Below are 72,089 nucleotides of genomic sequence, written 5' to 3' on the forward strand. Positions count from 1 at the left end.
TTTATCACATGTTGTATTTTAGAGGTTGATCATGGTGAGGACATGTCATATGCCGGAGGGTGCTGGAGCTAGTGATGAGGAGATTCGACAGATCATTCATGAGGAGGTGGCTGCGGTCATCAGAGATGAGATACCAGAGATGTTCGGGTCTATTAAGACCGCGCTGATTGATACATTTGACGAGCGTTACGCCGCTCTTTATGAGGTTGCTGTTGCAGCGGCTACCACAGCGATCGCTGCGGCGAGACCCCAGGGAGGTGATGCGTCGCTGTTTCGGGAGTTCAGCAACACCAAACCACCAGAGTTTGATGGGACACAGGATCCGGTGGCAGCTATGAGGTGGATATCTGATATGGAGGGGTGCTTATTCACTTGCTCATCTCCTGAGCATTTGAAGGTTCAGTTCGCGCTGAACCAGCTTCGCTTGGGAGCGAAGCACTGATGGAAGTTTGTGACGGCGCATTTTACGCCTACTGAGCTTTCGGCGGTGACCTGGGAGAGGTTCACTACCATGTTCCGGGATGAGTACGTTCCCCATGTGGAGAGGGAGCGTTTGGCATAGGAGTTTCTGACCCTGAAGCAGGGTACTGAGTCAGTTACAGCGATCACGAGGATGTTCCATGAGAGGTCGATGTTCTGCCCTGAGCACGTGTCTACTGAGCAGGCACGTATGAGCCGCTACTTGAGCATTTTGAGACGGGATATTCGGGAGTTCACCGCGAACTCCTCGTATCGGATATTTGCTGAGCTTCAGGCAAATTGCCCGGAAGAGGGAGATTGAGCTTGAGACATAGGCCAGGGAGGAGGCGGAGTCTTTGGGGAGGGATCGGCGGCCGGCACAGTCTCAGCCGGCAGCCAAGAGGGCCAAGCCCGCTGATCCCAAACCCGGGAACCAAAAGTGCGGCAAGGGTCATGATGGAGTCTGTCGAGTAGGATCTTGCTACAAATGTGGCAAGGAGGGGCATATGGCCAAGGACTGCCCCAAGGGGTTTGCAGTGTGTTTTCACTGCAACCAGACCGGACACCGGAAGGCAGAGTGTCCGCTGCTGCGCGGAGCATCTCAGGGATCTGCTCCTGCCACCATCAGAGCTACAGAGAGTCGGCCCGTGAAGGCCGAGGCGCCGAGAGCTCGAGGGAGAGCCTTTCAGCTGACTGCGGAGGAGGTCCGCGCTACACCCGATGTTGTGGCTGGTACGTTTCCTTCTATATATTTATTTTTGGTGTTGAGATATTATGCTTATATTATGTTATGCATAGGTACCTTCCTTGTGAACTCTGTGCCTGCTTTAGTGTTATTTGACTCGAGTGCGAGTCGGTCTTTTGTATCTTTGGCCTTTAGTCAGCATATCAGTGTTAGTCGTGAGGCATTGAGTCGGCCTCTGCGGGTTTCCATAGCTTCCAACAGAGTCATTTGTGCCACGGAGGTCCTTCGGGGATGTGTGTTAGAGATTTTTGGGGTTGAGTTTCCGATTGATCTGGTTCCTATTGCGATGGGTGATGTCAGTGTCATTGTGGGCATGGACTGGTTGAGCCGATTCGGCGCGGTTATCGACTGTGAGCGTCAGCTGGTGACCATACAAGATCCTAGTGGGGAGTTCTTTCGGTGTACGGCGAGGGTACACGTTCTGGATCAGCCTTTTGTTCGGCCGCTAGGGCGAGGCAGTGTTTACAGCAGGGCTGCAAGGGTTTTGTGGCATATGTGATGGATACGCGAGTGATCTCCGAGAGACCGAGTTCAGTGGATGAGGTTCCGGTGGTGCGTGAGTTTCCAGATGTTTTTCCGGAAGAATTACCGGGTGTGCCTCCCGTGAGGCAAGTAGAGTTCAGTATTGATTTGGTTCCGGGAGCCGCGCCTATCGCTAAGGTGCCTTATCGTCTTGCACCTCCAGAGATGCAAGAGTTATCCTCGCAGCTGCAGGAGCTGCTGGGGAAGGGGTTTATTCGGCCGAGTAGCTCGTTGTGGGGAGCGCCCATTCTGTTTGTGAAGAAGAAGTACGGCTCGCAACGAATGTGTATTGATTACCGAGAATTGAATAAGCTGACGGTCAAGAACCGTTACCCGTTTCCGAGGATCAACGATTTATTCGATCAGTTACAGGGAGCATCTTGGTTCTCCAAGATCGATTTGAGGTTGGGCTATCATCAGGTGAGAGTGCGGGACGAGGACGTCCAGAAGACAGCGTTCATGATGCGATATGGGCATTATGAGTTTGTGGTGATGCCTTTTGGGCTCACCAATGCCCCGACGGTGTTCATGGATCTCATGAACAGGGTATGCAGGCCGATGTTGGATCGGTCAGTGATTGTATTCATCGATGATATTCTGGTATACTCGAGATCTAGAGAGCAGCATGAGGAGCATTTGAGGGAAGTTCTTGGGGTTTTGAGATCGGAGAAACTTTATGCAAAGTTTTCCAAGTGCGATTTCTGGTTGCGGGAGGTCCAGTTTCTGGGACATCTTGTTAATTAGAAAGGGATATTGGTCGATCCGGCCAAGGTTGAGGCAGTGATGAGTTGGGAGGTGCCAAAGTCACCCTCTGAGATCAGGAGATTCCTTGGGTTGGCAGGGTACTATTGGAGGTTCATCCAGGATTTCTCCAAGATCGCGGTGCCACTCACCAGATTGACCCGGAAGGGTGTTACATTTTTATGGGGTCCCGAGCAGCAGACCTCCTTTGAGATGCTTCGCCAAAGGTTGTGCGAAGCTCCGGTATTAGCTCTTCCGGAAGGGATGGAAGATTTTGTGGTATTTTGTGATGCATCGATTTTAGGGTTGGGAGCGGTACTGATGCAGAAGGGACATGTGATAGCATATGCATCGAGGCAGTTGAAGCCTCATGAGACGAGATATCCCACACATGATCTAGAGTTGGGGGCTGTGGTGTTCGCCCTCAAGATTTGGCGTCACTACTTGTATGTAAATCGTTGCACGATTTACACGGACCATAAGAGCTTGAAGTACTTGATGGATCATCCTAACCTAAATATGCGGCAGAGGAGGTGGTTAGATGTGGTCAAGGATTATGATTGTGAGATCCTGTACCACCCGGGCAACGCTAATGTGGTAGCTGATGCGTTGAGCCGCAGGGCGGAGAGTACTCCACTGCGAAATGTATGTTTGAGATTGACCGTGATAGCTCTAGTTGTAGATGCCATTCGTGGGGAACAGGCCGAGGCAGTGCATCCGGAGATGCAGAAGAGAGAACGGGTCGTTGGTTTGGTTTCAGAGTTCGTTTCGGATAGTCAAGGGCTTATGACTTTTCAGGGCCGGATTTTGGGTACCGTTTGTGGGTGGTACGCGTACTACTTTGATGGAGGAAGCTCATAGATCGAAATTTTCGATCCATCCCGGGGCTACGAAAATGTATTTGGATTTGAGGAAAGAGTATTGGTGGCCCTGTATGAAGAGGGACGTCGCATGGTTTGTCGAGAGGTGTTTGACCTGCCGAAGGGTTAATGCCGAGCACCAGAGACCGCATGGCAAGTTACAGCCATTGGAGGTTCCCGAGTGGAAGTGGGAACAGATCACTATGGATTTCATCACCAAATTGCCGAGGACTGCCAGAGGAGTTGATGCAATTTGGGTGATTGTGGATAGGTTGATGAAGAGCGCTCACTTTCTTGCCATCAATGAGAGTTCTTCGGCGGAGAAGTTGGCGGAGGTTTATGTGAGAGAAGTGGTGTCTCGGCATGGGGTGCCGATCTCGGTTGTTTCAGACCGTGATGTGCGTTTGCACTTCCCGATTCTGGAAGAAATTTCATGAGGAGTTGGGAACTAAACTGCATTTTAGTACCGCATATCATCCCCAGACAGACGGCCAGAGTGAGCGGACGATTCAGACGCTTGAAGACATGCTTCGAGCATGTGTATTGGATTTCGGGGGTAGCTGGGATGCATATTTACCCTTGGCGGAGTTTTCCTACAATAACAGCCATCATTCGAGCATCGGTATGCCGCCCTTTGAGCTGTTGTATGGTAGGAGGTGTCGGACCCCCATTTGTTGGGGTGAGGTTGGGCAGAGAGTGATGGGCAGTACAGAGATCGTGATTCAGATGACAGAGCAGATACAACAGGTCAGACAGAGGTTATTGACCGCCCAGAGCCGACAAAAGAGTTATGCGGACAGGCACCGGTCCGAGCTTGAATTTTAGGTCGGCGACTTCGTTCTCCTGAAGGTTTCCCCTTGGAAAGGTGTGATTCGGTTTAGGAAGAGGGGCAAGTTGGGGCCCCGGTTTATAGGGCCATTTCGTGTGATTGTGAGGGTAGGCCGGGTAGCCTATCGGTTGGAGTTGCCAGCAGAGTTGGGGCAGATCCACGACACTTTTCATGTGTTGCAGTTGAGGAAGTGTATAGCCGATGAATCGGCAGTGGTTCCGTTAGAGGATATTCAGGTGGATGCAAGCCTGAATTATGCCGAGAGACCAGTGGCCATCAGATATCGGAAGATCAAGGTTCTGAGGAATAAGGAGGTACCTCTAGTATTGGTTCAGTGGCAACACCGGAGGGGATCAGAGATGACCTGGGAGCCAGAGCGTATGATGCAGGAGCAGCATCCGGAGTTGTTTTCAGAGCGAGACTTCGAGGGCGAAGTCTAGTTCTAGTGGGGGAGAGTTGTAACAGCCGGATTTTTCAGGTATCTTGTATAATTATGTCTTTGGTGAATTGAGAGGGGACTCGGCGAGTTGGAGCTCAGACTCGCCGAGTAGGGACGCGGATCTGGTCGCGGGATCGCGCCTGGACTCGGCGAGTCAGCGCTGTGTAATGAAACCCTAATTTCTCGGGTTTGAGACCTATTTAAAGGGCCTAATGGCCGTCATTTGTGCTCACCAGTCCCTTGAGTGAAACCCTAATCGAGTGTGAGCATTTGGAGCAAAGTAGAAGGCCATTATTGATCTTGGAGGTGTCATTGTTGCAAGGAAGGAGAAGAACTAGCCAAGGGAAAGCAAGTGGAGCCACTTCTGAGAGTTTGGAGTCCAGAGCATCACTATTGTGGTAATAATTTCGAGTTTTACGTGATGAATCAGTCTAGGGAGGCCAGATCTATAGATTGTGGAAGCAGATCTGACCTTAGAAGCAAGTTGGAGTGGTTACATGGCATGGACTCGCCGAGTCTGTTCATCAGACTCAGTGAGTAGTTTGAAGATTGCCTTGGGATTGCTCAGTGAGTGGTCCAATCGAGTCATGGGTAGACTCAGTGAGTCAGGGTGAGTGGGAGAGGGACGACAAGTGGACTGAGTCGAACTGGGACTCGCCGAGTTGTTCTTGAGACTCGGCGAGTTGAGTCGGGGTGGCCCCGCGATTCTTCCAGGTGAAACTCGTCGAGTGAGGGGGGAATACTCGACGTGTAGGAAGGGAAATTCAGAGGGTTGGTGAAAACGTCTAGACTCGCCGAGTCGCCATAGCACACTCGCCGAGTCCGGTCAAAGTTGACCATTAACTGTTGACCAAGTTGACCTGTGTTGACTTCTTGGGGATAGTCAACCTTAGAAGATATAAAGTGTTAATTAGAGGCATATGTTGTTATAGGGGGAGTAGAGCTCGGAGAATCGAGCACGAGGGGTATTCAGGATTCGTGAGATACCGAGATACGCGAGGTGAGTCTTCTCACTATACTTTACCTTGAGTAGGTAACCAGAGTTATGTGATAAAGTATTTGTATGCTATGTATGTTATGTGTTGTACTGCATTATTTCTATGTGATTTATGTGGTGCATGTTTATCAGAGTTAGAACCTGAGGGTTCACAGAGTTTGGGTGCACGGAACCACAGAGTTATAGCCTCGAGTGGCTATTATGTGTTAAATGTGGTATTTGGGGGAACTCACTAAGATTTGTGCTTACAGTGTTTGATGTTATTGTTTCAGGTACTAGTGACGACCGCGGGAAGGCGCCGGCTTGATCCGTACACACACACTCGGAGTTTTTACATTATGATCTTGGGATTTTTGTATTGACCTAAATTGGATAATTAATATGGTTGTCTTATGAATATTAATTGAATTATGTTTTATGAAAATTTGAAAATTTTGTTTTGAAATTTACGGTTTTACACTATCACATCTATCCGTACTTTCCTCAAGAAGTGCATTGACTCAACAAAGTTGCTTATGACTAGAAATTCCATTATAGATACAGCTCCCAACACTAAATCTCATCCTAGGTTTTCCTAGGGAAATTCCACACCACTGTCTGCCATCAACTGCAGAAGGAAATCTAGCTAACTTCCTCTAACAAGCTCACAGATACAGTTACATATTACAAAAACCAGATAATTCTTTAAATGATAGGTCTTACACTACAACGGTTGGACTCAATCAAGAGTTGCGCAATAGGGTTAAAACCTAACCTTCGAAAATTATCTAGCCCCCATAATATGTAACTTAGCATATCCGCTAACTAGTTAGGCTAAGTTAGTTAGAACTCCTAAAAGCACAAAGCAAGTAGCATTCAAGCATCAAGTAATTACAATCTAGCATAACCTAACCAGGCCCTCTTATTACTGACTGATCAGCACTAGCATCCAAGTCTACAAGCTCATACAATAGGCATACAAAGGTATCTATTCTAGATCCTTATCCCTATTATAGCAAGTGATTCATATATTCACAATTCGATGCATATCATAAAACATATATGGGTATTTTGAGATAGCTTACTTGAGCTCGCCTGATTGCATGCACCACACCTCTCTATATTTTAGAAAACTCTTTCTAAGAATTAATTAATTTTTTTTTGAAAACTCTTACCAAATCCTCAGTTTGAGTTCATACACACCCGAGAGTGTACCCGAATCCCTCAAACCAAGTCTCTAATACTAACTTGAAACATCCTCCCAAAAGTTTCATTTTTGATTTAAGTAAAAACAGTGTTCCAAAACATTTTTCATATAACCTAATAAAATAAGTATGTCAGTCATGATAAAAATGAGTGTATGTCCCATAAACAGAATCCATATGGTGTGTGTGATAAGATCAACCCGAGTTCTTCCCCTTGGAACTAGAAGTACCTGAAACATAAACTAAAAATCATAAGCACAAAGCTTAGTGAGTTCCCAAAAACTGCATACCATACATATCATATAACAGGCCACACCCAAATAAGATACGGACCCCGCCCACACTTATATAACGAGCTCCGCCCACTCTCGAATAACGGGCCCCACCCAATGAGATATGAACCCTGCCCACACTCAAATAACAATGAGATACGGGCCTTGCCCACACTCAAATAACAGGCCCCACCCAATAAACATACATATACACGCACATACAAGTATCAAACAGACAATAAGTATAATAACATGATTAATCAAGGGTCAGCCTTGGTACCTTAGACCTGCTAAACCCAGTGAGGAAACTCACCTCGAAAAACTGAATGAAATGAATGATCCCTAACTACAGGTCCTATAGCTCCCCAAGCTATCAATTGCCAAATAAAAACCAATTAACATTTAAGATCTATATCATAACCAAGAATCCCTACTTGGGGTAAAAAGACCATTTTGCCCCTACCCTAGCTTGGTCTAAGAATGAAGCCCGTAACTACAATCCAATGGGCCTAGAAGTCAAGAATCTATCAAGGTCCAAAATATGGTCCAATTTCCAGTTATGTATAATCCTTTCACATGGGACTTATCCTAAGGCCCAATAACGTTCCTAGCCTAAAAACTCCGAAAATCAGATGTCCCAACTAAACCCTAAACTTCTAAGCCTAAAATGAGGCCCAAACTTAAGGCCCAACATCGAAATGTCATCAGACTGAGTACATTGGGTGTACTCAGCTGGTACGTTAAGTGTACTTGCTCGAAGACTTATACGCTGCACATACAGACTTGTACGCCCATCGTACTCTTCCAATTCAGCCAACTTCTAGATTTAGCTCTTATCACATTCAGACTTTGCTCCAGAATGCAGATTTAACCTCCTTAAGCTGAAATATCATGTCAAGTTGCTAACTTTACATCCATGCATGACCATAAGAAGCTCTAAATCTCAACAAGGACTAATAAAGGACTTAATTAATGCATGAGGCCCCTAAATTCCATAAAGTTGCCAAAGGGGCCCATGAAGACCTTAGATTTGAAAGAATAAGCCTTTGGCACATCCTAATTCCAACATCCATCTAAACCATGGCTAAAAACAAAACAATTTAACCCAAAAAGAGATCTAAGCATTTAGCAATCAAGATGGGAACTTGATACCTCAAAAGCTTGGCAAACATGGTGGTGATTCTAGATCCAAGACCTCCTCTTAAGGATAGGAAACTTCTAGATTCTTTAACTCCTTCAAAATCCACAAAAATGAACACAAAAAACTTACTAAAGGCTCACACATTCAACAATGGAAACTAAGACTCAGTTTTAGGGTTTCTGGATAGTAGAGGCTGATAGGGAGGCTAACACTTGGGACTTAATGACATTATATAGGGATTAAACCCTAAAAATTAGGGTTTTTAGGTCTGAGCACATATGCGTTGGATTAGGTGTCTAAGACCATAACTATAATTGGTATGTACTTGATTTGATAGTAGAATGGTCCTTTTGGGTTACCTTCACTCATGCAACTTGACAGGATGACTAATGGAGAGAGAGTAGAATTTATTATTTAAAATGATAAATTGGTATTCAAAATGATTTTATTAATATATTACAAGATTAATATATTAATTGGAAATTTTATTATTAATTAGTGATTAATCAAAAATTAGTCTGGGATTGATTTTAGGATTAAAGGAACTGATCAATAATGAAGGGGTTGTTTTGCAAATCATTGATAGTTGTGAAACTAGGATATTAGACTCCTTATGATGGAGTGGACGAAAGTTATAGGAGGCCCGATGAGATTTTCGTCCAAGGCCTCATGATGAGGAGTCCATGGGCTGCTTAAGCCCTAAGAAGGAAATTAGGGTTTCCACGTGAAAACCCTAGTAGCCACAAGTATATAAGGATTGTTTCTCTTGGATTTTCAGCCAACCTGGCCCTTGGAAGAACCCTAGCCGGATTTCTAAGTGAATAACCCCCTCTCTTTCTCCTCTTATCCTCTTGCATTGGGTGTTTATGAACCATTATAGGTGCACCATTTAGGGAACTAAGCTTTCAATAGTCAAAGATCTTCAAGATTGTTCTTGTTAGTACTACATAACAAGTAAGGTAATCTTCTAACCCAAATTTATACACGAATTTTGAAAATTGTATGCTAGATCTAGGGTTATTGCTTTGGAGTTCAATTTTCATGTTTGATTAGTGAAAAACTTAGATCCAAAGCAATTAGGGTTGCTTGATCATATAGGATTCTAGATATGCCCATAACTCATCTGTGATATCAGAGCCAATAACGTTTTTCAATTGAATTAATGCAATAGTGAACTGTCCAAAGAAGAAGCAAATCGTTTTTTTTTTGTTTGTTCGAGGAACTCGACGAGTTAGTCCTACTCGACAATTTCATTGCCCTGAAATCGATGAGTTGACTCGTCAGATCCCTGATTTTTTTTATTTCGATATCTTCATTTGATTAGGATAATTGCATTAATTCGTTTTTAATTCCTAAAAGTATATTTTATGAAAGATAATATGATATCCTTATCATAATTAAGGGATTTGGTTAAATTGGATAATGATAAGCTTATTTTCCTATTTAAAATTTAACCTAGTATTTTCAAAAGTTTTAAAAATATACCCTTTTGGTTTTATAATTTAAACTTGAAATTAATAGTCTAATTTTGGAAATTTAAATGGAAGATCCTAGAAGATATCATTGTGGATTCTATTAATAATTTAATTAAAAGATTAAACGTTTAGTATTTTAAATGTTTAAAATACACCTTATACTATTATAGAATTAAAAGTTATATATATATATATATATATATATATATATATATATATATATATATATATATATATATATATATATAAGAAAAGTCAGTCTTACCGTTACTAGGCCTCATTCACGAAGTTGGTCTATAAGAATGTTTAAGGAAGCAGCCTATAAAATGACCACCATTGGGTATCCATTCTTACCCATCGTACTCTTGACTAGTGGAGGGGCGTTAGACGAACAGATGGGATAGGACGCTAAACTCTAATAAATAGTGTAATGAATTATAAAGTAACTAAACGCTTTTATAAAATTCCCAATCTTAGTTACTTTAGGTAAAATGTGAATTTGATGCTAACTCATGAAATTGCACATTGCACCTTATTGGTTGTTAGTGGAGCGTGTGTGGTTAACCGGCACATTAATATGAGAACAATATTGGTGGAAATGGATGTATTATAAACTATCGTTGAGTCAATGGAGCATGTATGGTTAACCGGCACGTTGATTAGATAATAAATGACATTTAGAGTGTCAAGCTAATTTACATGGTTATTCACATCTCGTTTGTGATCCTAGGCATCCCAGTCACAAAGTGAGAGCATAATTGAGATTAAACATGTCATTGAATAGTTCAATGAACCTCAAAAGATCTAGGAATTTCCACTAAAACCTACTTCGTTAAAATTTCGTTTTTTCGTGGTGGAATTGGTAAATCATCATTTACTTACCTTCAAATAATTTACATTTGGATTACGACATCAATTTTATGAATCGAATTATTGTGTTGGGTCCTAGCCTTAATATTTCATTTGGGTGTTATATTAAGGATCTAAATCAACTAACTTGAATTTTCTCCCTTTTCAAATGTCGAGTTCAGACAACTATGGTTTTCCTCATCTTTTTGAAAAAGTTTTCCTTCAGAAGATGATCTTCTACGTGTCGATCGAGGTGAATGATCATTCCCTTTGTCATGCATTGGTGGAACTGGAAATCATACTTCTCTTCCTCCACCCTCTCCAGAGATTCTCCCAGATCCACGTTTTCTTCAGTTTGAAAAATTCAAGATTACTCATGCCCTGTTGGCATGCAAACACCTAGATAGAAATTTTGTGTGTGCACATGCTCTAAACATGAAGTCGCACATTGACAGATTGGGAATGTTAGGTGTCGTTTTCCAAAAGGAGCTGGATGTTGACTTCGTTTTTCACTCGCATCCTGAATCATATAGTCAGTTTTTTAAGGACTACTATATGACTGCAAACGATGTGACCCTAATTGACCTGATATATTTGCTAATTGCTGCTGAAGTAGGAATTCCTTGGCGCATCGGTCAAGCAAAATTGTTTGGAGGATCTATTTCCCAAAGTTCCATGGAAGTTGGTGGTGGCCCCCTGATAGTCTAGAAATGGTTTCCCCTCCTAAGGGAGAGAAATCAGCCAAGGTCAAAAAGTTTGACCATAAGAGAAAGGCCAGTTCTGAGATAGTTCCATGTGTCGATGCTAAGCAATTCATCTACGTCTACTGCTAATTGAAGGGATATTGGAAGCGGAGCTGCCCAGATTACCTAAGAGATCTTAGAGAAAGTGAAGTTAAATGCTATGACTTTACTTTAGGTACATCAACTATCTAACTCTATTAAGTTCCTATTTATAGATTCTTATTACATGATGTCATAATCACATTTTGATGTTTGTAGGATTGAAGAGAAAGAAGGAAGCTTAAAAGAGGAGTAAGTTGAGTCTGATCGTAAGAAATGGATTTCAGTCGCATTGTTCGATGATCAAATTTTTGAGTTGCTACTTAGAAGTTATAATATATTGATTAGGAATATTTAGAAACATAGTTTTCATATGTATTTGAATTGTAAGGACAAGTTTTCCGCACATTATCAATCAAGTAAAATTTGGTTTTATATTATTTGCTTTATGATTACTTGCAACGACATAGATGAAAATTGGTGTTTATATTTTTATTATTATCAATGTTGAAAATGGATTTCATTCTTAGTTATATCGCTTGTGGTAGTGTCATAATTTACAAAGTGAGGAAGGCAACTGATCACCCAAGTTTCAGTTGGACAGAAACTTGGAGTCGTGCGATTTGCATTGTGTGATGTATGAGAATCTTGATCCTTGAAAAATTAGTACTAATTCCTTGTTCAAATGTATATGTGAATTAAGTGTAGGACTAAAGGATCTAGTACACATTGATATGAATTGTTCAAATCCACTACAAAGGACGATAAGTCTATTCGTCATGATTTACTAATAAATATGGTTATGCTTATAAGGTTAAGTATAATTCTAATACCTTGAAAAAAAATTCAAAGTGTAGTTGAACGAAGAAAAAAATTCCATAGGGCATTAAGATAAAAGTTTCTCCAATCTGAAAGCAAGGGTGAGTACTTTAGTATCATGTTTTATGATCATCATAATGATTATGGAACCATGTCACAGTTGATCCTCTAAGGACACCTTAATGTATTTATATGACTAAGAAGAGGAATCAGGTATTGTTGAAATCGTTAAATCAAGAAGATGAGTTATACTTCATTCCAAAATCAAGTTGTGGAGTCATACTCTAGTTACTCCAAATTGTACCTTGAGTAACATGTTTTCTTGCTCAAGCATATTTGAAACTGGTAGTTGTGATGTTTCAGTTAAAACAAAGACCAACTAAGACCAATTATATGAAGTGTTTCTTGATAAGAATCCACACTAACTCTTGAATATTTGTTTGTCGAGGAATGTTCCTTGACAGATAATCTTATATGTCAAGAAGTCAGTGGGATCCTTGCTGATCTTGAAAAGTTTCAGAAGACAATCAAGAATAAACCTTTTAGTAATCACTAGCACACAACCTGAGGTTGATAACCTATCATGTTGACACATCTGTGCTCATTCCAGTTGAGTTGGCAATGCTTATGAATTCTATGTTTTTCATCTGACTGTATAAGGCAAAGCACCTTGATCAGTGAAAGTACATTGATCTGTATGGGTGAGTTGCTCAATAACTTGGAAGCACTGGTAGGGCCATGTGCTATCGGGTGGTAAGAAATTAGGATTTAGCAAGTTCGGTTTATATGAGTTTGAATTTGTCATAAACCTTGTCTTATGATAGTGGATGGACGAATTCACATGGATAGGAACACATAAACCATAAAATCTAAGTGGCAAGAGGTTTCTCTCTACTTAATGAAAAAGATTGTGAGGAAACGCTTTCATTAGTAGATTTTATAGGATTCATTAATATCATTAGAGTTAGCAGTTGTGATAATTGCGTTCTCAAATTCGAGTATGATATTAAGTAATTAAATAATAAACCCTAAAACCCCGAGATGTAAATGATAATTTTATATTATTTTATTGTAGCCCTAAAATTCATAATAATTTATGGATGTTAGCCATGGGAGTTAAATGTCATAAGTTTTGGAATTTTAGGGGTTTAGTGTAATTTTTGGAGTCATTTTGTAAAGATTTTTGATGGAAGGGGGCATTTGCTAAGTTTGAGAGTTAAATTAAAAAAGATCTTGGGAGGAGGGACTAATATTGGAATAATGGACAAATATTTGAAATGAGACACGAGATTAACCCCCGTATCCCTTCCCCCTCATCTTTTTGATATAAACCTAACCTTAGCACATTCTCTTAAGGCGCCAGCATGTGTAGCCTCCCCAACCGCTACCGGCTTGCTATTGTGAACAAACGATGCAACCATCTCCATTCCTTGTTGCACCGATCCGTCGAGCATTGCGGCTGCCATCCCTTTCGGCAAGATCGAGTGGCGACCATTATTCCATTTTCTTCTTCTTCTTCTTCTTCTTCTTCTTCTTCCTTCTGTTATCATTCACAGATGCATCATGCCAGTCATCAGTGCTACTCCGACCGCCCTTCGTCATCTTTCTGCCCAACAGTCACCGACGTCGCCACTGTAGCTATTTCCCGCTATCGTCGTCCTCCTCTAGGATTGAAGTTCAAGAGTGGTGTGCTTCTGCACGTGTATGTGTCTGTGTTTCAGTGTTTGATGTGTGTATTATGGTGCTATTGTGTGTATTTTGTGGCGTGGTGTTGTATAAATGTAATTTTGGCCGGATTGATTAAGGAAAACCTATCATCACGACCTTGAGGTGGTGGCTACCACCTCACCCCGCCATCATGCCGCCACCTTGGGTGGCTGTGTGCTCTTGTGTGTGATTGGACCATTATTTAGGAAGCTTTTAATGTATTTTGGTTTAGAATCATAACCACCATCGCCGCGAGGTGGTGACTGCCGCGAACCGCCATTAACCATCACCACCCAAGGTGGTAGTGGGTGGTGCTTGACTTATTCGACTCTAACTACTGTAAAAACTTAACCATCAGACAAATTAACTTCTGATTGGGTTGGAAACCCTAATTAGAGTTTAGAAAACCCTAATCTTGGAGATTTTAGATTGGACTTGCCGGACCCACTTTTTGGACCATTGGATTAAAGTTATGACTTATGCCCGATTACATTGTATGCTTGGCCTAATGGAGTGATGGCTTAATGGATTAAGTCCTTAATGGGTTAATTTTTCTTTCTTAACCCTAATCGTAATTTTATGTGAAAACCCTAATTTTGTTTGGGCTTTGAGTTAGGCCTTTCTTTTTGGCTTAGGTGTTTGGGTTGTTGTTAGGCCATCTAAGAACAAGTATATAGACTAGGATATTTGGATGGGCTTTAGGGTAAGTCCAATGTGAGGGGTCCAAATTGGGCCATATGTTGGGCCTTGGGCTTGGATCAAGCTATGTTGGGGGAAAGTAGTCTTTTACCCCAAGTATGGATTTATGGTGATGCATTGGAACCCAATTATTAATTGGGTGTTGTTTCATATTAACACTTCAGGGATTTTCCAGCCAGCAACTAGAGTTTTATCCACGGGACTTCAGCAGTGTGATGTGAGTCTCCTCACCATACCAATGTGTAACGCCCGCAGATCCGGGTTAGTCAATATAGAGGCAATAAGTGTCGAAAATGACTTTTTGAAAAAAAAATTATTTAGAATAAATAATCTTAACCAAGTTTTAGAATATGTCTCAATGGTTCCGTACATATAAAGAACGATGATATCCGAGTTATAACGAAGAAGTTATGACTCATCGAAGTTTTACGGCAAAACTGACATGACATTGGGAATTGTAAAAAGTGAACTTATGATAAAATACTTTGTAGCCTTAGTGATCTAAACAAAAGTCATAGTATATGTTAAACCGAGAGTGTACATAAAAAGAACGTCCAAATCTGACTTCGTATGAGGAAGCTACGATTTTTCTAAGATTTAGCATAATAATGCACAGCCTGGAAATTCGAAATTTAGATCGGTCGATTTTTAGCCAAAATAATATAAATGAGAAATGAAGATATCGTTAATAAGAGTTAAATGATAAAAATTCAGTAAAAAACAGAGCTCGTATGCGAAAGATATGGACGAAGCTTAGTCTCTACTCTTTAAGCGCGGCGAATTCGATACAGTTTTGTAAATCTGAGATATGATGAGAATTAGCAGACGGGGTCTAAATGAAAGTTGTAGTATTCGTAAATACCAACGCGTTGATATAAATAACGTTAAGAATAAAGCTCGTATGTTAAAGATATGAACGAAACTTAGTCTCTATTCTTCAAACGCGGCGAATTCGATACAATTTTTTAAATCTAAGATAGAATGAGAATTACCCGACGGGGTCTAAATGAAAATTGTAGTACTCTTAAATACCAATGCGTGGCTATAAAGAACATTGAAAATGGAGCTCTTACATGGAAGATACAGACAAAACTTAGGGGCTACTCTACAACAAACCCCCTATAAATAAGAGATGAACTCTTCATATTTTCTTCACACCATAAGCCTTTCTTTGTCTCTCTAACTTCTCTCTAGACTACCCAACCCCCCCCCCCCCCCAAAGCCTAGGGTACCTCCCTAGCACGATAAGGAAGCCTCGTAGCTCCCGACGGCTCTAAGAAAAAGAGCTTTTCGGCTTGGAAATGTTGCTCCAACGAAGCCCCATTTTTAATAAAACCTGCTGTAAGTGAGCTACGCCTACCCTATTTAAATATAGCTTATATTTAAATATAATATCATTATTATGAAACTATAAATAAGATTTATCAGTGATTCAAGGTTGTTATACTGATTGATCTACTTACGGGGATGATGTCTAGGTTTTGATTTAGTGAGGTGTTTAAAGTGGGATTTCCAAATAGTATACTTCGTATACCAAATGGACCCTACCTCCGATGTGATCCTACCTGGTTTTTCCTTACTTGATATATCATGAAAGTAGACTTTGAGTTAATGATGAATCTAGACTAATAATTAGTCGCAAAGAAGATTAGACTAAAACTTAGTGATAATAATGCTAGGTTTCGTCGAAGGAAAATAGAATCGTTAAAAGCGAAGCGCTGATGAAGTTTGGAGTGATCACTTTAACAAGTGACTGCATAGTTACTTTCATCTTACACACACACACACACACATATATATATATATATATATATATATATATATATGAAGTATTTTATATACATTATGTGCTATGTGTGTATACTGTCTGAATACTCGTTGTCTATGCTGGAGGAAACGTTTTATACATGTTTTAAATGATCTAAACTGTAACGACCCAATTTTCACATCAAAATTTTTTTTTGTTTAAAAACGTTACTTTAGAAAATATTAATAACTAAAACATCATTCGATCATCCATAATATAAACTGAACCATGTCTGAAAACCAAAACAAACAACTAATCAGAATATCAGAGTATCAATCCCAGAAAAGCTCGTAAATGCGGAAACTGGGGTGTGTGTGTGTGTGACATGCTGCTACCGTGCCGGCTCCTTTCCCCTAGCTGAGGAGGTACCTGAAACCAAAACTGAAACCGTAAGCACAAAGCTTAGTGAGTTCCCCCATAATACCCCATACCATGCAAGCATATAACAAACAACATTCAATTAGGAGATACGGGCCACGCCCACACTCGTGAAGATACGGGCCCTGCCCACACTTCGCTTTCTGAGAGATACGGGCCACGCCCACACTCGTGAAGATACGGGCTCCGCCCACACTTCGCTATCTGGGAGATACGGGCCTAGCCCACACTCCACTCTCGGAGAGATACGGGCCTCGCCCACACTCAACCGCCAACTCATATCATACAAGTATCGCACAGACAACAAGTGTAAATAATTCTATCATACTGGCATATATCATAATCAACTCAACTAAGAGATACTGGCTCGACCCACACTCCAATACTAACGTCTCGTCTATACGGGCCGGCCTTGGTGCCTTAGACCCGTTACTACTGGAAGGAAACTCACCTCGAAATAGCTGCTGGTCTGTGTGGGAATTGATCACCTACTACTGCTGCTGCTGCTCCGGAAACTCCCCGGCTGTAATTCCCACAATATACTTAATCATACACTGCTAACTGTCCTTTGGGTAAAAAGACCATTTTACCCCTGGTCTAGCCCTAAGTCAAATCGGAGTCAACTTTCAGTTGACCCGACTCGCCGAGTGGATCTCCACTCGCCGAGTCCCTGTCCAGACAATTGTCCTGGGTCCCTGATTCTACTCATCGAGTTAGGCTATGAATCGACGAGTTCATCTTCTAAACTGACATTCAACTCCTTCATCCTACTCGCCGAGTTGTATGAACAACTCGTCGAGTTCATCTTCATCCGAAGAACACTAATGCTAAGACTCGCCGAGTTGTATGAACAACTCGCCGAGTCTGTTCTTGATCTATGAAGATTGCCTTGGACTCGCCGAGTCAGGGCATTGACTCGCCGAGTCCCAACATGGGTGAGTTCAGCTCCCAACTCACCGAGTCACCCCCTGTGACTCACGGCTCAACTCGATACATCATAAAGGGACCAATTCGGTGACTTGCGACCAGACTCGCCGAGTCACCTATACGACTCGCCGAGTCGCTGCCATGCATCCACCAAATACACTGATTTGCTCGATTTCAGTCCATGCCATTCATAGATCTGGACTTCTAGGATACAAATCACACTTAAAGTTTCCAACTTTACGTGTGGATATTCACCAATATGGATTTTAGGGCTCAAAATGCCTTAAAAGGGGTAGATCTAGGGCTAACAAGCAACATGGGGCCATAAAGCTAACAGATCTGAGCTCCTGGAGCTCAATCTTGCCTAGATCCAGAGGCCAAACATCTTATTATGACATATAATGCACATACAAGCTTGGGGATTTGACCAAGAAAGACCCAAATGAAGTTTTAAGCCTAGAATCATGGGGAAAACGGGTTATACCTCAAAGGAACTGCTGGAAGAACACAATAGTTGCTTGGTTGGCTTTCCTTCTTATGGATCTACTTCTTTCCTCCTTCAAAACCTTCAAAAACACCCACAAAAGTCTCAAACTCTCAAGGAACGGCTTAGGACGAGGTATACAGGGCTCTAAGGGTGAATGGGGGATGGCTTGGGGCAGTTAAGTCGTTTAAATAGGGTGCAAACCCCTGAAACTTAGGGTTTCATCCAACAGCGGTGACTCGCCGAGTCCAGGATATGGACTCGCCGAGTCGCCAACTTAAAACGTGACCTGGGTCGCGTCTCTACTTGGCGAGTCGGACCTATGACTCGCCGAGTCCAAGGCTAAAATAGGAAATGTTCGAATAAGATCTACATACCAGAAACCAGGTGCTACATAAACTGTATATGTATTTTATATCTACAGAAACCAGGTGCTACATAAACTGTATATGTGTTGGGTAAAACATGGGTAGATTAGAGGTGAGATAAATTATGAGCGATGAAAGATAAGATAAATGATGAGCGATGAAAGATGAGATTAATGATGAGTGATAATATATGAGTGATAAAATATGGTGTAAAGCGATGGCTTAAGCGATGAGCCAAAACGATGAGCCAAAGCGATGAGCCAAAATGATGACCCAAAAAGATGAGCCAAACGATAAGCCAAACAATTACCCAAGCGATGACCCCGTCATCTAGCAGAGTATGGATGATAATTACGGACTATTCTAGATAGTCTAGTGGAACACTAGCATGCTCATAACCTGTAGGTGTTGTGAACGATGTGTTCACCCGGTGTACTCTAAAAACCCATTGACAGGTATTACGAGTGGAATCTCGAAAACGATACTGTCAATAAACGAGATAAACCCTAGCGACTATACAGACTTTGTGTCGATTCCTTAAGATACTTCTTAGGAATGAATGAACGAGGAATAACTGAATCTTAGGGTAGATCCTTAAGAGTAAAGAAGATAATGGGGATGGGTAATTGGGTTGATTGTTTGATGTTTAACATAATAATTATATTATTGTGGGTTGAAAACCCTATGTACTCACCAGGTTTCCCAACCTGACCCACTCAAGCTTAATTATATCACAAGTGTCGATATGAAGCTACTTTATACTGAGGGATTTAAAAGAGATGTAGATCACTAGTGTAAATGAATGTAAGTTCTGTTTATGCTTATGTTTCTGTATTGATGATGACTTCCCAAATGTTATAAAATGGATAAAAATACATTTATTCAGAAATGCTTTGATAATGTATTTATCATGTGTTTCTGGGAACAAATTCCACAACATTTTTATTAAAAGAGGTACTCTGATTTTTATAAATCATAAACAAAAATCGGTCTTTTCTGACCATGAAAATGGGGATGTCACACAATGGGTTTAAGGCACCAAGGCCGACCCATGTTATTTAGTTGGGATGTTTATTGCATGTGAGCTATCGATGTTTTAGGTATTTATGTGAAGACCATTTGGGCGTTCCCATTGCAGTTATTCAAGACTGTGTGAGGGTTCCTATGTCAGTTAGTTATATTTGGTATGCTAGTTTTCTTCGTGACTCTTGCGTGTAATGGTTACTTGTGAATGTGTTATCAATATGTTATGTATTTATATGTAGACCATGTAGGGGTTCCCATGACAGTTAGTTAAGACCGTGTGGGGGTTCCTATGGCAGTTAGTTTATTTGGCTACAGTGTTTATTGCGATTGGGCTATCAATGTGTAATGTATATATATGAAGACCATGTGGGGGTTCCCATGGCAGTTAGTTAAGACCATGTGGGAGTTCCCATGGCAGAAAGCTAAAACCATGTGGAGATTTCCATGGCAGATAGCTAAGACAATGCGGGGGTTCCCAAGGAAGTTACTTAAGACCATGTGGGGGTTCCCATGGCAGTGGGTTAAGACCAAGTGGGGATTCTAGTGGCGCCCAGTTTAATACCTTGGAGGGTTTACATGACATCCTTATATGTTTGTATGCATGGCTTATGTGGCTTATATGGTTGATATAGTTTATGTAATTATGTGGATTGTATGGGGTATGTCATGGGGAACTCACCAAGCTTCGTTCTTACAGTTTTGGTTTTGGTTTTAGATATCATCGGTTTGGAAATGAAGGGCCCGACTTGATCGCATTGTACATACCTATGTTTTCCGCATTATGTGATTTTGGGATGTAACTCTGATAAATGTTTTAACTAAGCAATTTTTTTGAATGGTTGGATTAAGTAACATCTGTGTTTGACTATAATGAAAAATGAAAATTTTACCATGGATTTTTGGGATGTTACAAGTTGGTATTAGAGCCTTGGTTTGAGGGATTCGGGCATACTCTCAGGTGTGCCTAAACTCGAACTGAGGGTTTAGTGAAATTTTTTATAAAATAAACATTTAACTAAAAGAGAATTTCTAGTTAAGAAAGGGGTGTGATGCGTGCAATCGGCTAGGCTCAAGCAAGTGGTTCCTAAAATACCAATACATGTTTGTTATGATTATATGATATGATTTTCATGCTAGATTAGAGCTAAGGATCTAGGAGAGATGCCTTGTATGCTTGTATGAGCTTGTAGATTTGCATGCTAGAACTGATTAGCCAATGGTGGGGTGGCCTGTTTAGGTTATGCCTGATTGTATGTGTAACACCCCGTTTATTAAATAAATAAATAGACAAATTAATGAATCAATAGTACCCAAAAATCAAAAATTATATAGCAAGGTGTTGGTTTTGAGGAGATAATTGTCATAATTTAGAAGTTAGGGGTTAAAAGTGTAAGTTTCAGATTGGTTTTTTTAAATATTTATGAAGGTAGGGATTACTTGGTAAATTTTTGGGACTTAATTTGAAGAGATTTTGGAGGCTAATGTAACATCCCAATTTTCAAGTCCAAAAATTTCATTTTCATTTCTTATTATATTTAATTGAGTTATAAAACTTCCATAAGAAAACATAGCGAAAACATATCATTTCATAAAGCTAATATCTCATGTCTGAAACCAAATCATAAACGTAAAAATGTCAGAGTACAATCCCGAGAATCTCATAATGAGAAAATCCAAGTGTACGTGTGTATGATGTGCAGCTACCGTGCCAGCTCCTTCCCCTTCGCTGAAGAGGTACCTGAAACAAAACTAAAAACTGTAAGCATGGAGCTTAGTGACTTCCCCCAACGTACCACATACCATATAATCGCATAACATGCATATACGGTCAGACATATCTAGGTGCCCGGCCTACCCCTTCGGTCTTCTCGATCGAATACTGCCTAACATATCTGGTTGCTGGCCTCCCCTTTGGTCCTCTTGACCGGATATTGTCTAGCATATCTGGGTGCTGGCCTCCCCTTCGGTCCTCTCGACCGGATACTGGGGACTATTTCACCCCTCTACTACTACCACATAACATGTAACACGTAATCATATTCTATTTGGTATGACTGGGTATAACTACCCCCTTTGGCCCTATCGACCAAAAATCTTGGGGACAGTCTCCCCTACTGCTACTAGCATATAATATCATATCATACTAGCACCTAACATATCAGATAGTAGCAAACCTAGATGAATATCACAAAGAAAATCATCTAACATACGACTCCTACTGGTGGGCTGGCCTTGGTGCCTTAGACACACCGCTACTGGAAGGTAACTCACCTCGTAAGGCTGACTGCTGAAAAGCTAATCTGCAGATGTCTGACTGCTGTTCCGGTGATCCTCCAGCTATAAATCCATAAAAAAAATTAAACAGACACTGATAACTACTCTTAGGGTAATGATTATTTTACCACTGACCAAGTCAAAGTCAAAGTCAACTTTCAGTTGACCTGACTCGTCGAGTTGGGCCGCCAACTCGTCGAGTCCCTATCCTTTCAACTGCCCTCATTCACGCTTCTACTCGTTGAGTTTAGTAATGAATTGATGAGTTCTCCTTCTTTACGAACCTCGAATGATCTTTCGTCCGACTCACCGAGTTGTATGAACAACTTGTCGAGTTCACCTTCAACTATTGAACAAGTCCTGACCTTGACTCGCCGAGTTGTATGAACAACTCGTCGAGTTCATATTCATTTGCTGGGAGTCTGCTCATGTACTCATCGAGTCCTATGAACTCTAGGTCTATGGCTAAGTCCAAAACGTTGGGTCACTCCCTTGGACCCTCTAAAACGCTTCTAACACTCAACTGGGTTCCTTTGAACCCTAACAGAAAAGGGGAGTCAAGCCTCAGACTCGCTGAGTCCCAAGAACAACTCGCCGAGTCGAGGTTGTCCAAGTCTTATTTCCCGATTTCTAATGTACAACACTTGTCCAAATGATAGATCTAGGCTCCTCAGATCGATCTAGCATGTAAAGTTACGAACTTTACGTGCATGCATGCGACTTTGAGCTAAACTGGTCCTAAAAGAAGCTCTTGAATTGCATGGGGCTTTCCATGGGTGCAAAGGCAGTCCCTTTTGCCTTCTAACTCCTTAAGGAGCCTGGATCTAAAGACTCAACCCCCAACCATGCTTACAATCATGGTTTTGGTCACCAAGAATGGCTTATAAAAGCCCTAAATCTCCCCAAAAAGGGATCTAATGCAAGAAAAAGCAAGGTGTCGACTTTATAACTTCCAAGAACTGTAGAAGATGCACAAGCTTGACTCCTCTGGCCAACCTCTTGGTTCCTCAAGCTTTTCCTTCCTTCTAGCTACCACAAACCACCAGGAATCACCAAAAAGCCTTTATATCTTCACAACACGATTAGGGTTCTGTATGGAGTGTTCTAGGAGCATAAAGGGGTGATGGAGGATGTATAAGGTCGTTTAAATAGGGTGCAAACCCTCATACTAGGTTTTTGCTCAGAGCGGATCTACTCGCCGAGTCTTGCTGCCGACTCGACGAGTCTGCTACTTATCCCCCGGGTCCAACTCGCTTATACTCGATGAGTTGGACCTTCAACTCGCCGAGTCCATGCCAAAATGTGAAAAAAAAAACTTGAATGAGATACATACCAAGAATTGGGTGCTACAACTAAGGGGCCGAATGGTAACATATGGACTTCATTTGAGAATAATTTGTAGATGAGGGGCTGTTTCGTAACTGTTGGACTTATTATGAAAAAGAATAATAGGAGCAGGGGTATAATGGGTAAATATGGGAGTTGTTTCGAAATTATTTCAGCACGGAGGGACCATTGTTGTCATTATGACAAAAATTTTAGAATGGTGTCGGGTATATAACCCTCCCGAAACCCTAACCCTACAAACCTTAATCAGCCACCACCCTAATACCTCCCATCTTCCAGCTGTCATCCTCATAATCCCTATCTCCAGCCGACACTGCTACCCCTTGTTGTCGACGTCGCAACCACCGTTGATCTCATACTGTCGGCGACAACGAGGGCCATCGAGAAGAAGCCATTGAATACCGCCGACAAAGCTTCGAACATCTGCTGCCACTTGTTGTCCGTCATCATCTTCCTCTGCCTTTTGACGCTGCTTCTGCTATCGTTTGCTTCATCCTTTCTTCTCCATCATTTCGGTGTTGCACCACAGCCACGTCCGTCACTGCCCACTACCACCACCGTGAGGTCGTGGCTGCCTCTCTCTACCAACGCCAGCCACCACAAGTGTGGTTGTGTGCATGTTTTACTGTGTTTTTTAGGTGTGTGTTGTTGGTATAACGTTGTATGTACATTAATTGGACGGAAAACCCAAAGAAAACCCACCACCACCACCGTGAGGTGGTGGCTGCCACCTCCAACCACCGCCTGCCACCACAAGGGTGGCTGGGTGTGTGTATATTTTATTTGTGTGTGTGCATTCATGTGGATATTTTGTTGTAATATTGTATTTTGATCGAAATAATTAAGGAAATTTGTCACCACCACCGTGAGGTGGTGGCCGTCGCCGTGAGCCGCCATTGACCACCACTACCCGAGGTGGTAGTGGGTGGTGCCCGACTTAATTAACAGTTAATTAACCTAAAAGCTTGATGAATGGACTAGTTGGGATGTGACTGGATTGGAAACCCTAATTTGGGTTTAGAAAACCCTAATTTTATATAAGTTAATTTGGAATTGTCGGGACCCGCAAGTTTGGACCATTGGACTGGAATCATGAATTAACCCGACCATATTGTAAGTTGACCTAATAGAGTGATGGACTTAACAGATTAAGTCCTTAATGGGTTAAGTAAGAAACACTTAACCCTAATCTTCATTTTATGTGAAAACCCTAATTTTACTTGGGCCTTGAGTTGGGTCACTCTATTGGGCTATTGATAGGTCATCCAAGAATAAGCATATGTACTATAATATTTGAATGGGCTTTAGGGTAAGGCCCATGTGAGGGTTTGGGCCCAATTTGGAAAATTAGGCCATATGTGGGCCATAATTGGGCCTTGATGATTATGAGATATTGGACCAATGGAATGCCAAATTTTTGGATTGGAATAAATGGTTGGGCCTTAGCGTAAGACCATGTAGAGGTTTGGGCCCAATTTGGAAAATTGGGCCATATGTTGGGCTTTGTATCATAGTTGGACTTTTAGGCATTTGGAATGGGCTCTGAGCTTGAATCAAGCTAAGATGGGGGTAAAGTAGTCTTTTGTCCCAAGCATGGACTTATGGTTATGTATTGGAACCCAATTATTAATTGGGTGTTATTTTGATGTTGACAGTTCGGGAATCTATCATCCAACAGCTAGAGTTTTGTGCACAAGACTTTAACAGTGTGAGGTGAGTTACCTTCCAGTAGAAGTGGGTTGAAGGCACCAATGTCGGCCCACTTGTAAGACCTATAGTAAAGATGATTGTCTTTTTGATAATTATCTGGTATGTCACTATCTGGTATGCTTTATGTGCTAGCGTGCTATGATGTTCTGTGATAGTGGTAGAAGGGGTAAGATAGACCCTAGTATCGATCGATAGGCCGAAGGGGTTTGGCAACATCCTGATAAGTTAGGAAGTATATGATTATATGTTTATGAGCTAGTATGCTATGTGGTAGAAGTAAGGGGTGAAATAGTCCTCGGTACCGGTCAAAAGGTCCGAAGGGGTAGGCCAGCACCCTGATATGCTAGGCGAGGTACCAGTTGAAAGGACCGAAGGGGTAGGCCAGCACCTTGAGAGGCCAGCAGGGCTGGATTCAGTGCAACACTTGCGGGAAACTGCACAATGGGGGTTTTTTGTTCCAAGGGTGGATTTGGGTAAGTGTATCTTTGGGTTGGTTTCCCTGCTTGTGTTTGGGTTATATCTTCAAGTGATGTCATATGCCATTTGCATGCCCTAAATTATTAGTTGTTAGCAAAAGTTATTTCCCTATTTGTGGGTTGGGAGCGTTCAATATTATATTGGTATATGCTCAAGATCGATTCATGGGTATTATGTGGAAAGTCTGCGAACAGGGTTCCGCATGATGGTTATTCAGCATCGTCAGAATTTGGTGGTTTTAGTAACTGTTATTGATTGGATGACGAAAGCGCCAAGGGAAGTGGCTCGTTGCTGAGGTATTGGTTAGAGCATCTGTCTTTTGGTCTTCAAGATTTCAGTGTGGTATCATTTCAAGCATCTGGGTCTATCGGTTTCGCTGGAATTCGAGAAATGTTCATCTAGTCTTTAGAAGTTGTGTGGTCTCTGGGGGATTGGCTAGTGATGGAGCACTAGTTGGTAAGTGCTAGTTGTCATTGGGTCGATCAATGTAAGGTAAGAATGATTGAGAATCCTTCAACTCTCGTGTGCCTTGAGAATTTAGTTGATTCAAAGTGGGGGAGAATCATCCCGAGATTCAGAAGCAGGAGCGGTTTTGAAACTGGGATAGGTTTCGTATCCTCATCGTGGAGAAAGACGGCCCAATCGGTTGTTGGGATTGAGGATTGTATGATTTGGAAGTACGGGAAACTTACCAGCATTGAGAGTGCGTTCTCTTGTTGATTGATAGTAGGCTTCGGGGAACCAGGTAGGGGTCCCAGCTATAGCTCGAGTTCAGCCTGGGTTGTTCGGTCGAGTATGTGCTCAACTCTAAGTGTTTTTGAATTGATAGATTGGGGTAAGACATTGGGCTGTAATAGAGTTGGGGTGAAAGTGAGGTAAGAATACGGGGGAGACGTAGCATTCACTAGTAGTCAGTTAGGGTAAAAGTGTTGTAAGACTACGGGGGAGCCGTAACATTCACTAGTAGTTAGATAGTATGGGAAGTGTTCTAAGACTACAGAGTAGCTGTAGCATTCACTAGCGGCCAAACAGTGTGGGAAGTGTTGTAAGACTGCGGGATGACCCGTAGCATTCACGTATTCTTTCAGATGATTAGGCCAGGTTGGGCCAGTTCGCAAGATTGTGGGTAGACCACAACATGATTGGAATCAGGAAATGGTAGGTTGTTGGAGACCGGGCATGATGTAAGACTATAATTATTCTGGTAGCATTCACTTTTCGCATTAGACTCGGTGGCGACAGGTTGTCAGGCTACTATGATCGGATGGACCAGAAGGATTGATGGAGCCATGAGTGGCGATATAACTAGGGTAGTTATTGCTAGTCGAAGTTGTCTTCAGTGGTCGCATGGGGCGATTGCTCGTTGGCTCAGCAACCGGACATGAATCTAGTATTCCAAATGTGGGTAGACAAGTTGGATCTAGGGAGGCCTCAATTGCCAAGGAAAACAGCTAGGAGGCGGTGCGATGTTCCAAGTAGTAGTAATGATTTGGGATCCTTATGGGGAGTAGCTTGTGGGCTGGGAGGTGCCAAGCCTCTTACAACATGATTAAATAATCTCAGAATACTTGATTTGACCCTATTGCGCAACTCTTGTTTGAGTCCAAATCGTTGTAGAGATAAGTCTTCTACTCGAAGGATTATATGAGCTTTCTGTCAAGTATAAGTGTATGCAGGGAAATTTGGTCTGTGACTCTATTTTCTAGTGGGAACCTCAAGTTATCAGAAGTTGAGTAGCCAGTTGGGAGATAAGTGCAATGAATTCGACAATGATTCAGTGTGGGTGGTCTGTCAGGGAGACAAACCATCTCTAGACTTCAGATTTTAGATTTAGTAAATGTGATCATGTTGCAAGAAATTCATTCATCTACTGGATGGAGAGCCCTCCGAGGGTTGGTGTTGGTCGTATTGGTAAGAGGGTGGTATACTCGGGGTTGTGGCTTGTTTGGCGTGTCAGGAGTGGTACGAAATTATTTTGAGGACAAAATCTAATTTAGGTGGGGGAGAGTTGTAACATTCTGTTTGAGATTAAGTAATTAAATAATAAACCCTAAAACCTCGAGATGTAAATGATAATTTTATATTATTTTATTGTAGCCCTAAAATCCATAATAATTTATGGATGTTAGCCATGGGAGTTAAATTGGATAATTTTTGGAATTTTGGGGTTAAGTGTAATTTTTGGTGTCATTCTATAAAGATTTCTGATAGCAGGGGGCGTTTGGTAAGTTTGAGAGTTAAATTGAAAAAGATCTTGGGAGGAGGGACTAATCTTGGAATAATGGACAAATGTTTGAAATGAGACACGAGATTAACCCATGTATCCCTTCCCCTCATCTTTTTGATATAAGCCTAACCCTAATACATTCTCTTCAATCACCACCATGTGTAGCCTCCCCAACCGCCGCCGACTTGCTGTTATGAACAACCGATGCAGCCATCTTTGTTCCTTGTTGTTGGGTTTTAGTATAATACAACATCATATGGTGCACATACAACCCTAAATTCTTTGGATCTATGTTTTCTCTAATTATACATGCAATATTGTTTCCAAAGCATTAAGCCTACAACTAGCATACAATTGACATAAACAATATAAGATACTAGTTAGGACTTTACCTCTTTATGTAGCTTGTAGAACTTGTTGTATTTGGCCTTTAAGAACTTAGCACCCCAAGTGTGATGCCTCAAACGGTTTACAACACACCTAGGACAAAGGAGAACTTGAGAGAGATGTTGCTAGCTCCAAAATTGGCTCTAATGAACTCCAAGAACTCTAGTGGCCGATTTTGGGTGCTAAGGGAGTCCTTGTATAGTGTGGCAAGGTATAGGGTTACATCCATGCAAACCCTAATGCCCATGACCTTTCATATTACTTAGGCTCCATGGGTTAAACCTCCATGGACTATCCATGGACTACCATATTGGTTTAGCCCATCCTAAATAACAATTGGCCCACACTATAAGAATCATTGATTTACCAAATCAATCCTCATATATTTAATTAGTCTCTTTTGATCACATAATTAATTCCAAATTAATTCCAAATTAATTCTCAATCAATACTAATTAAATAATATGATTTCATATTAATATATTAGAACTTATAATATATTAATAAATCATAAGTAACCTCTTACACAAGTATCCATCCTATCAAATTGTTCTGGTGATATGTAACCCGAAATGGACGATGCTACTCTCGGGTCAAGTACATACCAATTATAGTTATGGGCTTAGACACCTAATCCAACATTCTTCCACTTGGATAAGTCAAATAACTATTATTTCAAGTATGATAGCAAAATCCCGACTAACAATCGTAACTCTTAATGGTCCCTGTCGAACTCTGACCTAGTCAATGACAAGTCCATTAGATAAGGGATCATATATTCCTCCATTCTAGATATCATATATACATGAAACATGGATTATAATCATTCTCTTTATCCATATCTTGTTTCCTAATTTCCGATTTATGACAACCGACTAATTGAACAAATCAAATCAATCGAGGCTTGGCCAAGCACTTGGGGTTGACATCACTCAATTATCAAGGGGCCCACATATATCGCTTTTATCCCTCTAAGGGTAAAAGGAACAGATAAACTTCGAATCATATGCTTGCTTGTACTTACTCATTAAATCACACACAACAATATGTTTTATAACACCAAGTTACTGGTGCATTTACATATGTCAATGTGCAACCGACTTGTAAATTACAACTCACATGTCTTGGTTTCAAGAATATAAGATATTATCGTCTCACAATCACTCATGATAAAATCCATGAAGTTATTCAAATGAGCATGGGTTGAATCCAATACTCAAATCTTATTACATGAGTACTCATGAATACTATAGCAAACTTGTGCAATGTCTAAACGCATTTAGACAATCTACAGACCCATTCATGATAGTATAGCTTCAATACCTACTTCAAAAGTATGATCGACTGTAGATGGTTTGAATAATCTTATTATTCGGGATGTCAAAACATGCAAAATGAAACACAAGAATAATTGAATCCAATATGGTCTCAAAACTTATGAATATAAATAAAACACCTTTTATTTTATCACCATATTGATTACACATTATTCATTGTATAATGTTTCAACTAATCAACTTAATACTTGAATTAAAACAATAGGTGTCCCATGCTCCAAGCATGCACACGATGTTTATCTATGGTCCTTACTTTGTGAAATAGATCAACTGAAAACATCTTCAATGAAACTCATTTTACAATTCCAAATTTTTACCATAAATGTACGAATACCAATTCTTTCCATTTACTGTAATCTGTTAGATTCTAAACTTATATGCAATGATCCTCTTGTAATGACTATGCACAAAGCTTATAGAGATTTTGCAACAAACATTACAAAGTATTCCAATGGAGAGCAATTCCATGGAAACGAAGTCTCACATTCAAAGTATATTTCTTTGAACATCCTTCTTGGATTAAGCTTTCTAATCTTACTCAGATTTAATGAATAACTTCCACCTATGAAAACATTTCCATATTCCCATTTTGACTATCACTTTTGAACAAGAGTTGCCTCTTTTCAGAATATGTCAGTATGGTCCTTCCAAAATTTACACTATACTCCCAACTGTCAACGAGCAATCAATCTTTGGTAAATCTCAGATTGTCCTCAACAATTGCTTAATCATTTTAGTCATATCCAGTTCTAGTCCTTTTCCCTCTTAATGCCCTAGGCATTTGGAAAAATGGAACACTTAAATATTATAGCATATGCAATCGATCCTATACCCGAAGCATATGGGATACGATTCATAATGTTCCACATAAAAACGTGATACTTTACCAGTCTCTTGCTACAATATTTCCACATATAGAATTTCCTTATATTGAACCATTTCAACATAACATCCATATATGTTCTTGACTAAATTTGATTAAAATCTCAATCTAAGCTTTTAGATTTGAAATGAAGTATGAATTCCTCTCCCTTAATTATAGCAAAACAACTTTTCAAACTCTACAACTGTGCAATTTGAAACTTTTGTTTTCTATAATTAACATTACTAACTTGCAACACTTACCATAATAATTACGCTCCCACTAGCATAATAATTATATTCTTATTAGCATAACACTTATTCTCCCATTAGCTTTGACATGTACCCAGAAATCAGTTGGACCTCTAGAAATCAATACTTAGTGACTTTTATTACCAAAGTTCAGATTTTTGTTACGAGATGCTTCGATAAGACTTTATCTAGGCTTCTCAAACTCATACACCTTTCCTTAGATAGCTCACATGTGTGTCTAAGCATATTTAGAACTTACAACAAGTCTCAAATGTTTACACCTTTTTGCCATTGCTCACAATTCAAACTATGAAGAGGGATGCCGTAATCATAATCAAATTTGAGAATGCAAATAAGACAGTTGCTATCTCCTTAAAATCTACTTAGTGAAAGCGTTTCCTCACAATCAGTTTCATGAAGCGGAGAGAAACCTTATGACACTTAGATTTTATGGTGTATGTGTTCCTATCCATGTGAATTTGTCAAACCATAATCATAAGACAAGGTTTGTGACAAATCCAAACTCATATGGACCGAACTTGTTCAATCTTTAATTTCTTGCCACCTGGCAACATAAGGGTCTACCATGTCTTCCAAGTTGTTAAGCAGCTCACCTATACTGATCAATGAAACTTTCATTGATCCAGGTTCTTTGCCTTATACAAACAATTGAGAACTCATAGAACTCACATGCATATTCAACTTTTAACTGAAATGAGCAAAGAAATAAGAATATGTTAACACAATAGGTTACAAACCTCAAGTCGTGTGCTAGTGATAAACAATAAGTTTTATTCTTGATTAGTTCTTGAAACTTTTTCAAGATCTTTAAGATTCATACTAACCTCTTGACATATAAGATTCTCTTGTCATGAATCATTCATTGACAAACAAATATTCAAGAGTTAGTACGAATTCTTATCAAAATAAACACTTCATACAATTAGTCTTAGTTGATCTTTGTTATTACCAAGATATCACAACTTATCAATTTTAAATGTACAAAAGCAAAAACATTTTACTCTACATTTGATGGATGTTTTAAACATTTTTAAGATTATGTCACTCAAGACACAATGTTGAAATATGACTCTTTGTATGTTGGGGCTCATTAAACTCCAACATTAAAGTCATGGCATTTAATCTAAAATTGGATAACAATTTGCAACTCATGACACATGTAACATCCACATTAATATCCAATACGAACCCACTTTACATATCATGTAAAGTGTAACCTAACATGCGGTGCGACGTCTAGTATAACAATGATGATTAGTTGTTTGTATTATTGTATCCTAGTTGGTCGATGTATGTTGTAAGATCAAAAATACCTTACAAATGTCATGTGCTCACCGACTGTTATTCCTAAGTTCCAACGGACATGAATAGACGTATGACAAACAAGGTGCACAATCATTATTTGTTGATTATTAAACGTATGACTAAACACGAATGACATATGTATGTGGGACCATATTGAGTATATTATAATTTGTGAAAGAACATTAACGTGAACTTTTTCCTAACATACAAAAATGCAAAGAAGGAAAATCTGGAGGAGTGAAAGACTAAAACGTTAAAAAAAAATTGTGGCAGATGATTTGGGTACGAAAGTTAATGCGTCAAAAATACGTTTTCTGCCCAGCACTTATCTGGACATGACACTTCACCACTTTAAATTATTATTTTTGCCTTTTTGGATCAACTTTATTCTTTTCGTCCAAATGAGGCATATTTTAAATTTGTAATACATGGCTAAATGAGTGATTCCGTATAAGTTAATGCTATTTTACTGGTGATTTAAAATAATTTAATTTTTATTCTGAAAATATTATTATTATTTGAAATTTTCATTAAAAAAATATTTTTATACATAAACATTTTCTTATAATTTCTAAAATTACAAAAGTTTTAAAGAACTTTTTTTTCTAAACAATTAAGCATATATATATATATATATATATATATATATATATATATATATATATATATATATATATATATATATATCATCAATAAAGGCCTAAAAATAATAAATGCTGTTTTATTTATTATTTATTTCAAAATATTAACGTCTATTCATATATTACAAGTTTTGGTTAAAAAAAAGAAAAGACAACCATTTATATTATGACATATGGCGTGACCAATATTTGTGTGAGATGGAACAAATCGAAGGAGTTTGTTGATTTTTCTTTTTTCTTTTTATAATTTTTTTTGAGGATTTTTTTGGTTGAGTGAGAATGGGAAATAGTTCAATGGGCATCAAAATTTTCAAATTTTAGAATAGTTACTTTCTTAGATATGGTTGTTAAAGTTATTTTATTATCACAAAATATATATGCCTTATGAAATTATGCAAAATTTGGTTGATTATAATCCGTTCAACAACTTTTACACGTCTCATATTTAACTTAATTTTTAAAGATCACTCATTTGTTCCATTTAGATAAAGCATAACTTAAATTGGTCGATTTTAAATAAATTGATTGGCATAACCATTTTTATCTATATCTAATTAACTTTAATTATGATTATCACCTAACATTTTTTCTTTATATCATCTCAGTTAGAAAAATGTTAAAATATTTACCTAGTAATTAAATATCATCTCAATGTGAAATCAAACATTACAATGTCTAAGTCGAAAGAGATATAAAAATAATAATAATAATAATAATAAGCGGATACTATGTCAACGTTTTAAGAATTTTTTGTGCTCGATATCTATTGAAGATAACGTTGGCACTTGGCAAACCCATCCACAAATGACACGTCATTATTCTAACCAATTAGGTTTTCATGAAATTTAATTTTAGTGGATCTACTCAGCCAAACGGATATATGCATGCATATTTTTAAAACATATATCTAACTTATAGTTTTATACATAGCTTGAATAAATAAATAAATAAATAAATAAAGCCACTAGCCGTTTCCTAATTAGAGTTAAAACACTGCATTTGACACAATTATGACTATTTTATATTTGTCTAATAAATATCTAAATTATTAAAAATTAATTAATGGTTATTTTAACATTAACAAATATAATGAATGTTATTTAAAATTACAACATCTGAAAATCGACCTTAAATTTCGATTTCAGTCTTAAAGAGATCAAATTTAAAGTAAAATGTATCATAATACCGCAAGATCTATTATAAGTTTCCAAAATCTTATTACTAGTCGGTATAATCCTTATACTTATTAATAATTGACATCCTAAAGCTTACACTTAATGTAGATTTTGTATTCGAAAATTTGATGCAAAGCATTGAACGAAACCATGAAGAGCCTCCGAATTCTTTCTATTCAACTCAAAATCAACATGTTAATCTCTTTGTTATACAATTTGTTTTTTATTTTTAACGCTTTGATTCTCTATTTTATAATAAATATATGTTCTTTATGTTAAATTTCTAAACTTACTCATATTTTAAGTTTTTTTTATAACTTATTAATAGATAAATAGAGATACACTGAATATTTTCATGTTTATAACTTTTTGTAAGGATTTCAAATTTTGATTGGATCTTACCATTAATCCACTTTACAAAACAAAAATAATAGATAAAAAAATGAAAATTTGATTTTGAAAACTTTATATATAATTCATATAAAACTGAAAACTATTACTTTATATTTGATAGTTGATATAATAATTGTAGTTATATTTATTTTGTTTTGTTATTAATATGTGTATTTATTAATATTTATAGATAGACCCTTTTTATAAGTATCTTTATATTTTTTTATTGATGTGTTAATTTATAACTTAATAGATAATTAATTTGATCGACTAATAAAGTTAATAACTAACACACAATGAATATATATATATATATATATATATATATATATATATATATATATATATATATATATATATATATATATATATATATATATATATATATGAGACTATTATATTTTACAAGATACGAAAGAGCAATCTTAATCATTTATTTTGGAGAGAAAAAAAATATTTTTAAAATACAAATAAATGAACATTTTCAAAAAAAAAATTAATATTATTTTCATTATTTATTTTATCAAAAAAAAATAATGATAAATAAATAAATAAATTGCATTTTTTTAGATATACTTTAAATATTATAATACAATATTATACTATACATACTCAAATCGAATTTTTAGAATATTAGAATATTCTAGTAGAATATCAAACTATAAATATTCAAAAAATTCTAATAAAATACTAAAATATTCTAGAAAATCTAACAATTCAAGTAGAATATTAGAATATTATAACATATCTAACAATTTTAGTAGAATATTAGAATATTGTAACATTCTAAAACTTCGATTTGATTATTTACAATGTAATATTCTATTAGAACATTTCATTTATATTTCGGAAGAAAAACGATGATTTATTTTATTTATTTATTTTTTAATTTTTTGGACAAATTAAATAATGAAAATAATATCTAGAAATTTTTTTCTTTTATTTTGCAATTTATATTTTTTTTTATCTCCAAGATGATTGGCTAGGATCGCATTCCCATGTCTCACAAAATTAGCATGATCTTAAATGAACCTCTACACACACGTGTGTGTGTGTGTATATATATATATATATATATATATATATATATATATATATATATATATATATATATATATATATATATAGAGAGAGAGAGAGAGAGAGAGGAGGGGGTGGGGGGTGAGGCAGAGATAGGTTTAATATAGATAAAAAAAGAGAAATTAAATATCCTCCTAGTTATTGTGATAATAACATGTGATATATGTTAAATCTTTTGGAATAATAACATGTGATATCTGATAAATCTTTTTTAATTTTCTCTTTTAATTTTGATACGATGAAAATAGATAGATATAAATAAAAATACAGAAAGATATATGGTTTCTCAAAAAATGAAAAAAAAAAAAAAAACAATTTCATGAACAAATTTAATACATGTGTATGTAGATCATAATGCTAATTTAAGCAAAAACTCTCTTTAAAAAAAGTAGAATTTATTTTTTCTTGATAAAAGAAACTAAATTTATGCAGCAATCATAAACATTCAAATTCACATGCGAATATAAGTACATTCAAATTTGAATATAAGTAAATAATTTTGATTTTTTTTGTTTTTGTTTTTACCATTTCATAGGTTCAATAATTTATAAAGTAAATTATTTAGATTTATAAATAAAATTTACTCAAATCAAATGTAAATATGAACATTTATTCTTCAATATGTCCACATCAATAATCATAGACAATTGATATTCTATGAATGAATTAATATATTAAAAATGTTTTTCTCTAGTTTTGATTTACACGCGTGAATGTAACTCAAACTGAAATTTTAATTTTTTTTAGATAAGTATGAATATTTTATTATCGAAGACAAAAAATATGAATTTAAATATTTATAATTATTTTTTCTGATAAAAAATAAGTCCAAAATCAAAAAACAAAAGATATATTATAATCTTGTGTGTGTATATATATATATATATATATATATATATATATATATATATATATATATATATATATATATATATATATATATATATATATATATTAACAAAATCATCTCTGCATATCACCCTAGGCCGAAACTTCATTGCTTCACGCAAATTTAAACCCTTCACTGCATAGTCAGTTTCGTTTCCCCATTTTCCGATTCTGTTTACGTCGGAGCTCTGCCGTCCTCCGCCACAAAGGTCATGGGGACGTCCTTAATTCTTTCAGATCTCGGCACTGAAATCATAATTCCAGTTTGCGCTCTCGTCGGAATCGTTTTCTCTCTCTTCCAGTGGTTTCTCGTCTCCAAAGTTAAGCTGTCGCTGGATGGATCAGGCGGCAAGAATGCGTTCACGGAATCGTTGATTGAGGAAGAAGAAGGAATCAACGACCACAACGTCGTTCAGAAATGTGCTGAAATTCAGAACGCTATCTCTGAAGGTAATTTATAGTTCTTAGATTTCTATAGTTTGTAAAATCAAATATGTAGTTGTAAATCCTTTAAATTTTATCCGTATAATTCAGATATTCTGTATTATATAAGTAGTTTTCAATTTTCATTCATCCGTAAGTTAAAGTTTACTTGTTCTTATTTATTTTTGATTCCGTAATTGGAATATTCTTCATGTTCTCTGTTTCTTTTATACCAGTAAGATGATAACTCTATCCGTGAATTTTGATGCTGAGGATTTGCTAGTTAACTTCAATATTGTTGATATTATATATTTATATTCCTGTATTTTTCATCATGAATTGTAACATATAATCGATTAATTCAATTTCCATGAAGCTGGATTAACTTGAAGCTTATTTTGTCTGCTTAGCCTTATAAACAGTATTCTTAATTAGTAATAGTAGTGGTTGTTTGATTAATTCAACTATATGTTCCATCATAAACATGTGTTTCTTGAGTTAAACATATAATATGATCAACTATGTCAACATGATTAGTTCTTTACTCGTGCTATTTGACTGTTTATCCATTTCTATTGAATTTTACTTTTGTTATGCACATCTTCACAATTCCTCATCTGATTCCATTGTGGATCTAATTTGACAAGTATATTTCATGATATTGCAGGAGCAACCTCTTTCCTATTGACTGAATACAAATATGTTGGTATTTTCATGGTTGTTTTTGCTTTCATAATCTTTTTATTTCTTGGCTCTGTTGATGGATTTAGTACAAGTAGTCAACCATGTACATACAACATCACCAAGCAATGCAAGCCTGCTCTTTTCACAGCCATCTTCAGCACTGTATCCTTTATCCTAGGGGCTGTAACCTCTGTTATCTCTGGTTTTCTTGGAATGAAAATTGCCACATATGCAAATGCCAGAACTACCCTTGAAGCAAGAAAAGGTGTTGGAAAGGCTTTCATTGTTGCATTCCGTTCTGGAGCTGTCATGGGATTCCTCCTAGCTGCAAATGGTCTTCTTGTGTTGTATATCACCATCAATTTGTTCAAGATTTACTATGGTGATGATTGGGAAGGGCTTTTTGAAGCCATAACTGGTTATGGACTTGGTGGTTCTTCAATGGCTCTTTTTGGTAGAGTTGCTGGTGGTATTTATACAAAAGCTGCTGATGTTGGAGCTGATCTTGTTGGCAAAGTTGAGAGGAACATTCCAGAAGATGATCCAAGAAATCCAGCTGTAAACATTTCTTTTTTCTCTTAATACAACACTCAATGGTTGTTTCTCTTTGATTTAATGAGCTTAATCTGTATAAAAAGGAAGCTAAGAGTGATGGTTTGTTTGATGCAGGTGATTGCTGACAATGTTGGAGACAATGTTGGGGACATTGCTGGAATGGGATCTGATCTTTTTGGGTCATATGCTGAGTCATCATGTGCTGCTCTTGTTGTTGCTTCCATTTCTTCATTTGGAAACAACCATGAGTTCACTTCAATGATGTACCCTCTTCTTATCAGCTCTGTGGGCATTCTTGTGTGTCTTCTCACCACTTTGTTTGCCACTGACTTTTTTGAAGTCAAAACTGTGAAAGAAATTGAACCTGCTTTGAAAAACCAGCTCATTATTTCAACTATTTTGATGACAATTGGTATTGCACTTGTTAGCTGGATTGCCCTTCCTTCCTCCTTCACCATCTTCAATTTTGGAGCCCAGAAAGAAGTTAAAAACTGGTAAACTTCAGTTGGTAAATTTACTTGGTGTGTGTTTGGTTTTGAGGGATTCAAAGGAATTGGAATCGTGAATTCCATTCCGTGGTGTGTCAACGGAATTGAATTCTGGGAAATTCCTTTAAATCCATGTTTAAGGGATTTATTGACAACAAAGACCTTATATTTTGTGTTTTTTCCAGATTAAACCTCAAATTTATTTTTTGCCTGAAAAAGACCTTGTAAATTTTCATTTTTTCCGAAAAAGCCCTCAACTTTGTATTTTTTTTTTTTCTGAAAAAACCCTCAACCTTCTAAATGCTTCCAAATAAACCCTCAACTTTTTTAGTTTTCTCGAAAAACCCTCACGTTTTACAATTTTTTTTTGGAAGAAAATGACTCAAAGGGCCCGATCGGAAAAAAATGAAAAAATACAAGGCCTTTTCAGGCAAAAAATAAATTTGAGGTTTAATCCGGAAAAAACACAAAATATAAGGTATTTTTTGAGATTAACTCTAAACCTATTAAAAAACTACATTCCAATTTCTGTAATAGATTTATAAACCAAACAGAAATTAGTAAAGTCATGTGATTGAATTCCATTCCATTCCCTGTCAACCAAACACAAGACAAATTACAATTCCTTTGACATATTCCATTTCTTCCAAAAACAAGAAGTAAATGAAAAGGGTATTAATGGCATTTCATCATCATTCATAAACTCACCGAGTTCCACTTGCAGGCAACTCTTCTTATGTGTATGTGTTGGTTTATGGGCTGGCCTTATAATTGGATTTGTAACAGAGTACTACACTAGCAATGCATACAGGTAAACCTTTATTTTTATTTTCTATTTAATTTATTTTCAATTTACAAACTCTTCCATTCCAACTAACTCCATTCCATCTCCTAGCCCTGTGCAAGATGTTGCTGATTCTTGCCGAACTGGAGCCGCAACAAATGTCATTTTTGGCCTTGCTTTAGGATACAAATCAGTCATCATCCCAATCTTTGCAATAGCAATCAGTATCTTTGTTAGCTTCACTTTCGCCGCCATGTATGGAGTCGCTGTTGCCGCCCTCGGAATGCTGAGCACCATCGCCACCGGATTAGCCATTGATGCGTACGGTCCCATTAGTGACAACGCCGGCGGCATAGCCGAAATGGCCGGCATGAGCCACCGGATTCGCGAACGAACTGACGCCCTTGATGCCGCCGGAAACACCACCGCCGCCATCGGAAAGGTACACTGCTTCCTAAAACCCAATGACAGTCTTTAGCACCATAAGACTATGTTTGGCAGACTAGCTGAAAAGCTAGCTGGTAGCTATAAAGGCCATGTTTGGTGCTAATAAGCTAGCTTATTTTTTGAGTTTTTTTTAAGTTTTCATGTTTGACAAGCCAAAAAAGTAGCTTTTTAAAACACTAGCTTATAAAAAGCTACTTTTACCAAGCGCTAGATTGTAATTCTAAATTGGTTCTATATCTGTATTTTTTCCTAGGGTTTTGCGATCGGGTCTGCAGCGCTGGTGTCCCTAGCGCTTTTTGGCGCGTTTGTGAGCAGGGCGGAGATTACAACCGTAGACGTGTTGACTCCCAAAGTCTTTATCGGTTTAATTGTGGGGGCCATGCTTCCGTACTGGTTTTCCGCTATGACAATGAAGAGTGTGGGAAGTGCGGCTCTTAAGATGGTTGAAGAAGTGAGGAGGCAATTCAATACAATTCCCGGGTTAATGGAAGGTACAGCTAAGCCTGATTACGCGACATGTGTCAAGATCTCAACGGACGCTTCCATCAAAGAGATGATTCCTCCCGGTGCTCTTGTCATGTTGACTCCTCTTATTGTTGGGTATTTCTTCGGTGTGGAGACGCTCTCTGGTGTCCTTGCTGGATCTCTCGTCTCTGGTGTACAGGTAATTAAGTTTATTTGGTTAAATTCCATATTATTAATTTATAAGGATATATTGTTTCTCATTTTGTAAAATGTAGATTGCTATTTCTGCATCCAACACTGGTGGAGCTTGGGACAATGCGAAGAAATATATCGAGGTATATAATATATAATAATAATAATAATTAATAAACATTTTTTTATTGTTTCTTTTTGGTTATTTGATTATTTGATTATTACAACTTTATTTAGGCTGGTGCGTCTGAGCATGCGAGATCACTTGGACCGAAAGGGTCGGACCCACACAAGGCAGCTGTGATTGGGGACACTGTGGGGGACCCGCTAAAGGATACCTCTGGTCCGTCTCTTAATATTCTTATTAAGCTCATGGCTGTTGAATCGCTTGTGTTTGCTCCATTTTTTGCTGCACATGGAGGTCTTCTCTTCAAGATTTTCTAAGCTTGAAAATTATAGTAACTTTATCGCTTTTGTTGTCTCTAACTGTTGTTTTGGTCATTTTAGTGAATGTTGGTGCTTTTAATTTTCTCGAAATATGTGCGATTTAAAGGTTTGATCAACAATTAGAAAATTTTCCTAAAATGTGTGTGATTCGGTTAAAAAGTGTTGTACTTATCACACTTATTGGTAAATCTAAATGGAACACAGAAAAATTTGCTCCTAGTATTTTATCTAAATGGTATGCGATTATCCTGATTCAGTATAAATTTTTTATCACTGTTATGGATTGGTGAAATAATATTATTCAATAATAGTACACCTTTAGCAGTATTCATTGATTAATGTTACGTGTATTGAATGTTAAATAATATAACGCATGATTATCTTCTTTCAAATCAGAAAGAAAGATATAAACCTTATATGGGCGGATGAATAGCTTTATCGAGTAGTAGATAGATACTGGATAGGCATCACTATTAGTAAAATGAAGCCTTTCCACTTGTAAACATTAATAGAAAACCTCACATAGCCTAAATTTAATCATTTTTTCTCTATTTCTCTCTCTTAGGAGTAAAGTCGACATTTTATTTGGTCACCTGTCTTGTATGCCCAAGGGTTAATGACTTGTAAAAGTAATCTATTTTGCATCCTATACAAATTTAATTACTGAAATCTTTTTTTTTTGTACACGATTTACATTGAGGTAGCTAGTGTGGCAATTTCGGAATGGTACTCTTTTGGCTGATCAAAGAGTTAGAAATAACTTGTTAACCTATAGTTTGGTTGGCTATTCTTATAATTGGTATGTGTATAGGAATAAAAAAGTTAGTGTTAGTCAGTTGTCTTGGCTTTTTAAACCCTAATTTGACTATTGTGTTGTAATTGGAGTCTATTAGCATTATGCTAACCTTTTTATATTAATCATTTAGTTATTAAAAAAATGTAGGGAAGGTAGAAAGATTATAAAATGGAAGTAACTTGTTGAAACATGAAAGATATTTAAGGTGATCCCACTTCGGTGTTACATTCAAAACTCTATTAAGGGATTATGGTGATCCTACATTAGTGTTGCATCCAAAACTCACTTTAGCTTGTGGAAGCACGAAAGAGATTTAAGGTGATCCCATTTTGATGTTACTTTCAAAACTCTATTAATCTGTCTTTTATATATGGAGTATGGATGTTGCAAGCTAATTATTGTTTGTTGTTATGGGCTATAGTACCTGAAAACAAAAAGCATTTTTTTTTTCCTTTTGACAAGTGATATTATCTCTATAAAAATATTCTATGAACCAAACTAACTTTATTTTTTTAAAGAGATCATGGAATGTCATGTATAAGGGTGGCAAACATGTAATGTGGTGTTCAAGTTTGAAACTTAAATGTGTTGAGATAGGTTGAACCTAACATGACATGTTTAGTTATCGTGTCGTGTCAAATCGTATATTTTCATGTTAAGTTAGTGTCAAATTGGTGTGTTTAAAGTTTAGAACCTGTAAATATGCAATGTTGTTTTAGATTGAAACACTAATGGTGCGTTTGGTTGTAGAAAATTTTCCAGCTTTCTAGAAATTTTTTTCAAGAAAAACGGAAATTTTGAAAACACGTTCGGTTCGTTCATTTTTCCAAAATTTTCCAAGAAAATGAAAATTTCCAGTTTTCCAAATTGTATATAAATTAGAAAAGTAATTTTTACAGTTTTCCAAATTTATAAGATGGAAAATAAAAACTCCACCGGTTTCAACCAAACGTGTTTTCTAAAATTTTTATTGAAAATTGCAAATGAAAACTCAACTCTATTTTCTGAAAACATTTTCTTAGAAAATGAAAACAATTTTCCACAACCAAACGCACCATAAACATGTTGAAAGAGTTGGATATGTGGAAATGATAAAGTGAAAATCATGAAGGATTATTAGTTGGTAGGTGAAGAGGCAAAATTCAGAATAAGTTTATAAGATGTAAGTCACATTGGAGGGGAAGTAACCGAATGAGATTGTGAAGTATTAGATATTAATGAAAAAATGAAAACTACAAATAAGTCTTGACTTAGGGAGCTAATTACTGGTTTTTGTAACGACTCAACGTAAATGTTTCTTTTATTTTGATTTTGGGTTTACCCAATTTACCTAAAAGATTAAGAAAAGATGCATATAATTTAACAAATCATTTTCTTATTTAAAGTATAGATCCTAACATTACCTATTTAATTTAATATCATGTCATGTCAACAGGGAAGTAAACAAGTTGTAATATCTGATCTAAACGACAAAATTGCAAAAATTGTCCCTGTGATTGACAAAATTCTATGATTTTGGTCCAAATTTTTTTGATGGTGCATCAGTGGTCAATTTCAGTGGTCAATTTCAGATACTTTGTGTGGTTTTGGTCCTATGATTGATATTTTTGTGTGGTTTTGGTCTACACTCCACCTAAAATGACCAATATACCCTTACATATTTCATTTTTAATTTCTTTTCTTTTATTTATTATTGTTTTAATTAAAAGAAAAAAAAAAGAAATTACCACCCCCATTCCCACCCTACTCTCTCTCTCTCTCTCTCTCGCAACATAATCACTCTATAATCTCCCTTTCTTCTACTGGCTCTCGGAAACCACCACCTACACCACCACTGTCACCCCTGCTTGTGCAACACCTCCCCCTAGAAAACTCTGGTGATGATTGCTTGCGACCCAGACGCAAACTCCAGCGATGTGACCCACCTCCCACCACTCATTCGTCTTTTCTGGTAGCGTCATCGTAACGCTATATGTTTGTTTTCAGATATGCAAAGAATACCGACATACCATATCTGTTCTTTAAACATGTCGCTCTACAGATTCATACACGGGGAAGAAGAGAGACATGTTGAACCCCTCAAATCGAAGTCATCTTCTTTAAATTCGTTAATTTTCCATCGTTTCAGGTCTTTTTGGATGGTGAGAAGATGGTGCAGCTCGACGAAGCTTTTGGTTTGATTTTTCCAGTGAGATCTGGGAGGGCGAGGCATCTGGTATGGTTTTCCTGAAAAAAATCCGATGAATAGTAGTGAAGGGATATCAGATCGTGGTGGGGAATAGCGATGGTTGGTAGCAAATAATGGTGGGGAATGGTGATAGTGGCGGAAGAAGAGAGAAAGAGAGATTGTGTATAAGTGTGTGTGAGAGAGACTTTTAGTATATTTAATTATTTAAAAACATTAATATAAATATTAAAAAAGAGAAATTAAATATTCTCATACTATTTGTTCATACTTTTCCGTCTACCATATCAAATGTTGACATGTATCACATTTGATTAGATATTTAATGAAATTAATAATCATTTAATCCACTTGTCAACATTTGACATGGTAGGAAGAAATGTAGGAACAAATGGTAGGAGGATATTTAATTTCTTATTAAAAAATTAAAAAGATAAATTTAAAGGGTATAATAGTCTTTTTAAGTGTACAAGGACTATAAACACTAAAAAGATTCAAAATTAGACCACTATAAGGGTGTTTGGCTTATATTTTTAAGAGATAAAAGTTATTTTTGAAAAAGTTACAAAAAATTAGATTTTTCTGACTTTTTCAAAAAATCAGTTTTTCTTATATCCAAAATCTAAAAATAGTTTTTAAAATATTTTTACCAAATATTTTTAAATTTTATCTTTTTCAAAAAAACTTTTACTTAACACCACCTATGTACCACTATTTTTTTTTTGAATCAAAACCAAATAATTTTTTAGGCTCCCTCTAATGCATTGGTAATGTGTAGACTGTAGAGGTTTGTATCATATCGAAATATGCCAACCCTATAGACTCCATCTACCACGTTGGTAAACTTTAGCATTGCCTATGACGGCTGTCCTGTTGAGTTGTTGTACAGTATAACCTAAAAATGCAACCACGAGTCTCTAAAAATAGGGATAATGACTTGAAAGGGTAACAAACTTTTGACTTTTGTCACATTTAGTCACTAAACTTTTTTTCGTTATCTATTTGCCATTGAACTATTGAAACTGTTCACATTTTACCCTTATGACCGGCTGTTACCGGTCATAAGGGTAAAATGTGAACAGTATCAATAGTTTAGTGGCAAATAGATAATGGAAAAAAGTTTAGTGACTAAATGTGAACAAAATCGAAAGTTCATTTCCCTCTAAAAAATTCAATGACTAAATGTGAACAAACTTCCTATTGTATTATGTTTTAGCAAAACTATTTATTTTTGTTTAATTGTAGCAACATTTGTTGATGAAGAAATCTATGAAATAAAAAAATAAAATGTAACATCCGGATTTCCAGGTATCATCATTTAAGTATTTTTCTTTTGAGTTAAGAAGAGAGACTCGACGAGTTGACGCTTCAACTCGTCGAGTAAGGTCGCGACTGATGACTCGGATTAATGAATGGACTCGACGAGTCAGTGAGGCGACTCGACGAGTTCGCGCTATTGGCAGAAACCCTAAATCTTTGGGCTCGAGCCAAATTTAAAGGCATTTATGGCCTTCAATTGTGACTACCTTTCCCATAAGTGAGAACCCTAGCGAGCTTGAGTGTGTAGAGTGAGAGGAAGAGCTATCTTGAGCTTTTTGCTGTGATAGATGTGAACCCTTATAGGTTCAGAGAGCCGAGAATATGAAGTTTTAGTAGAGTAAACCTTGGGGGTTCAAAGTTAGGAATCATTTATGGTATATATAATTACTTTCATCTTACACATAGATATGAAGTATTTTATATCAATTACGTGCTATGTGTATATTATTTGAATACTTGTTGTCTATACTGGATGAACGATTTTATACATGTTTTAAAAGATTTAAACGGTATATTTATTTTATATCTACAAATATGTTGCGGATGAAACATGGGTAGATAAAATAGTTGGTGTGTGATGAAATAAAATGATGAGAGATATGTGATGATAGAAAGGTGGTGATAATTAGGTAAATAGATGATGATGAATATGTGATGTAGGATGAAAGGAGATACCATAACCTTTACCAGCAATGTGGCGATGTAGTCATCTACCAGAGTATAGATAGCGACCACGGACTATTCTAGATAACCCAGTGGAAACACCAGCAGACCAATAACCTGTAGGTGATGAATTACGAGTTCATGCGATGTTGTAACTACGTATTTATGTGGTGATACTCTAACCCCTTACTATGAATTACGATTTCAGACGATGTTGTAACTACATATTCATGGGATGTCACAAATTTCGCATGCCAAACCAATGGTCATAATTCACATCAGTGAGAATGGTTCATTTTTTTTGTAAAACCAAAATCAGATTGGAAATTTTGATTTTTTATTTCTGAAAATGTCAAACCATTGGTTTTTTTATTTCGGTTTTGGTTTTTTGTTTTTTTAAATATATTTTCAGGGTTTTGTTTTGTTTTTTTTTTATTTCATAGTTTTCTTTATCAACTAATTTTGCTACAATTTAACAAAAATAAATAATTTGCTAAAATATAATACAAGAGGAGGTTTGTTCACATTTAGTCATTGAACTTTTTAGAGGGAAACGAACTTTCGATTTTGTTCATATTTAGTCACTAAACTTTTTTTGTTATCTGTTTGCCATTGAACTATTGAAACTGTTCACATTTTACCCTTATGACCGGCAATAGCCGGTCATAAGGGTAAAATGTGAACAGTTTCAATAGTTCAATGGCAAATAGATAATGAAAAAAAGTTTAGTGACTAAATGTGACAAAAATCGAAAGTTTGTTACCCTTTCAGTCATTATCCCCTAAAAATATCGTTTTTGTCGAGTCTAACAAAATACAAAGCTTTTGAAAAGAAGGTACTTCCATAACTATATTTAAGAAAATATTTCCTTTTTGAATTTTAGTGTTTAATAATAAGTTAACGAGTTAAACGAGTTATTCATTCCTATCGTCGCCTCCACATCCATTTTCTTCTTCACAGACACTGGTTTTCATCTCTCATTCCCCATTGATTTCATCTGCTTATTTCTCCATTCTCCCACCAGATCAAAAATCAAATTGATTTTCAACACATCCATTTTCTCACAACAACATAACCAAATCCAAATAAAAAAGGGACCTTTTCTTCGTGGGTACCGTTTAATTTGGTGATTTCCCCACATCAGTACCTTCGTCGGAAAATGCTTTCCATTTCTCCGACGATATCTAAATTCTCCAATCTTTCCGACCTCCACCACCTCAATCGCGGCCGATACAGCCGCCACTCTCTATCCCATCTTGTGCCGCCGCCGCCGTCGACTCATATCCGGAACACCAAAACCCTACGTCTCCGACATAATTTCAGAATCTCCGCCATAGACGCCGCTCAACCCTTTGACTACGAATCCAAAATCTCCGACCACATTGCCAAATCCAAAACCCTAAAAATTGCCATTGTAGGGTTCGGCAACTTCGGCCAATTCCTTGCAAAAACCCTAGTCCGTCAAGGCCACACCGTCCTTGCACACTCTCGCACCGATTATTCCGCCGCCGCCGCCGAGATTGGCGTCTCTTTCTACTCTAACGCCGATGACATCTGCGAAGAACACCCCGAGGTAATCCTCCTCTGCACATCAATCCTCTCAACTGACAAGGTACTCCGTTCATTACCATTACAAAGGTTAAAACGCAGCACATTATTCGTAGATGTTTTATCAGTGAAAGAGTTTGCTAAAGATCTTTTCTTGCAAATACTGCCATTAGATTTCGATATTCTATGTACACATCCAATGTTTGGACCCGAAAGTGGTAAAAACAGCTGGAAAGATCTTCCATTTGTGTACGACAAAGTTAGAATCGGTCGTGATGAATCTAGGGTTTCCCGCTGTGAAAAATTTCTTGATTCTTTCGCAAGAGAAGGGTGTATAATGAAGGAGATGACATGCGCAGAGCATGATCAACATGCAGCAGAGTCTCAATTCATAACACATACAGTTGGAAGGATCTTGGAAAAGCTTGATTTGGATAGTACTCCGATTAACACAAAAGGGTATGAAAGATTATTGGATTTAGTTGAGAACACATCGAGTGATAGCTTTGAGTTGTATTATGGGTTATTTATGTATAACAAGAATGCAATGGAGCAATTGGAAAGATTGGATTTAGCTTTTGAATCTTTGAAAAAAGAGTTGTTTGGGCATTTACATGAGGTTTTGAGGAAGCAATTGTTTGGGACAAAGGAAAGATCTTTAGGGCTTTTACAAGAACCACGAGCTTTGTCAAAGCTTCCTCCTAATGGAAATGGATCTTCACTTCCATCTCCACCTCAATCAGATTCTACTAATTAATTGAGGATTTGCACACAAGAGTTTCCAATTCATGGTATGTTTATCCTAGTTCTAGGGTTTGATTGTATTTTAAATGTCTAAAATACCCTTAGGTAGAGAAAAATAAAGAAATCATGTGGACTTAAAATTATACAACAACTTAATCACAAATATGACCAAAGTGGTATAATGGTATGGTGTATTTTTGATCCCTTATGATTCTTGTAAAGTTTTTGGTCCCTTTTCCTAGTAAATTAACTATGTGTTAATAGCAATTCCATAATTTGCAATGGGCACATTGTTAAATTGCTTGCCATTCTTTGTAATTATTAAAAAAATGGTGATTTTGATGAATAAACCATCATGTTCATTTTTGTGATTATCACTACTATAAATGATATGACAACACACAATTATGTACTTTTAACTTGAAACTTCTTTAAAATGAAATGTTGCAATCTTTTCTACTATTTGTTCATGTAGTTACACAAATGGTTTCTTACATTTTTGTTTTTTGTATGAAGTCTTATTTGCTAATGTTGGTGTTGTGTGCTTTCTTTTGAAGGTGAAGAGCATTTTCTATGTTGTGTGATGTGTTGTATTGCTTATGAGTCAAATGGGGAAGGAGACAACAATCTCAATGCATACTAATATTTCCTCACTTGTATGAAGCTCCAATGTTTGTTATTTTGTTTTTGAGTTATTGCTATTAGAAAAGATTGCCATAGTAGGATGTGTAACTTGTGTCATTTGCTCCATTTTTGTTCAATTTATTCATATTTTCTATGATTTGTGTCGATGTGGTTGCTAGCAAGTTGAAAAATAAAATGGATAATGACTTGAAATGGTAACGAAATTTTAATTTTGTTCATATTTAGTCTTTGAACATTATTTAGATCACTAAACCATGTGTCATTTCTAAATTTGTTCAATTCACCATACATATTTCCATAGTTGTTCAACTCATCATACGTGAACGATTTTAGATCTGTAGCCACTAATTTCTCATGCTGAAGAGGCACTTCACCCTGATCAATTCCATCTTTGTTGGTTGAAGAGCACCGATTCATGTTGTTATAAGTGAACTTTTGTCAATTTGGTCTTTGAAGAAAAAGGATAAGAAATGGCAAACAATATCAACGTTAGAAACAGTTACATATGAGATCAGAAGCGAAGAAAAACTTGCTTGTACATCTACCCATGGGAGACATCAATCACATTCTTATTTGACAAAGCAAAAGTGTTGGACTTAGATATAGGGATGAGAAGAAATAAATCCATGACATTATCAACTTCCACAAAGCAAGCAACTCTCTCACACTGAAAGAACATTTCCTAATCAAGCTTAACTAGGCTTCAGCTCGATAAAGCAATCAACACTTTAGAATCAGTAAATCTGTTACCTACGTACTAATTATAACATCATCACAGTTTTTGGGATTCCATGTCATACAAAAGAATATCAACGATCATCGCTTTAAAATTTAAACTACATACTATTTACAGTTAAAAATGTGTTATTCAATAATCTATTTGTCTATCATTATAAGAAAAAAAACACATTTTTAATGGTAAAGTTAAAATAAGTAAAATTAGAAATAACGCGTTCTCCAAATATTAGTTAATTATCTTTTGCACGTTCCATTTTGTTAGTATATCTTGGTCAATGAATGTAGAAGATTCCACATTATTGAATTAAGTATAATAGAAAAAAAATTGTCTGGTGGCTTTATTTTATACATAATTATTTTTTCAAAATTGGAATATTATACTATATAAATTTAATTAAGGGATAATTACTTGATAGGGTAATATACTTTTTGAAATGTACATATTTAGTTCTTATTCTTTTTTTCTTGTAAAATAAACCCTTATACTTTATTTTTTGTAACAATGCGGTCCTTGTGACAGGCTATACCCGGTATACCGGTCATATACGAATTTTCTTTTTGGGAAAATGATTTGATAGGGTAAAATACTTTTTGAAATGTACATATTTAGTCATTATTGTTATTATTATTATTATTATTATTATTATTATTATTATTATTTTTTTTTTTTTTTTGTAAAATAAACCCTTATACTTTATTAATATGTACACATTAGATCATTTTTACCGGATTATACATGTTTTGCTGATGTGGAAACACAAGTGACACTAAATAGCAATTAATTAGCTTAGTCACCGGAGGTGGGTGATCCTCCAGCAACAAGAAAAGGGCGGCGACCCTTCTCTTTCTCGTCTCTCTTCCTTCCGGTCGAACAACAACAACCAAACACCCTTTACCTGTTATGTTTCTCCGATTTGTCCCTCTTTGCCTCCATCTTTGAGATATGTTGCTAGAAAAAGAAGAAAGAATCGACGAGGGGGCTACCAGAGCAGCTCCTCGCCGCCAACTACCGTCTCTACTTTCTCCTGCCTCCCCCTTCAACCTTGTTGTTTTTGCCATCATTCCTCCTTGCTACCAGTGATGTGTAGGAACACACAAAGGAGTCGCCAGAGATCGGGGTTCTCCCTCTTTTTCATGATGAATAAAAGTTGGAAAAATCTCGTTGTGGATATGTGGATGCCACTTGGGTATTTCATTTTAACAAAATAAAAGAAAGAGAAAATGACTTGATTGAGTAAGATACTTTTTGAAATGTACACATTTAGTCTTTTTTTTTTTTTTTTTTTTTTTGGTAAAATAAACCCTTCCACATCAGCAAAACCTGTAGAATCCGGTGAAAAGGGCCTAATGTGTACATATTAATAAAGTATAAGGGTTTATTTTACAAGAAAAAAAGAATAAGGACTACATGTATACATTTCAAAAAGTATCTTACCCTATCAAGTCATTATCCCTTTAATTAATTAAAAACTAACAAGCCAACCTATCCGTATGAACCAAAACTACCACTAATCAAGACATGTTATTATTTAACCAACAAAGCTTTCGATTTCAATTTTTCATATGATGTTACTAATATTTTTACCAAAATACTTCTAGCTCATTGGTATCTAATGATTGCCACTTGTTATTTACAATGAATTTTTGTTACTTGAAAAAATAAAACTCATCATCACGGAAGTCCAACATTAAGGCGTTTTTTTATTCTTTATTGGTTATTGGTTATTTTGTTCTCATAATTATCATATATCATTACAATGTTTGTTAACATTAGGAGGTGAAAGAAGGGAAAAAAAATATAAATGGATTAGATCAAATGCAATCCTAAAAGGGAGCTATGCATAAATTTGTTAAAACATAGTAATTCTAATGGGTCGAATGGGCATGATGTAATATACACTTTACTAACCTTGTTCAATTATCATGTTTCATATGCTTGTTAGTTTAAAAATAAATATTATTAGATATTATGTGGTTTTAAACGCTTAAAGTAGGTAGTTATAATGGAATAGAATTATATGTGTTAAAAACACCATTTTTCGATATGGTTTTGAGCGTCGAGTACTAATGAAATAGTTTTTATAAGATTTGAATTTAAACAAATTTTAGAATCATTTGGAAGGTATTGGAAGTGATGGGGAAGTCTTATGTGATTCCGATCAAAAAAGTCAACTATCGGAATTAATGAAAGTAGAACGTCTAAGTTGGAAATATGTAAAACTGATTTTATTGGAAGATCTTTTCTGGGATATTTTTATTGGAAGTTGTAAATTATCTTGTTAGAAATCTATAGGCGATAACCTCATCGAAAATGGAGTTCCGAGTGGAAAGTTATGTAATTTTTAGTGTTTAGGGGTAAAACGGGCACCCAAACCGGGTCAAACCCAACCCAACACGGGTTTTTACCAATTGAAACACGATTTTGGCTCATTTTTCTGCCATATTCAATTCCTCACCATCCCTATGGGAGATTTTCACCTACATGATCAATGTTGAACAAGTTTTGAAGATTAAATCAAGATTGTGAGTGTTCTTGAAGTATCAAGTCTAGTAATCAATATATGAACTCTTATTTGGATTAACCCTTGTAATTGGTGAGTAATTAAGAGATTAGGGTTTGATCAAAGTGGGTTTATGATATGTGCATATTTAGTGTGTATTAAGTGTAGTTTATTATTCATATATTAGCTAAATTGTTGCATGATATGGACAAAAGGTACTTAAAAGTGTTAAATTATGTTTTTCAGTCCAAAGATGAAGCTCGGAAGCGAAAGGAAGCAAGAGAAGCGGTTAGGAGCTCAAGAGTGGAAAGAAGAAAGAAAACACCCATAAAAGGCTTCTACTCGTCGAGTTGCCTCTTGACTCGACGAGTCCGGTTGTGGATTCAGAAAGATAAGCATTCGGAAGTCAAGATAGTTATCAGGTTACGACTAATGTGAGAGGGACTCGACGAGTCACCATATGACTCGGCGAGTCGGGATGCATATATAAAGATAACTCTACAATGCGAGAGGGGGGGAATTATGGGAAGTTTCAGAAGTGTTTAGCTGCGAATAAGAAGCCAGAAGAACCCTAGAAGTCGACCAAAGAGGCTAGAATCCAATTCCGGGAGTAATTAAGGCGTAATTTCACCATTCTACTTAATTCTTTTGTTTTGTCAACATGATTAAGCAACTTGAACTTATTTGTTTGCTGTTATTTACCTTAGTTATGAACTAATTTCTTTAGACTTCTGTTTGGGGATACAAAGTTGACAATATGATTTGATTGATTGGTAGGATTAATTCCAAGTTGGTGATTAATTGTTATTTTAGCTTGCTAAAGAACCTTGTGTATGAATGATAATTAATTTTCTGTTAATAGGAAGATAATTGATTAGCATGAACATCTATTGATTATCAACCTCATATGATATGTGACCACTATATCATATGTCTAGGATTAATGAATATGAAACTAGGATTAATAAGGAAATTGAGTAAACTCATGTGCAAGCTTGTAAGATGACCATCGAACAAGAGGTTAATTAAGAATAACGAATTAATTAGCTATTGCAAGTCTAACTTAACCCGAATAATTAATCTAGTAAATATAATTAAGTTAAGCAATTGGCCACTGTTTGAATTAGTTTATTTGCTAAGGATTAGGGTAGTGAACACAAACTTAATCACTTGAATCGGTAACCAACGAAAGAATTAATCCATTGCACTATTACCTTAAAATCAACCATAAAGTTAACCGAGTTGAACTAAACAGAAGTTTCTTTCCCATTATTGAATTTAGTTAATTTGTTCTTTTCTAGTCTTGAATTAGTTTTAGTTAGTAAGTTTCTAGTCTTGTAAAACTAGAGAAAAAACCCTTATTTGCTTAATCAACTTAGATAGAATTAGTTTTTAATTTAATTTGCCGTTCCCTGTGTTCGATACCCTGCTTATTTAGCTATACCACAATTGATAGGTTCACTGCCTTTTGTGTGTTATTTGATAATTAAAGTAGGATTAAAAACTAAGTGAGTTTTACACACATCAGTTTACCACTGAATTCATGAAATTAAACATGAGTTTATGTTATTAACCTAGAATCTTAAATGAAATCAAGTAACTACATGTAAACTTGAGAATTAATCATGGTTTAAGAGTACTTAGTGAAAATTAGTAATGAAACCCATGGTTTATACTTGAATTAGCATGGATTACTAAAATATTCAGTGTTATTGTAAAACAAGAACTTAGTCATATTGATCATGAGGTTTGATCATGTAAAGGGTAAAATGAAACCATAAAGGGTATAACTGTCATATTTTGTAAAAATCACAAAAAGTAATAGAAAAATCGTATGGATATGTGATATATATCCCTAGAAAGCTGAGAATGTCTATTTTGATTTTTGTATTGAAACCAAAATCTAATTGCGGACTTAAGATGGGTGAAAACAGCTATATGTTTTGTGCAGTAAGGCTGAATTTTGACAACTTTGGGATGCTGTGTTGTAAAATTCATAGTAAATTATAGAAAAATCATAAAAATGTGAGGTCAGTGGCATTAGAAAGATATAAGAGTCTATCTTTTAATATTTAGAATTTATTAGTTATTTTGATATTTAAGAAGGGTAAAATGAACTGCAAGTGACAACTATACAAAGAACAAAAAGTAAAATTTCTAAATTGAAAACAACATAACTTAAGATTAGTTGAGTAATTGCTTATGAAATTTGAAATATGAAATCTAGGGGTATAATTTAACGTTTTAGAGGCCCGAGGATGGTATAATTTCATTAGAATTCAGAATTCTATTGCAACATTCGGTTACAACACAGTGAGTTCAATATAGGGGACAACTGTATGTTATGCGTTATAGGTGAATGTGCTTTATTGCATTGTTGATCTAAGTGGTTATTACTTGTATTAATTTTGATGCATTTTGACATGTAGAGCATGACATGTATCACTTTGGTATTGGCTTTGTGCCTTTGACGATGTAGAGCATGACTCGTATCACTTTGGTATTGGCTTTTGGCTAGGTAGGACTGAAAGCCTATATATTCTAGCAACATGATTAAAAGGAAATGTGTTTTATGTGCCTATTGGGCTGGAAGGTATGATGTTTATGATCCTAAATTATTACGTCTCATGGATTGTAATCCCTTGAATCTAACCATTGATTGATCTGGAAAGCCCTTCATTTGATACACATATAAGCCTTTGTTGTCCTTTGTTTTTTTTGTTCATGTCATATTGTTATGTATATGGCATAACATTATATTGTATCCATTTTTGAACTCACTAAGAGTCACCCGCTTATCCATTTCAGTGTTTAATTATTTCAGGTGATACGCATTCGGAGTAGATATGATTTGTTAGAGGACTTAGAGTAGTTGACACTACTGTGTTTGTACTTGGTATACATATATGTATATGGATTATACATTCCTGGGTAGTTATGTATTTATAAAACTGGTTATGAGACTTTGTAAAAACCCTTTTAGTTCGTTTGTATCCATGCTTTTGTATTTAGACCACTAGCATGAATTATAATTATGAATATGCATGTATCGTCTTTTGCTTTATGGTAATTTTAGTGTTGGGTCTTACAATCATGGTATCAGAGCACTGGTTTAAGAGAACTAAATACCACAAACTAGTATTTAGACTTAAACCATTAGAAGTTCAATGTATGAACAGATTCATTGTTGGTATATGGATACAAACCATAGGAAAGACTTAAGTGGGGTGTTGGGTAATGATAAATCCTTATATTCTAACATGCTATGTTACTCCAAATTTTCTGAGAAATGGATGAGCAGGAGGGTAGTCATACACCAGATGTGGGTGGAGATCCTCATCTTAATGATGGAGATACTCTAGTATCCCCTCGTGAGGAGAATAAAAGTGATAGTGATATGGGAAAATAGAAAGCCACCGAAGAGTTTTTGAGAAGAAAGCGAAACGTCCCTCATTCAAAAATTTCAAGAGTAGTGGCGCTACATAGTTTTCAGGTGTCCTTGATCACATTGTTGTTCTTAACTAGATCTAGAGCATAGAAAAAGTATTCCCTATCTCCCATGTGGTTAATGAAGACAAGGCTAACTATGCTTTTACAATGCTCATTAGAGAAGCCTTGGTCTGGTAGGAAGCAATATTTGAAGCTCTCAACGAGTATGACCAGGAGAATTTATCTTGGGAGATGTTCAAAACTTGCTTGCTAGGAAAGTATTATCCTCTAGACATGAGGAGAAGACTGGAGAAAGAGTTCCTCGAACATAAGAAGGGAGGAACAACCATGACCGAATATGAAACTCAATTCAATCAAAAGGCACAATTTGCTTCAAAGTATATCCTAACAGAAGACGATAAAAGTTAGTTATTCATGGAAGGATTACGGTTTGAAATTCATGATTTCATAATTAGCCCGTGTATTTTATCATTGGACAAAGATGCTACGTATGCCCGAAAGTGCGAGCATGACTTAGAAATACGTTGTGCCACTGTTTCGACCCCAAAGCATCCTCGTGTTGATCGAATTGTTTCTGTTTCCCCTATTCCATTGGCTCAATCTACTTGATTTGATCCTAGTAGAAAGGTATAATCTTAGAGTGCCTTCCATGGCCGAGGTTGGACAAAATCTTTTTCTCTTCAGTTGAGAGCTCCATTACCGTGCCAGCAATGTGGAAAGAGCCACCAGGGTCAATGTAGGACAGGAAAAGGACCATTGATTTGCTATGGATGCGGAGAAAAAGATAACATGAAGCTTGTTTTCCCGATGAAGAATGTTACATATTAAGCTTGCAGTGTTACTGGCCACAAAAATCGTTTATGTCCTACTCTTACTAGCCAAATGGCGGGAAGTCAAGCTTTCGTTCAACAACCGGTGGGTACTTTAACCCAAAAGGAGGGGGTGCCAAAAGATAAAGGTCGTGCATTCTAGATTACTACAGAGGAGTCACGCGAGGACCCGAATGTTGTCACTGACACATTTCTATTCAATTCTAGACCTGCTCACATCTTATTTGATTATGGTGCTTCAGATTCTTTTGTGTCTCGTGAATTTACGTGTTCTTTTCAAATTGCTTGCTATGTACTCGCCAAACCGTTTCATGTAGATACCGCGGGAAGTGTATCATTACTTGTTGATAAATTCTATAGAGATTGTGTCATGGAAATTGAAGGTTATAATTTTCTTGATAACCTGATTCCTATCTCCTTGCCCAACTTTGATATCATAGTTGGCATGTATTGGTTGTCAAAGAACTGTGCAAAACTCTTGTGCTACGAAAAGATGGTACACATTCCTATCGAAGGGGAGGATCCTATTTATGTGTATGGTGAACAAAGAATTAAAATCCTAACAATAATATCTCTCCTAAAAGCTCATAAATTTATATCGAAGGGGTGTTCTACTTAGTTGGCCTGTACAATCAATATCTCAAAAGAAGGAAAGAAAAGTGTAAATGATGTTCATGTTGTTAATAAATATCCAAATTTATTCCCTAATGATTTGCCTGGACTTTCCCCGGATAGGAAAGTAGAATTCTGATTTGACCTTATACCTGGTGCTGCTGCGATTGCAAAGACTCCGTATCATCTTGCACCAGCTGGGATGAAGGAAATAATGATTCAACTGCAAGAATTACTTGACGAGGACTTTATGAGACCGAGTACCTCTCCTTGGGGTGCTCCAATATTGTTTGTCAAGAAAAAGGATGGTTCGATGCGAATGTGTATTGATTACCGAGAGCTAAATAAGGTAACTATAAAAACAAGTACCCACTACCTTCCATAGACGACCTGTTTGATCAACTTCAGGGTGCTAGCTACTTCTCAAAGATTGATTTTAGGTCTGGCTATCATAACTTGAAAGTACATGAGCAGGATGTACCAAAGACTGCTTTCCGTACTAGATACGAGCATTTCGAATTCCTTATCATGCCATTTGGTTTGATAAATGCTCTTGCTGTATTCATGGATATGATGAATCGGGTATGTCATCCAATGCTCGATAAAATTTTCATTATATTCATTGATGATATTCTAATTTATTCCAAGTCTGAAGCTGATCATGCCATTCAAATTCATGAAATGTTAGAGCTTCTGCGAAAGGAGACGCTATATGCTAAATTCTCAAAATGTGAATTCTGGCTTTGCCAAGTTTAATTTCTTGGCCATGTGATTTATGGTGATGGTATAATCGTAGATCCTACCAAAATTGAATCCATTTAGAATTGGCAAACACCTCATAACGCTTCTGAAGTTCAAAGTTTCTTGGGTCTCACAGGGTATTATCGGAGATTCATTAAATATTTTTCGCACATAGTTGTACCCCTCAAAAGTCTGACAGGAAAAGAAGAAAAGTTTGAATGGGGTGAAGCCCAAGAAAATCTTTCTTAACTTTAAAAGATTGTTTGAATCATGCTGCAGTCTTATCATTCCCAGAAGGTGATAATGATTTTTCCGCGTACATCGATGCTTCAAGGATAGGACTCGGTTGTGTGTTGATGTAACGTGGTAGAGTGATAGCCTATGCCTCAAGGCAACTGAAAGATTATCAAAAGAACTATCCCGCTCATGACCTCAAGCTCGCTTAGTGTTATTTGGCCTAAAACTTTGGAGGCATTATCTTTATGGTACAAAATACCAATTTTTTTACCGACCACAAAAGTCTCAAATATATATTTAGTCAGCAAACTTTGAATATGAGATAACAACGGGTCATGGAGCTGATCAAAGATTATGACTGTGAAATCTTGTATCATCTTGGAAAGGCCAATGTAGTTGCAGATGCACTTAATAGAAAGGTTTATGATACTAATGTGTGTTATGTTATTACTAACACTACAGTAAAGTTCACTATTCTTGATGAGCTAGAAAAATGGCAAGTAGAGGCCCTAAAGGCAGAAAATGTGAAGAAAGAATGGATGGTACATTATGCTGATATTTTACTTGATGATCCACGCAAAATTAAAGTATTTAAGAATCCGCTATGGATTCCAAAGATTGGTGGATTGAGATAGAAGATTTGAGATGAAGCCCATAAGTCTAAACTATCAATACATCCAGGTACTAGTAAAATGTACTATGATGTACGAGCTGATTATTGGTGGCTCGGATTAAAGAGAGACATCGGAAAATATGTACAGGAATGTATCAGATGCTTACAAGTCAAAGCGGAGCAACAGAAGCCGTATGGAAGTCCAGAAGGTATTAGTGTCCCTGTGTGGAAATGAGAAGAGATGTCCATGGATTTTATTAACATATTGCCATGTGTGGAAATGAGAAGAGATGTCTATGGATTTTGTTACCATATTGCCAAAGACTTCAAATAGAATGATAACATTTGGGTAATTTTCGACCGGCTGACTAAGAGTGTATATTTTCTTGCCATGTGTAAAACAGCTCCAATGGAGAAATACACACAAGTATACTTGGATGAAGTTGTTGCAAGACATGATGTGTCACTAAATATTATTTCAGATTGTGATATTCGATTCACTTCTAATTTTTGGGTGAGTATGCAATGTGAATTGGGATCTCGTGCTACTCTCAGCACAACTTATCATCCCCAGATAGGTGGTCAGACGGAGAGAACAATCCAAACAGTGGAAGATATGCTTCGTGCATGTGTCTTGGAGTTTGCTAGTTAATAGAACAAATACTTATGTCTTGTTGAATTTTCATATAATAATAGTTACCACACTTCAATTAAAATTCCACCATATGAAGCACTGTATAGGCGTAAATATCATACTCCGTTATGTTGGCATGGTGTAGGATAGAAAATCCATGGTGGGCCTCAAAATGATTCAAGACACCACTGATAAGATTCTAATTGTATGGAAAGAATGAAAGCGGCCCAGGATCGATAAAAGTCATATGCAGAAAAGATGAGACGACCTACAGAATTCCAGGTGGGTGATTTTGTAATGCTGAAGGTTTCCCCATGGAAAGGCATTATGCGATTTGGGAAGAAAGGAAAATTGAGTCCTAGATTTGTTGGCCCTTTCAAAATCATCCAGAGAATTGGTAAGCAAGCATACCATTTGGACAATGTCTGAAATTCTGGCAGGTATTCATGATGTGTTTCATGTGAGTTATATGCGTAAATGTTTGAGCATATATGATGAAACGACTTCGTTATTCGAGGTGAAGCTGGATGATAAATTAAGATGTGTAGAAGAACCAGAAGAGATTATAAATGAGAGAGCGGTTGATTTACATAATAAAGAAGTGGAGTTAGTGCTTGTCAAGTGGAAACATCATCGATGCCTAAATTATACTTGGGAAAATAAGAACGAGATAAGAGAAAAATAACCCCACTTGTTTAAATCGCCGTGATTTCGGGGACGAAATCCTCAAAATGAGGAGGTATTCGTAACATGCACTTAACTAACCTTGTTCAATTAACATGTTTCATATGCTTGTTAGTTTAAAAATGAATATTATTAGATATTATGTGGTTTTAAACATTTAAAATAGGTAGTTATAATGGAATAGAATTATATGTGTTAAAAACACCATTTTTCGATATGGTTTTAAGTGTCAAGTTCTAATGAAATAGTTTTATAATATTTAAAGTTAAACGAGGTTTATAATCATTTAGAAGGTATTAGAAGTGATGGGGAAGTCTTATGTGATTCCGATCAAAAAGTCAATTACTAGAATTAATGAAAGTATCACGTCTAAGATGGAAATATGTAGAACTGATTTTATTGGAAGATCTTTTCTAGGATATTTTTAATGAAAGTTGTAAATTATCTCGTTATAAATATATAGGAAAAAACCTCATCGAAAACAGAGTTTCGAGCGAAAAGATATGTAATTTTTAGTGTTTAGGGGTAAAACGGGTACCCAAACCAGGTCAAACCCGATCCAACTCGGGTTTTTACCCATTGAAACACGATTTTGGATCATTTTTCTGCCATTTTCAGTTGCTCGCCATACCTATGGTACATTTTCACCTACATGAGCAATCTTGAACAAGTTTTGAAGATTAAATCAAGATTTTGAGTGTTCTTCAAGTTTCAAGTTTAGTAATCAGTGTATGAACTCTTTATTTTTTGATTAACCATGAAATTAAGCATGAGTTTATGTTATTAACCTAGAATCTTAAATGGAAATCAATTACATGTAAACATGAGAATTAATCATGGTTTAAGAGTAATTAGTGAAAATTAGTAATGAATCCCATGGTTTATAATTGAATTAGTATGGATTACTAAAATATTTAGTGTCATCATTGTAAAACAAGAACTTAGTGCTATTGATCATGAGGTTTGATCATGTAAAGGGTAAAACGAAATCATAAAGGGTATAATTTTCCTATATTTGTAAAAATCACGAAAAATTGTAGAAAAATCGTATGGATATGTGATATATATCCCTGGAAAGGTGAGAATGTCTATTTTTATTTTATTTAAACCAAAATCTAATTGTGTACCTAAGATGGGTCAAAATAGCTATATGTTTAATGTAGTAAGGCTAAATTTTGACAGCTATGGGACATTTTGACAGCTTTGGGATGCCGTGTTGTAAAATTCATGGTAAATTATAGAAACATCATAAAAATGTGAGGTTAGTGACATTAGAAAGATATAAGAATCTATTTTTTAATATATATAATTTATTAGTTATTTTGATAATTAAGAAGGGTAAAACAGATCTGCAAGTGGCATCTATACAAATAACTAAAACTAAAATGTCTAAATTGAAAACAACATACCTTGAGATTAGTTGAGTAACTGCATATGAAAATTGAGATATGAACTCCATGGTATAATTGAAGGTTTTAGAGGCCTGAGGATGGTGTAATTTCATTAGAATTCAAAATTCTATCGTAACATTTGGTCACAACACAATGAATTCAATATAAGGACAACTGTATGTTGTGTTATATGTGCAATGTGCTTTCTTACGTTATTGATCTAAGTGGTTATTACTTGATATTGATTTTGATGCCTTTGGAAATGTAGAGAATGAATATTATCACTTTGGTATTAGCTTTGTGTCTTTGGCTATGTAGGGCATGACTCGTACCACTTTGGTATTGGTTTCGGGCTAGTAAGTGTTGAAAGCCTGTATATTCTAGCAACATGATAAAAATGAATTGTGTTTTATGTGTCGCTTGGGCTAGAATTTATGATGTTTATGATCCTAAGTTATTGTGTATCATTAATTGTAATCTATTGAATCTAACCATTGATTGATCTGGAAAGCCCTTTATTTGATACACATATAAGCCTTTGTTGTCCTTTGTTTCTTTTTGTTCCATTCATGTTGTCATGTATATGGCATAGCGTTATATTGTATATATTTTTTAACTCACTAAGCGACGCCCGTTTATCCCTTTCAGTGTTTAATTAGTTCAGGTGATAAGCATCCGGACTAGACAAGCTTTGTTGGAGGACTAAGAGTAGTTTACACTACTACATTTTACTTGGTATATACAACTAGTTATGAAACTATAATATCTATAAAATTCATGAAAAATTTAAACTTTTTAAGCATTCCAAAACCATCCATTGTTTACAATTTGTTCTCAAAATAGTTTAACATCAGAGAAATCCCAAAAATCATAACATAAAATATGAGGAGGTGCACGATCAAGCCTACGCCTTCCCACGATCATCCGTAGTACCTTAAACAAAATCTACAACTGTAAGCCATAATCTTAGTGAGTTCCCCCAAAATACCACCACACAATCATAACCAATAACAACATGCATAATGAACCTTTAGCCTGACTGGACTGCCTCATCGAGCCTTCAGCCTATCTGGACCGCTCCCGAGCCTTCGGTCTGACAGGACCACCTCGCATGCCTTCAATCTATCAGGACCGCCCTGGGTCTGTTTTCCTTCAGCACAAAGCAGGACCGCTTCAACCCAACTACACACATACATGTCGACATATAAACAACAATTAAGCACATAACAAGTATCCAGACAGTCAACATCCTATCTACCAAGATACTGATCTAATAGGTCATAACCACATATAAACATCCTATCTACCAGGATACCAATCTAAAAGATCACAATAGTAATAAAGTAGGATAACAATCCAAAGGGTCATATTTGGTGCCTTCGATCACTGAGTATAGTGAGGAAAACTCACCTTACAAGTAGTGTTGAACCGATACGATCAAATCCAAACTCACAGCTCCAAACTCAACTACCTACAACCATCCTGTGACTAACTATAGTAAAATCCTGAAATACCAGAAATACCCTTAAAGTTAAACTTAATCTACCATGTCCAAAGTCAAAGTCAACAGTCGAGGTCAACAGTCCATGTTAACCCAACTCGTCGAGTGTATCTACTGACTTGTCGAGTTCCTTCAGAACTCAGAGAATGGTGAAAAACTCGATTCAACTTGCTAAGTCATCAAGACAACTCCTCGAGTTCATACAATGTCCAGACGATCAGAGAAACCCCGAGCTAACTCGCCGAGTTGGAAAGGCAACTTGTCGAACTTTCCTATCTTAACTCATTCAACCACTTTTAGGCAAGTCTAAAGTCCCAAACTATAGATCTACCCCTAAGGTTAAGATACCATGTAAAGTTGCTAAATTTAGATCCATGCAAGGCATCAAGGGGCTAAAACAATCAAGTAAAGCTTATTATTAGATTTAGGGCTTGAAAAAGGGAAAAGACTTCATAAAGTTGGCAACTTTAAGTCCATGTAGGCCATGAGATGTCCAGATCTGAAACCATAGCCTCATAACATGCTCAACTCCAAGAATGGTCCCAAAATAAGTTAATAATGGCCATAACTTCCAAAAGAAGAGATCTAACAAAATAATGATCAAGATATCGAATTTATACCTCCAAATGGCTGCAACACTAAAAATATCAGATCTAAAGCTTCCCTCTTTAGTTATGCACCCCCAACTTCAACTCTTTCAAGAAAAATACCAAAGAACACTCTATAAATTCTCACACACTACAAATGGAAGATGAGGCACGATTTAGGGTATCTCTGGACTGAAGGGACGACGAGGGAGGCTAACAATGAGAGTTAAGGCCTTTAAATAGGGTGCAAACCCTAAAATTAGGCTTTTCATGTTCAGCCTTCAACTCGTCGAGTAGGGGCCTTCCAACTCGCCGAGTAGACCCTGAAAGATGCACGACCATTAAACTCTACACGATGAGTTGGATCCCCCAAATCGTCGAGTTGCCGTCAAAATATGAATATAAAAGCTTAAACTCATACCTAAAGATTGGGATGTTACAATTATCCACCACTTCAACTGGGTTGCATCCTTGAAGCCTGTTGCGGTGAACAATTTTGGGTAATGTTCTTGCATCTCAGCCTCAGGATCCCAAGTCCACTCAGATCCCCTCTGATGCTGCCACTGTACCTTTACTAAAGTTATCTTCATGTTATGAAGGACCATTATCCTCCTCTCCAAGACAGCCACTGGCTACTCACCATAATTTAAACATTCGTCGGCCTGAATGTCATCCAATAACACTACCGCATCCTTATCTAATATGCACTTCTGCAATTGCGAAACATGGAAAGTGCTATGAGTCTAGCGGAGCTCCTCCAGAAGATCTGGTCTATACGCCACCTTGCCAACCCTGGCAATACTCCAAAATGGTCCAATATATCAGGGACCCAACTTTCCCTTCTTCCTAAAGTGGATCACACCCTTCCCTGGTGATACCTTTGGAAACACCATATATCAACCTGGAATTCCAACTCAGATCGAGGTCGGTTGGCATAACTTTTCTGCCGACTCTGAACAGTCTGCAATCGCTGTCTGATATGCTGAATCTTCTTGGTAGTCTGCAGAACCACCGCGGTCTGCCCCATGACCCGGTGACCAACCTTGCCCCAACAGACTGGGTATGACATCTCCACCCATACAACAGCTCAAAAGGTGGAGCACCAATGTTGGAATGAAAGTTTTTGTTGTTGAGAGAACTATGCAAGAGGTAGGTGGGAGTTCCAGCTCCCACCGAAATCGATGACATAGTCCCTCAACATATCCTGGGTCTGAATGGCCTGCTTGCTCTAGCCGTCTGTCTGCGGATGGTAAGCGGTGTTGAAATGCAGTCTCGTGCCCAGTTCTTCATGGAACTTCTGCCACAATAATGAGGTGAACCGAACATCATGGTCTAAAACAATAGAGACCGAGACCCCATGGCGAGCAACGATCTCGCGGATATACACATCAATAAACTTCTCGGCCGACGAACTCTCCCAAATTGCCAGAAAATGGGTGCTCTTGGTCAATCGATCCATGATGACCCATACAACATCATATCCCTTCGTCGTCCTCGACAACTTGGTGATAAAGTCCATCATGATGTGCTCTCATTTTCACATGGGAATCTCTAGAGGCGGAATAGAGAGACGAGAATTATGAGCCTCCTCTAGCACGATCTATCTAACTCTGCCAGACACTGAAACCCATACCCAACCGCAACGGGTCAACAAGCCATGACTGTCCTGAACAAATCGGGTGATCTCGCCCCTGATCCTCTCAATCTTCCAACTTTCCTCTCGCACTTTCTCAGCCTGAGCTTCTCTAATCAATCCCACTAGTGGAGAGTCCACAAAAATCTTGATACAATATGTTGGAAAAGAATATCCAGCCGACTTTCAGCTCAGGGCATCCACTACCATGTTCGCTTTACCTAGACGGTAAAGGATCTCGTAGTCATAATCCTTGACTACCTCTAGCCACCTGTGCTACCTCATGTTCAGGTTCGGCTGATCCATAATGTGTCTCAAGCTCTTATGGCCCGTGTAGCTGGTACAAAGAACCCTATATATATGTAATACCTCCAGAACTTGAGGGCGAACATTAATGTTGGAAAATCAAGATCATGTGCGGGATATCTCGTCTCATGCGGCTTCAACTGCCGTGACACATAGGCTATCACTTGCCCTCTCTGCATGAGGACCGCTCCCAAATTGGTGATGGAAGCATACAAAAACCACACAATCCTCCACTACCTCTGGGAGGGTCAAGACAGGAGCCTCACACAGTTGTTGCCAAAGGGTCTCAAACATTGTTTGCAGCTCAGGGCCTCACTAAAAATCTACCCCTTCCTTCTCATATGAGTGAGGGGTACTGAAATTTTAGATAAATCCTAAATAAATCTCTAGTAGTACCCTGCCAAACCCAGAAAACTCTTGATATCCGAGGGAGATGTCAGAACCTCCAACTACATCACTGCCTCGATTTTGGCCGGGTCGACCAAAATCCCCTACTGGTTAAGGAGATGTCCAAGGAACTGAACCTCTCGCAACCAAAACTCACATTTTGAGAAATTGGCGTAAAGCCGTTCTCGCCTCAGAACTATGAAAAGCTCACAGAGATGCTCCTCATGATGCTCTCAGGTCTTGGAATGCACCAAGATATTATCGATGACACAATAACTGAGTGATCGAGCATCGCCCTGCATACCCGATTCATCAGGTCCGTATATACTGTTGGCACATTGGTGAGCCTAAGCGGCATCACCACAAACTCATAATGTCCGTAACGAGTCTGGAAAGCGGTCTTCTCCACATCCTCCTTCCTCACCCTAACCTGATGGTATCTGGACCCCAGATCTATCTTGGAAAACCTAGATTCTCCTTTTAACTGGTCAAAGAGGTCATCTATCTGTGGAAGGGGATAACAGTTCTTCACCGTCAACTTGTTCAGCTCCTGGTAGTCAATGTACATCCGGTGTGAACCATCCTTCTTTTTGACGAAAAGGATCGATGCTCCCCATGGAGAACTGGTCGGACGGATCAACTGCTTGCCTAGCAACTCCTACAACTGAAATGATAGCTCCTACATCTCAGGCGGTGCCAATCGGTACAATGCCCTAGCAATAAGAGCCACACCTGGCACAAGGTCGATCCTGAACTCGACCTGCCTCTCAGGAGGCACTCCGGGTAACTTCTATGGGAATACATCAGCGAACTCTCTGATGACTGAAACCTCTAAAACTAAGACCTGATTTCTAACCCACATATCCACCACATATGACAAATAACCCGCACACCCATATTGAATATACTGTCGAGCCCTGACAGTTGAGGAAAATCCTGAACCCAACCTGGTGCCCTCACCATAGATAACCAGTTCTCCCCCACTTGGGGTTCAAACTACAACAGGCTAACCCTCGCAATCGATCATGGCACTGATATGACTCAGCCGATCCATACCCACTATAACGTAAACATCCGCATGGGAATCAGTATCAAGTTAGTCGGAAAAGACACCTTGAATATCTCTAAAACGCAACCCTGATAAACTGATGAAGAAGAAACCCCATGTTCGTTGGCGATGGAAACTTGCAACAGACACTCTAGCTCTCCTAAAGGCAAACCAAAGTCCCTGCTAAAAGATTGAGAGACAAAAGACCGAATCGCTCACGAGTTAAACAATACTAGAGCAGGTAAAGAGTTCACTCAGAACATACCTAAAATAGATGCAAACACATGAGCATAAAAATAAACATAATCAATGTGATAAGGGATAGAAACATACAAGCCAACACATCTGGTGCTGTCCTGGCCTCTTCGGCAGTGAGATGGAAAGCGCGTCCCCGAGCCTTCAGGGGCTCTACCCTACCCTGACTCGTATCAGTGATCCTCAAAGTAGTTGGCACCGGAGCCTGCCCCAACTTGGCGGCGAGCAACAGACAACTGACCTTCACGTGGCCAACCTAATCACAATGATAACAAATCCTCATACTCATAACTGGGGTGAACTGGTGGCAGTTCCTCACATAATGCACCTCTTCGCCACATTTTTGCACCCACTACTAGTGTGACATGATCAAGAATGAACCTTCCCACACTTACCACAAGTGCAGCCGCGCTGACCTCTAGACCTAGAATCAATGGTCTTGGATTGCTTCGGCACAGGCTGTGACTGCAATGGGGCCTGCCTCTGCTCTTTCAACTAAAACTCAATCTCAAGCTCACGTCGCCTAGCGTCCTCTTGTAACTGTGATAAAGTATCACAATGCTAGGTAGCAACAAACTGTCTGTTGTCAGTTTTAAGCATGCTCAAATAACAAGTCATCTGAGCCTGCTCGGAATCAAACTCTAGGCAAAACATTGCCCACTCGGTAAACATCCGGGTGATCTCCGTCACCAACTCCATAACCTGTCTCAAATCCAAAAACTCCTGAGTGAACCTCTCACGCTCAACCCGACGAATGTAGCGAGCGTGGAACAACTCCCTAAACTGATCTGATGATACTGCAACTCTCTACTCCTCAGAATATGATCTTGTAACAAGTCTCCACAAGTCTTTCACTCAGGACCTCAACAGGTTCAGAGCACACCTGACCCTCTGGTCAGTAGGACGTGAACATGTGAAAAGCATCCTACTATGTCAGATAGCCACCTCATGGCTATGATTGGGTTCTATACTCCATCAAAGGTCAGGGCTTCGTGTTATTGAAATCTCGATATTGAAACACCCGTCATGGCCCAATACCCGCAGCCGCCACAACTGCAGAGGCTACAGCAGTAGCAGTCTTGACAATGGCTGCATGTCTATCATCAAAGTACTCCATCATCACGGTCTTGATAGACTTGAACATCTCTGAAATCTATCTCCGGATAATCTTAACAACCTCCTCACGAATGATCTCTCTGACACGATCCTCTGTCAATGCTGGCCTATCCTGGCTGCCAGCGCCCGATCCTGACCCAGATTCGGTCTCAAATCGCTTCGTAACCACCATAATGAAAATACACCAAGAAGATATCAGATAATCTACATAAACAACAGTGAACAAACTCCCAACAAAACCCTAAGGGATGTGACTTCCTTGCTATGCATAGGGGTCCTGTGCTTTCAGTAGTACGGGCCCATACTACCTTCTACACCTACCCATATTTGTCTCAAGGATCATCACGACACCCTAGATATATACATAAGCATACGCGAGTGCTCAATCCTCACTCCTAGAGGAAGGGTAAACATCTCACAATTGGTCGACTGACCCCGAACAATTCATCCATGACACTTCCACCAACCCTACAACACTAGTGTATGCTAGCCATACATAACACTATACCTATAGACATTCGAATATCCGATCCTACCCTAAGCCCTTCATCAAAAAAGAACAGGAAATAAGTCTAAACCAAAAATTCTCACGCTATACGATCTTAGTTATATACAACTGCGATGCATACACTAAGCAACTATAGTAATGATGTCAATTTCATATAACGAAAACCTTAAGATATCAGGCATCATATAGTTAGGCAATTCTATCATGCAGTTCCTGAAGATCCCTAGCCTATCACTAGCATGTTGTTTAACATATCACAATATCAAATAACAATATGGTATTTTGGGGTCTATTTACTGGCTCCGGCTGATTGTACACTTTGCATCATCCTTTAGTATTTTGAAAACCATTTTGAAAATTGTAACATCTTGTTTCAGATCATTTTGAGACTCAAGGCTTGTGGGTCGTAATCTGAGTATGATAGGGTTTTGAGGTCTTGAAGGAGAAGGGTTTAGGCCGTTCTTGGATATGGATAAGGTGGGTTGTGTGATAAAAGGGTTCGAGTTGTGCTTTAGACCCCTAGGGTATCGGTAAAGTGTTGGTTCGGGCCTTTATTGAATTTTGAATTCGAGTTCGAGTGGATTTCAGGAAAAATAAGGTTGATATAAGTGTAGGGCTTCTCGTTACCTTTCTGTGGATATAAAGAACGTCAAAAACAGAGTTATAACAAAAAAGTTACGATCATTTGAAATTATGAGGGTTTTGGGCCGAACTGGGTACGTGGGGCGTACCAGATGGGAACGTATGACGTTTAAGGGATAAGTGACGCGGGCCAAGATGGGAACACAGGGCGTTCGCTGAGCTGTTTCAAAGACTCGTTTTTAGGGTTTGGCCCCTTTATAAGCTTCTTTATGGCCCCAAACCTCTTCCATTCTTCAGCCTCCACCCCCTCCAACCCTAAGAATGAAACCCTAGCCTCCATTTGAGTGGTTCTTGAACTTTTTGGTGAATAAGAGGGATTTGGTGCTCATTGTGGAAGAAGGAGTTTCTTGAGGAAACATTGCTTGGCTTGGAGATTGTGGATCTAAGCCCTAATCATATGGATCTAGCTCCAGAAAGTATAAAGTTTGAATCTTGGTGGCTTTCTTATATGGATCTAGTTAGGTTGTGACTCCTTATGTTTGGCCCTTGAAGAAGAAGGAACTTGGTGATCAAGCTATGGATGCGGTAAAGTTTCTAGGTCTAGAACCTTCATCAATTTTGCAAACTTCTAGAGGTATCAAGTTTCCATCTTGGTGAATCATGTGTTTGATCTAGCTAGTTGTGGTTTTATGTGCTTTTTGTCCCAAAGCTTTGGTCTTTATGAGTATGGGCTACTCTAGACCGATTGAGTTGTCTTTTTTGAGGTATTTGAGTGTTCTAAGTCATAAAAATGTGATCTTGTTCCATTCCTTCTATCCATGCAAAGGATTATGAAGTTTGGGTTTTTGTGTTAAAAGATTGGGTTTGGGTTTTAGAACATTTAGCCATGTCAAGGCATAAAGTTGGGGACTTTATGTTAAGAAGTTCCTTCTTGGACCAGATCTGAGTATTGGGTGAAAAGACTTAATGGATTAAGTCATTAATATAAGAATTGGAGTTTCGCCAGGAACGCTGTGCGTAATCTCTCGGAACGCAACACGTTCCGACCGGAGTCCCTGTCAGAGATTCGACGACGAACGTCGTGCGTTCCGCTCATGAGCGCCATGCGTTCGTCTGATCATTAGAGTTGTGGGCTTTGTACTTGGACTTGTTCTTGAGGACGAGCTTTACTATCTTGGGGCCTTGATGGGGTTACCTTGTTGGGTTTCCCTGATTAGGCCTAAGGAGTTTTTGAGTTGGGCCTTAGTAGACCTATTTGGGTTGGGCCTTAGAGGGCCCATTTAGATTGGGCCTTGTGCTTTGGGTATAACTCTGATTGTTATCTGAGAATGATCTTGTTTGGATCAGTAGGTATGGGGCCGTTGTGCAGCGGATGCGAGTGTAGGAATTTGTAGCTGTTGACTAAGGTGAGTCTTCTCACTATACTTTACCAAGAGTGGTAATTAGAGTTATGTGACAGAGTATCTTGTATGCTATTTATATGATGTGATACACTGCATTATTTCTATGTGATTTGTGCTATGTATGATTCAGAGTTTACAGAGTTAGGACCGGAAGGTCCACATAGTTAGGGCCAGAGGGTCCACTGAGTTAGGACTAGAGGGCCCATAAAGTTATGGGACTGGAGGGTCCCACTGAGACACATTGATCAGAGGGTCAATCAGAGTTATAGCATCGAGTGGCTAATATATGTTGTATGTGGTATTTTGGGGAACTCACTAAGCTTCGTGCTTACCGTGTTATGCATTTCAGGTTCTTATCTGGATCGCGGGAAGGCGGCGGCTCGATTGTACACACACAAGAGAAAAGAGCCACGAATGGGGATCCTGGATTTTTTTATAATGTTTGAAAACTTGTTAACTATTAAATGGTGTTTATTTAAAATGACATGTGTTTTATGAAATTCAGAATGAATTTTTTTTTTTTGAAAATTCATGATGTTACAAAAATCATTTTGAAAATCTTTTCCTTAGTTTGATATTGGACTCACATAAGTGTTCCTCCAATTCACTCAAACCAAGGCTCTGATACCAACTTGTAATATCCATAAAATTCCTAAAAAATTTAAACTTTTTAAACATTCCAAAACCATCCATTGTTAATTTTTGTTTTTTTCAAAATAGTTTAACATCAGAGAAATCCCATAAATCATAACATAAAATATGAGGAGGTGCACAATCAAACCTTCTCCTTCCCATGATCATCCGAAGTACCTGAAAGAAAATCCATAACTGTAAGCCAAAAGCTTTGTGAGTTCCCCCAAAATAGAATCACACAATCATAACTAATAACAACATGCATAATAAGCCTTCCACCTAACTAGGCCACCTCACAATGACTTCAACTTATCTAGACCGCTCCCGAGCCTTCAGCATGATTGGAGCGCCTCGTAGGGCCTACAGTCTATTCGGATCAATCTTCGGGCCTTCAGTATAACTGGACCGCCTCGCAGGCCTTTAGACTATCCAGACCTCCCTGGGTCTATTGACTTTCAGCACAAAGCAGGAGTGCCTCAAACCAACCACACACACATACATGTTGACATATAAGCAACAATTAAGCACATAAATTGTCTACATACTATCAAACCGATCTACAGATCACTAAGCATAATAACGTCCTATCTACCAGGATACCGATCTAACAGATCATAACCATGTAGAAACATCCTATCTACCAGGATACAGATCTAATATATCATAACAGTAATAAAGTAGGATAACAATCCAAAGGGCCGACCTTGGTGCCTTCGACCCTTGATTATAGTGAGGAAAATTTACCTCACAAGTAGTGCTGAAACGATACGATCAAATCCCAGCTCACAGCTCCGAACTCAACTGCCTACAACCACCCTGTGACTAACTTTAGTAAAATCTCGAAATACCAAAAATACCCTTAAATTCAAGCTTAGTCAACCATGATCAATATCAAAGTCAACAGTCCATGTTGACCCAACTCGTCGAGTGCATCTACTGATTCGTCGAGTTCCTTCAGAACTCATAGAATTGTGAAAAACTCGAGTTAACTCACCGAGTCTTCAACACAACTCGTCGAGTTTGTACAATGTCTAGAAGATCTTAGAAACCCTGAGCCAACTCGTCAATTTTTCCTGTCTGAACTCAATCAACCACTTTTAAGCAAGTCTAAAGTCCCAAACTATAAATCTGGTCCCATAGGGTTAAGATACCATGTAAAGTTGCTAACTTTACATCCATGCAAGGCATCAAGGGGCTAAAACACTCAAGTAAAGCTTATTATGGGACTTAGGGCATGAAAGATGGCTAAGACTTGATAAAGTTGGCAACTGTAGGTCCATGGAGGCCATGAGATGTCCAGATATGAAACCATAGCCTCATAACATGATCAACTCCAAGAATTGTCCCAAAATAAGCTAATAATGTCCATAACTTCTAAAAGAAGAGATCTAACAAAAGGATGATCAAGATGTCGACTTTATACCTCCA

General features: G+C 37.6%; 2 protein-coding genes and 1 long non-coding RNA gene across 3 annotated transcripts; all 3 read left to right on the top strand.

Annotated features, from left to right (window-relative positions):
• Positions 1–35,955: 35,955 nt before the first annotated feature.
• Positions 35,956–40,589, top strand: LOC145004765 (pyrophosphate-energized vacuolar membrane proton pump). The gene is made up of 8 exons (XM_078963753.1): positions 35,956–36,335; positions 36,976–37,550; positions 37,662–38,041; positions 38,760–38,846; positions 38,931–39,261; positions 39,520–39,930; positions 40,007–40,066; positions 40,161–40,589. Exons 1-8 carry the CDS (start codon positions 36,098–36,100, stop codon positions 40,365–40,367), a joined length of 2,289 nt encoding a protein of 762 aa, XP_078819879.1. The 5' UTR covers positions 35,956–36,097; the 3' UTR covers positions 40,368–40,589.
• Positions 40,590–41,495: 906 nt separating this feature from the next.
• Positions 41,496–43,606, top strand: LOC145004766 (uncharacterized). Its single transcript, XR_013662441.1, has 2 exons — positions 41,496–43,117; positions 43,295–43,606. It is a non-coding gene; the product is annotated as an uncharacterized LOC145004766 (long non-coding RNA).
• Positions 43,607–46,215: 2,609 nt separating this feature from the next.
• Positions 46,216–48,404, top strand: LOC145005680 (prephenate dehydrogenase family protein). Its single transcript, XM_078964797.1, has 2 exons — positions 46,216–47,673; positions 48,184–48,404. The coding sequence occupies exon 1, from the start codon at positions 46,494–46,496 to the stop codon at positions 47,637–47,639; it is 1,146 nt and encodes a 381-aa protein (XP_078820923.1). The 5' UTR covers positions 46,216–46,493; the 3' UTR covers positions 47,640–47,673; positions 48,184–48,404.
• Positions 48,405–72,089: the final 23,685 nt, after the last annotated feature.

This window comes from Lactuca saligna, chromosome 7 (genome assembly GCF_052625555.1).
Source record: "Lactuca saligna cultivar CGN05327 chromosome 7, ASM5262555v1, whole genome shotgun sequence".
NCBI classification, from domain to species: domain Eukaryota; kingdom Viridiplantae; phylum Streptophyta; class Magnoliopsida; order Asterales; family Asteraceae; genus Lactuca; species Lactuca saligna.

What these genes read in the sequence shown, in the direction of transcription:
- LOC145004765 (XM_078963753.1), top strand. Translation starts at nt 36,098, where the DNA reads ATGGGGACGTCCTTAATTCTTTCAGATCTCGGCACTGAAATCATAATT. An exon ending in TACACTAGCAATGCATACAG is followed by an intron (nt 38,847 to 38,930) that starts GTAAACCTTTAT and finishes TCCATCTCCTAG; the next exon opens with CCCTGTGCAAGATGTTGCTG. An exon ending in ATGCGAAGAAATATATCGAG is followed by an intron (nt 40,067 to 40,160) that starts GTATATAATATA and finishes AACTTTATTTAG; the next exon opens with GCTGGTGCGTCTGAGCATGC.
- LOC145005680 (XM_078964797.1), top strand. Translation starts at nt 46,494, where the DNA reads ATGCTTTCCATTTCTCCGACGATATCTAAATTCTCCAATCTTTCCGAC.